This window comes from Pleurodeles waltl, chromosome 11 (genome assembly GCF_031143425.1).
Source record: "Pleurodeles waltl isolate 20211129_DDA chromosome 11, aPleWal1.hap1.20221129, whole genome shotgun sequence".
Classification (NCBI taxonomy): domain Eukaryota; kingdom Metazoa; phylum Chordata; class Amphibia; order Caudata; family Salamandridae; genus Pleurodeles; species Pleurodeles waltl.
The window spans coordinates 15,568,300-15,640,388 of NC_090450.1; the positions used below are offsets into that span (position 1 = coordinate 15,568,300).

Here is a 72,089-nt window from a genome sequence, read left to right on the forward strand (position 1 = left end):
TAAACACCTAGGGCCAAAGTTACCAAATGTTGGCAGAGGACAGCGCAGCAAGGAACCTCGATGCGCTGGTCTGCGTCAAAGGGAAAGAACAGTAATGCACCGCATCTATGCGATACAGTGCGTTCTCGTCCTTTCGCCCTGCGCTGGTAGCGCTTTGGCAGCCTAGACGCAATGAGGCTCTCTTGCACCATGGAGCAAGGGAGTCTGTGCTGTCTGCAAGATTGTTTTTGTTCATGAAGAGGAACCTTCCTGCACAAAAACAACCCCAGGAGCCTTTTTCCTCTTTCTATGTAGCACACATAGAGGCAAAAACACGGAGAAATTAAGATATTTGCCCTCGTTGCACCTTCCCTCGGGAGGCGTAAGCTTTTGACACATCCCTAGGTTTACAGGCTCTTGTAAATCTGGGGATGCGACAAAATCCATGGGCGTTGCACGGGAAAACCCACCGCAACACCAATGGAATGCCTCCCTGATGCAGAGTAAGGCAATGCAGTGACTTGCAATATCTATAAGGCCATTCAAAGATATGATTTTATAGATGGCACCCCCAGAGCATCACGAAAAGTGACGCTCCAATGGTGCAAGGAGCTCATAAATATGCCCCCAGTGTCGCTGCTCACTTTTTGACTCGTACCACATTTTATATTCATCATGGCTGCTCTGGTACTAGTGGCGTTTTATGTAGTAATGGTGTAGGTTAAATATGAACGTTATAGTGTATACTATATATTTTTAGATCTAAGACTATGGGACAGATTTAAGAGGTCCTTGCACCACTTTAGTGCTGCCTTAGCGTCATTTTTATTTTACGCCAAGGTGGCCTTTTCCCTACGCCACATTTCCAAAGTGGCACAATGCATACATTGTGCCACTTTTGTAACCCTTTGTGCCACATTATGCATGTGGCATGCATAATGTATGCAAAGGGGGCATTCAGGTGCAAGGAGGCCCCCAAAAATGGTGCAATGATATCTACAAAATTTCACTGAACCATTTTTGGCGTCATTTTTAACGCATAGGCGTTAAAAGGACGCACCCATTGTAATCAATGGGCCTCCTTGCACTTTGCTCCACTAGCATCAACATTTTTGATGGTAGTGGAGCAACGCGCCACAATAGCGTAAAAAATGTTGGCGCTTTTGTTCCTAATACCGCCATGGTGCGCCGCATCATAAATACAGCTCACCCATGGTGGAGTTAGGGGGTCGCAAATTTTCTTAAATTCGGCCCTATGTTTTTACATGAAAACAGCCTTGAAAATGTCTGTGATATTCCAATGGACAAAACACGTGTTGGGTGGACCAAATGAATTTTAATAAAATCTCTGTGGGACATTTGTAATGAATATAACTGAGTGAAAATCAAGCAAAATGAGGACTTGGGCTGACAATCTGAATTCAGAACGCTTGTGCAATCTTACAAATTGAAATTAATTTTGTCTCGATTGAGAGGAGGGAAGAAGTTTACGTTCTGGTGGCAGGAACTATGAGAATTCGGCAGTATTGTTTGTTAAATTGGATGGATTTTGCAAAATCGAAGGACTTGGAGTGAATGCATGTGTTTGTAAAACTATTCCTGTTTCAATATATGTGAAACCTTAAGAGTGTATTTGGGGTTTTTCTGTGGATTGCATCAAAGCGACATGGAAAAGGGAGTGGTCTCTCTTGCCCCATCATCACTGTGGGCGTGGACGGCAAGCTGATTGGAATTGGGTTGGGGTTTGACAGTGCCAGAACGATGTTGTCAGTTGGGTCTTGGAAGTGCTTGTTCCTGGTCACTTTCACTTATCAGACAGGTATGTGGTCAGTGAACAGACATGTCAGTGGTAGGGCTTGGAGGTGGGCGTGGTCACCTGTCACTTTTGTATGTGAGGCTTCGTGCAGACTCTATCCACATGATCCTAAATCCACTCCTCTAGAATGTGATCATACACTCAAATAGAATTATACCTTATATCAATTCATTGGAAAAATAACTACAATGTGGGCATTGGAAAAAATTACTTTTAATATTTTACTGTGCATCATACCAAACAAAGAAAAGTGAATCTCCAAAACATTGCTAAAGAATTTAAGACGGGTAACTGCAGAAAAATCTAACACTACATTCTCTATTCTTCCTTCCAAAACCAAGCTCAGAGTAACAGTGTGCCAGCCAAAGTAGGGGGTATTCTTTTAATGTTTGAACTTCTTAAGTTATGATTCCCTTTATCTAGGTTTATTTACAATCCATGTGTGATCTTGGTCAGACGGCCTGGGCTTCATGAGCGTGATTTGACCCAGGTACTGGTACGGCTTCATAGGATGTGTTGTTGCCGTGGGTTCTGTAGCACACCCTCACCACAACAGCCACGATGAAGGTCTCCACGATGAGCAAGTGGTTGTTCATTACTAAGAGAACAATAGAAATACAAAGTTACATTTATCCATCAATGTTGTATCATTAAAAACATTTCCATTGCAGCTATGACTTGTTTCAGAGAACCTAGGCTCTCCAAAGAAAACATATCTAACATATACACAGACTCATCACAAAGCACTTAAGGTCTGATTTTGAGATTGGGATCAATCAGTCAATCAATCAATCAGAGAATTTGTAAAGCGCACTACTCACCCGTGAGGGTCTCAAGGTGCTGAGGAGGGAGTGGGGGGGGGGGGGCGGTGGCTGCTACTGCTCGAACAGCCATATCTTGAGATGTCTCCTGAAGGTAAGTAGGTCCTTAGTCTGACGCAGGTGGGTGGTAAGAGTGTCCCACATCTTCGTGGCGCGGTGGGAGAACAATCTGCCACCGGCGGTTGTTCTGCAGATGCGTGGGACGGTGGCAAGGGCAAGGTCGGCGGTGCGAAGCTGTCTGGTTGGGGTGTAGAAGCAGAGCCATCTGTTGAGGTATTCTGGTCCAGTGTTGTGCAGTGCCTTGTGAGCGTGGGTGAGGAGTTTGAACATGATTCGCTTGTTGATGGGGAACCAGTGTAGGTTTCTCAGGTGGGCTATAATGTGGCAGTGGCAGGGAATGTCCAGGATGAGGCGTGCGGAGGCGTTGCAGTCTTTACTGGAGTTTGGCCATGGTTCCTACGTAGAGGGCATTGCCGTAGTCCAGCTTGCTGCTCACGAGGGCTTGGGTGACTGTTCTTCTGGTTTCCATGGGGATCCATTTGTAGACCTTCCGAAGCATGCGGAGGGTGTTGAAGCAGGAGGAGGTATTAGAAAGCCTTTGAGGAGAGCAGAACAATTTCCCTTGCACCCTCTTCTGCAGCTAGTGGCAGGAACTGCAGTGGAGAGCAGGAGACCCCACACTTCGAGTTAGTGCCGGCTTGAGTTCCTGTCCCTAGTCAGCTACTTCTGGATGTTCCACGCCCCAGAAGATGCTGGGTTTCTACTCCGGGGCAGTTTCTCCTCTTACTGAAGAGGCAGACAGGCTTCTAGAGGCTTAGGAAGACCTCCTGCTTCTCCAGCAAGTGGCAAGAGGACACCAAACTGGTCACACAGCTGTCCTTCAAGTTTTTCACAGAGCTCTCCGCTCCTTGGTAAAGAAAACTGTGGAACTCGAACAAAGTAGGGTCATTTTTAATCCCTCTTCTATGTCTCCATTGCTTTTATAGTTCCGTTTTTATAGGTAAACTCGTTTTCTAGGCAGGGGATGTGAATCTACAGTCTACGGCTTCAGAACCCTTTTGGGTTGGTTTTCTTCCACATGTCATTTTAAGGCTGGTCCTCAGACAAATAAAAGGTTATAGGAGGAATGCTTGCAATTTGTCTAACCACTGCCAATCATGCGAGGTAGCATTCCAACCAATTATACTTTTACCCACTGTGCCCTTGTTTGGACTCAACCAAATGCAAATCAGCCTTGAACAGTCAAACCCAAAGTGCGCCAGTCCAGGTCCTCCTTGATCCAGAACACAAGAAACTCAAGACCAGTTTCACATGGATTGCTCTTCAGACACAGTCTTTGTGCAAGGTGGTGGCTCTCACAGTAGGTAACAATGGCAGTGACTCCAAACAGGTGTATCTAAAATGAGGGCATTTATCAGACTTCCTGAAGCAGAAATCATTGACAGGCAAAAGAGAAGGTCATGCCTAGAAACTTCATCACCTTGAAAAACAGACCAGCGGTCTCACCCCTTGCCCCTGCCATCTACAGAATGCAAAGGAAGGCAATAAGAACTAGTCAGCAGCCTCTTGCTGACAAGGCCCTCACTGAATTTCTACAGGCAGCTTTGTCTCAATTCTTCTTCACATAAGCGTCTAGATCTTAAACCCTCCAACTACAGTAAAGCATGCAATACAGTTTCACTGCTTGAGGGAAGCTGACTTTAGCCTCCATCTTGTGCCTTGCTAAACCAAGGGCATCCAAAATTGGTCCCATTAGGCTTTCACCACATGTGTCATGCACCTATTACACACACGTGCACTCAACCCACACACAGAATGTCAGTGAAAGGTTTGGGCTCATATAAAAGCAGAACTGTAGACGAGAAAGCTCACTAAACCATGCTCTTTTCTGACATAGAAATAGGTCTATTCATCTTTGAAAGCACTAGATTAGCATTACACCATGGTCAAACAAAAAGTTGGGTTATCAGTTTCACATGTAGTTGGGCACTCAGGGTAGGGGTTCACACCCGTTCATCATGCAGGAGACATTCCCATCCCAAATGTAATATTTCCAGCCATTGGCTTTAATATGATGGCATATGCAAACAACATTTGTTCATACCTGTGTTTGCATGTGTCCATTCTATCAAGCCGTACATATTGGTTTTGCCAATGTTTGTTTGTTTTAAAGCTATGCTTGGAAAGTTTTGATAAGCTGTGGAGAAATGTAAGGCCTTCATGACAAGGTAAGGACTAAATTCTAATCCAAACAGAAGTTTGCACAAGGATCAGCATTGCAAGTGGTGTGATAATTATCACACCCTCGCAGTTCTCCCCAAATAGAATCTGACATGTGCTGACATTTACTGGGGGAAAAGGGCCACCAAAAAGGCAAAACATGAAAACGTGATGTGTTAAATACTGATTCTGTGTGTACTGCCCCACGTTCTAGTAGAAAATCCACAATAGGAAGTATTTCCCACATGTGGTAAGTACCTCACCCAGGGGTAGTGGCATTTAACATGTGTGGAAAATACCCAACTCCATTCCGCCCAACTTGTAATGAAGGTTGTAAGAGACAGACCACAGCTGGGGAGGCTTGGTCTATTGTCCACACTGTGGGACATGAGGAGGTGCACCTCTGTGCGGGATTCAGAGTTAAAACCCATAAAATGGATAAGCGGACACTATTGTCTGAATAGGGTGGACTGGGAAAGGCCCTCTACGCCGACTCCTAATCAACGAAGTCCTGGTTAACGAAAGCGGAACACCGCTTTCCTTAACCACGACTTCGTTATTTTGTGCCTTAACCCCGCATGTGCTGAACAACGCACATGCGTGGTTAAGGCACAAACAGGGGGGAGTCGGCTGGGGGGGACGACGCGGACGACGAGGCGACGACTCAGGTAAGTGGGGGGGTGGGGGTTTTAGGTTTTGGGGTGGGGTTGGGGGGCGTGGCGTTTTAGGGCGGGGTGGGGGGTTTTAGGTTTTGGGGTGGGGTTGGGGGGCGGCTCGTTTTAGGTTTTGGGGCAGGGGTCAGGGGTTTTAGGTTTTGGGGCGGGGTGGGGGGTTTTAGGTTTTGAGGCGGGGTGGGGGGTTTTAGGTTTTGGGGCGGGCTGGGCGGTCGGGGGGGTTTAGGTTTTGGAGAAGGGGTGGGGTGGCAGGGGGTTTTGGGGTGGGGGGCGGGGGTATTAGTTTTTGGGGCGGGGGGCGGGGTTTTAGGTTTTGGGGCGGGGGTGGCGGGTCGGGGTGACGCATGTAGGATCAATGGATGCCTATCACTAATGCCTTTACCAGGAATGCCTTTACAATGAAATATCGTTGTTAAGGCACTAGTGGTAACAACGAGGTCGGTGTTCCAACCTCGTTGTTCAGGCACTCGTTGTTCCGGCAGGCAGCGTTCCGACATATAATCGTGTGGACTCTCTTGGGACCTGTAGTATGTAATACGTGACATAAGAGGCTGTTCCGATGGCACCAGTGTGGCCACTGCAAATTCCTGAGTAGTCTGGAGTGAACACTAATTTCACCCTGTCTGTCTGATTCATTCACTTGGTAACACACTGTGGCTTATACAAACAAGCATTGGCAAAGCCAATAGGTCTCGCCTGCGCTAGGTTTTGGCTCTATCAATGATTTTAGCCGTGTTGTACAGCAGTGCGGCTTCTCTGCAGCGTGGCTGAAATATAAAAATACAAGTGCAAAGATGCGTACAGCCCTGGCCGAGTAATATTTTTTATTATTGCTGGGAGATATGGCAAGCAACATTGAGAGAGGGCCTCCTGGAGATTAAACTGTACAAGCCATGGCATGACGGAGGCGGGTTGCATCCCAGCCACGAGTCTGTGACACAACCTCGTCAGGTCTTACAGACGAAAATTATTCCTGAAGGCAAACCCTTATGACAAGCAATGTCAAAGAAATAACGATGGGGGCAAGATAAAAGAAAAAAAGTAAGTTCCTCTGAAAGCACAACCAGTGGAAGGACATTAGCTACTGAAGGAAGCAGTACTTCTCCCATGCTCCAAACACATGAAGAGAAAGTGAAGGTGGTGCAAAAGAAAAGAGAGAGAAGAGAAAGAGAGATAGAGGTGAGAGAGAGAGAGGGGTGGAAAGAGGGAGTGCAGAGTGAAATAGCAGAATGGGAGGAAGACAGACGGATGGATGGACGGACGGATGGACGGACGGATGGACGGACGGACGGACGTGCGGATGGACGGACGTGCGGATGGACGGACGGACGGATAGATGGATGGAGGGACGGATAGATGGATGGAGGGACGGATGTATGGATCTCTAGCAGACTAGTGATTTGGTCTGCTTGAGGTCTCATCACCATTGGAAATGGTGGAGGAATGGAGCCACTGAGTTCTTTGCTATACATAATGGGCAGATAGGAAGGGAAAGGTGGGACGTCTGTTCTCAGATAGATTTCTTTCTTTCTTTACAGTTTAGCGTGAACATGCCTGAACTGACTCTCTGAGCACTTTACAAGGGGATGATAAGAAATTGGGTTACTGGTTGAGGGGGTTGATACCCTACTCAGGGAGCAACCACAAATCATGTAAGGGTGGAACACAAGTGGACCCCCAAGTAAACTTTGCTTAACCCAGCACACTTAGAAATAGGAAAAAAGCGAGGAGAAATAAAAACATTTCTCATTGTTGTGCCTTTATCGGGACGGCGTACAATCTTAACGCATCCCCAGGTTTACTTGTCTTAGTAAATCTGGGAATGTGCCAAAATACATGGGTCCATGCATAGGAACACCCACTCTCCACCAATGTAACGCCTTCCTGGTGCAGAGTAATGCAAGGCAGTGACTTGTGCAGCCTTATGTTAAAAGCCGCCCAGGACCACACAAGGTGGCTCTGCATGGGTTGGTAAATCTGATTTAAGGATTGCTTTGCCCTTGCACCACCCTACATAATGCATGGGCAATGCACTCCTTTGGTACATCAGGACCTACGTCTTTGATTGTGCTGGGTGGAGGAGGCAGCTGGTAGGGTGGGGATGCTCAAGGGATGTCACCATGGGATTCTCCCCCGCCTGCCATTTCTTGGAAATTAAGTATACAATAATAATAAGGTCAACCCCAGTCTTAGGTGGCTTGTGTTCGGTCAAGGGAGGTGTTGGCCTGGTAGTTCAGATGGGAGTGTTCCCACTCGAGAAGGATTGAGACTGGTTTGTGTATGGCTGCATCCAAACTCAGGTGGCATGGTGTGAAAAATAACCATGGACTGGGATGCAGTCCTGAGTAATTACCAATGGCTGAGATTAATTCAAGCATTCCATCCATCACTCTTTTGTATACTTCATTTCTTGGAAATGCAGTTCTTCAGGAAGTGTATGTGCGACTAGACGTATACCTGTGCCTATCCAAGATGGCCACCTCTCCAGTGTTTGTTCCTTGAAATTTCAAAACCAAGATGGCGTTAACCCTTCTCTCTGATGTCCTTTCCTGCTTCTGGCATGCAGAAGGAGCCTTTGCTAGAGAAGGATGCACCACACCACATTCTTTCCACTGTTTCCAACACATTCATCACCCAGTCTGATACATTTTTGTCTCTGAATATTCACTCTTTTTCTCCAGTGGGATTCCCTTGGATTCTTTCTTCTGCAGGATCTAATGCTGGGCTCTTTCTCAACCCTGCTTGTCGACCACTGCAGTAACTATCAAGCACAATAAATAATTACCTATATTGCCAATTCGTTTTTTCCTGCAGTTTATGTTTTTTCCCTCCTAACTGAGACCCTCTTAAGGAGACACTAACCCCTTTCACAAATACTACACAGAGTGGCTGACACCATGGCGTACGGGAGGAATAGCTCTTTCCTCGGGCAGTCAATAAGCTCTCCTCTGCATCTAGGCCTTGACAAAGATATTCTTCTTTTTAGCCCAAATGTTTGCAGAAAAGGCATTTTCTTGATACATATATTTACCTTTTAACCCACCTTAGTTATTCATCAAAGGTTGGTTTAGGATATAATTTAGGACATTTATGACTGGAGGATGCTTCCCCTTGCCCCTTCCGTATACTTACGCTGTGACCGTGCTTTGGAGGAGTACGGAGGGGCGCAGGCCACGGTGCCAAAGCTGGCCAAGATGGAAAAGATGGAGGTTTGCAAAGCACTCAGAATGAGGAGAATCTACAAGGTAAAAAAAAAAAAAAGAGTTTGAACATAGGCTCATTTCATGTATCAGTTTAGCACTCACTGCAGCATTCCAACCTTCAGTGATCACTCATTGGAGAACCCACCCACCCTGCCACTCATGTGCCATTCTGACAAAAAAAACCTATCTGGGTACCTGCCACCTTTCCATCCAGGGCACTATCCCCAAATACCAGCTCATGTACTCCCTGGACTGACTCCCTCAAAATCTACAGACTTTTGTACCCACTTTCATAGCCCGCTTCCTTGACTGCCCCGTTTCAAAACCCAGCAAATTCAGCACTGGTTCACATCAGCTCCAGCCCTATGTATACCAATCATCTTGACTAGTCCACTGGGGCACCACGCACTAACTACAACATATGCTTTCTTTATAGTCAACTACCTTCTACAGCCATCTATTGTCTTGATCCACCCACTGTAAACTGTTTTGAGTCAGTGCCCACTGACTTCATCATCTATCTGCTTAGAGGTGGACCTGCTCGCTTACTCTTTCTGCCAACACCAATCCCATTCAGCATTTGTGAGGTCCCTCAACCCTCCAATCCCACCACCTTATACATTTGCCCCTATCTACACACATCCAGCTTGGTTATTCACAAAGCTGATCGTTCTGCTGGTAACACTGACCACGTCAGAGACTCGACACTTCAGAGTTCATCAAATATAATAATTCTCAGCAACCTCTTACAACTGTTAGCAAAACTCGGTGGACAGCGGCTTTGGTTCTGTGGTGGTGAGCTGAGCGTCTTGTCTGCACCAGCAAAATGGAAGGCAGCACAACTCTTGTGTACGTTGTGTATCTTGGATAGGTACTTGCACCTTGTGTGCAGGGAGGATTCCGCCTGCTTCACCTAGGGCTGCGAGTTGGGGGATGGTGTGCCCACAACTGCAGCAACCTCGCTGGGTTCTTGCTGATCGTGGACTGCTCGGCAGGAGGTCCATGACACCGACTTGAGGGGGTCAGAGGAAGGAGCATGGGCCATAGAGGGTCAAAAATGTAACATGGGTAAATGGCAAGAACTTAATATTTAATTCACTTTCTTGCCCTGCCCTACAAGAGCAATTCCATGTTCCTAAGAGGGGGGCGTGGTTAGCCATCTTTCCACTGCTAACCTAAATGGTTGTCATTCTAGTTGGTGTGTCTAAAGCTCCCCCCTCAAAGGTGTGGACCAACCACCATTTTCTTAATATTTTCTAACCTACCTAACTCATATATAAAGAGGCTTTGGTCTGAAAAGGATTTGTTACAATCCTTTCACATCTCCTACTTTTCACTGCGTTCATCGCTCACCATAGACACTTTTTGTTCATGTGTTTTGCCCATTTTTCTGCTGCTGTATTTCCTACTCTGTTACCGTGAGGAATATTTCTTGGACGCGTCCCTACTCTGACTCAGGATAGCTTTGGTGCTTTGCTTTTCATCTTCTGCAAAACTCATCATCTTCATCCAAGAACCACCACTATCCCTGAAGAGTTTTTTCTGCCATTTGTGCTTGTTCCTCCTATCAAGGACCCTCTTAAGGACACGCGTGATAACCTTGGTGTGGCACCATGAGTACAGGAGGAACCTCGCTCTTCTCAGGCAATATAGAAAGAGAGTGAGAGACACCTTCACTTTTTTTACTCCTCAACAGATTGCAAAGCCAACAACTCTTTAAGTCTAGGTTTAAAGCATGGATCCTTCTAAGGTCTGGATTAAGAGTTACAGCAACTCTGATTTGAGAATACAGGCCGAAAGCAGACTTTAGCAAAAGGTTATACTGACATCGCAGAACCCCTTTCTGGAGCCCCACATTTTATTAGGGGTCTCATGGAATTAAGGGAAGTGTTGGATTTCCTAATGGTTCTTTTTGCTGTATGCCCTTTGGATTGTTTACTTATGATCAAACTTAGGTAGTTTATCTAATTGTCTGTCCTACTGGAGCTACTTTTTCTTGGGATGCACCTTTAGTCATCCCTTCAGATCCAAGCCTGGAGAGGGAGATAAGCTACATTTCCACGCACCATCAAGAAAATGTTTGCACATCCCAATATTCAGCATTTCGCCGAGGAGGCCTGTTGAGATATCTAGCAAGGCACTATGGTTGTTCTAATGTTCAGAACTCACTTTTGCCCTTGGGCAGCCTAGATTACTGTGGTTGAGAAGACCCGAAGAACACGGTTTTGAGATGGATTAAATGAAGATATCAAGAATGAGTTTGGGACTGATTTAGATATTGGTGGACGAGTTACTCCGTCACAACACAGGATATAATGTGATTAGATTTAGGCAGATGGGAAAGCCATCACCGTTGTGACGGAGTGACTCATCCACCAATATGTAAATCAGGTCCTTAGTCCAATCTCATGGCACAACTTCATTTTCTGAACTCCTTGTATGACCCTGTGAATTTGAAAATATACTTCTAGAAGAGCTTCATTAAAGAAAGACGCCTCACTTTCCTGTTGCTTTCAGGCTCTACAAGAATCTGTCCCTTCAACTTTTGATTCATTGGAAAGGATATTGATCTAATGCATGCTTTTTGAAAGATGCTTCATCGGATCATAGTCCTTGTTGGTTTGTTGTTTCTTCCAACATCATCACAATAAACATGGTGCTTCCAAAGGTGGGTGCGGGAGGAATACAGTTAACCCTGCAGGCGGAGGTCTCTAGGGAGTGGTATTGGTTCCATGGGGACTGTGTGGTTTTGTGTCCCCACATCAGTAGCTTTGAGGCAGGTTGCTTCTCCTGTTCTCTATTCTCTCTGAGAGGTCCCCATTCCTGGGTGCAAAAAGGATTCTCCATCTGGTTCTCTCAGGTCCATGAACCAGCACTGGCATCCCAGGATCCCACTGTCTGCAGGAACCCTGGTGGTTGGCTCAGCACACAGTCTACGACCGATGGCTGAAACGTCAGGAGACGGGGCACGTGGATATAGACAATAAGAGCTGCCAAGTAAATCCAGGGCAGGAATTCAAACACTAGGGCCCAGATTTACGAATCTTTCATGCAAGGCAACGCAGTAAGGGACCTTGTTGTGCTGCGTTGCGTGAAAAGGAGAGAGCAGAAATCTGCCATATCTACTAAGATATGGCACATGTTTGCTTCCTCCTAGAGGTAGTGCACTGTGGGCAGTCTAGTGCCAACACAGGCATCCTTGTGACATGGTGCAAGGGTGCCTGCATTACAAACAGGGTTGTTTTGTGCAAAAAGGGACAGGAACCTTGCCTGCAGAAAAACAATCCTTAAAGGAATTCCCCTTTTACTATGAGTGATGTGGAATGCACCACACATAGAAAAAGGAAGTTACAAGGAGAATTAAAGGGATTTCTACTCGTTCACCTGGGTCTTGGAAGGCCCACCATTTCGATCCATTCCCGGGTTTACTAGTCTTTGTGTATGTACGAATGCGTCAAAATCCACAGGTGAATGTTGGGAATGTCCATACTCCACACATGGAATGCCTCTCTGGCACAAGGTGATGCAAGGCAGCGCACACGTTACTTTGAATTGATTAACTCATGCGAAGCCACGCAAAAGGGCTGTGCACGGCTTAGTAAGTCCCAGATAAAGACTTGCGAGCACTTGCAGTAAATCTCTGCCATGATCTTCTTCGTGTGGTTTCATACAAGGGCAATGCCATTCTCCCCAGAAGGTGAGGGTGACTAGCCGTATATCCAGTTCTAACCAACACAGTCGCCATTCCAGTTTGCGTTGCTAAAGCTTTCCTACCAAGATTGTGAACAACCATTTTCCAGTGATCTCATTTTCTGCTTACCTTGGAAGGTGTCTTTGGTCTGGGAACGATCCATACCCTGTGAAACCCTGTATCTTTCATTGTGTTCATCTTTCACCTTACATGCTTTTGGCACTGTTGTCTGCTGTGTTTTTATGGAGCTGGATCTTTATTGGATTCTCTTGCCAGGGAGAGTATTTCTTGGACTATTCTCTGCTGTGTCTGACAGTAGATCAGGTACCTTGTTTGCAAAGTCCTGGGAGGAGTTGCGTTTTCTTCAGGCAGTCATGAAGGGACCGAGAGCGACCTTAACTGAGGGCGGTCCTTGACAAAACCCATGTCAGTGCCCACCCACTTGAGTATTCGCCACGTAGAGCAGTTACCAACTTCAGGACTCATCCACTTCACTCTCTTCAAAGCCCACTTACTTCAGCATTTAACCAACCCAACGCCCGTCTTCCTACAGTGCCCAACAACCTCAAATGCAGCCACCATTTCATAGATTAAACACTTCACAGCAGCCCATTTTAACAGTCACATCCCTTTATGCCAAAACCACTGGAGTATTCACCCTCCTGTGCGTGAGCCTTCTCCAGGAGCAACTCACGTCAACTTAGTGAAGCACCCCTTGCTCTGCTCGCGAACCTGTTTTAGCAGACACCACTTTTCACACCAAACACATTTGGGTATTTTAGGGGCATATTTGTGAAACTTTGGCGCAGCAGGTCATCTTGCTGCGTAATAGGGAAATGGCAGGAGGGCGCCATATTTAAGGCAATATGGCGCATTCTTGCCTTTTCCTCTATGCTGGAGCTCTTTGGGCACCATGGTGCAAGGGTGCCTGTGTTGCATGTAGGATTGTTTTTGAGCGGAAGGACACCTTCCTGCACAAAAACAATCCAGAAGGCATATTCCTCTATATATGTGTGCTGCAGAATGCAGCACACATAGAAAGAGGAAGTAATGAGGAAAAATAAATGCATTTCTGCTCATTACGCCTTCCCTAGGAAGGCATAAGACGTTGGCGCATTCACAGGTTTACAAGTCCTTGTAAATCTGGGAATGCGTTAAAATCCATGGGAGTTGCATGGGAACAGCCACTGCAACGCCTATTGAATGCCTACCCAGGGCAGAGTAGCACAACGCAGCGATTTGCGCTGTTTTGCGATGCTCCAGATCAATGAAGTCACTCAGAACCATGCAAAGTGGCTTTGCGTGGCTTAATAAATCCGTTTTACAGGATTGCTTCACGCTTGTACCACACTGCATGGTGCAACCGGACACAAACCTCTTATAAAAATACCCCTTAGTGCTTAATCCTTTCTCCACCCAATGTGCTTCTGGGAAAGGCATCCTTGGATGAACATGATATCCCCTTCGGTCCTCCACAGGATACTGGAGGCATCGACTGTCTCTATAAAGCAGACCCAGTACAATGGTTTCAGTTCCTCAGGTTCTTTGCTAACAGTTGACAGCTAACCATAATCTTCTGTACCTGAAAACAAGCAAACTTTGCCCCAATGTTTTGCTCAGCCAGATGTAATTTTGCTTCTCGAAACAGGATACCGAGGGGCCAGAGGGCGAAGATGGTGCTGACCCCCAGGGAGGTGTTAATCCACAGGGCTGTACTTGTGGACGATACCTGAAATACAAGAAGGTGTATGTAATATGGCATGCTCTGCTATAAGCATTTGGTATACATCAACTTAACTGAACGCTTCATACAGGGATAACAAAAAAGAGGATGGGAGAGACACCACAAATTTACTACTCAAAAACAAAGTCTGCTCTCATTAATTTGCAGCAGATCAAGTTTGAAATCCACGAGTCCAGAAGACATGCAAGATTCTAAAAGTATTCTTTATTTCATATCACAAAGTGATGGAAAACACAGCCAACATGTTTTGGCCCAGAGAACAAGCAGGACTTCTTCAGGGCTAATGTAAGGTCTTCAACAACAGTTCATTTTCATCACTTCAGATAAATCAAAAAACATTTCACAATTTCAACCAGTCCCCTTTCTAAATTTCGAGCAGCACATCACCTTGTCACCTCAAAATGTGGCAAACAGACATAATTTAGTAATGTTCACACTGGTATAAGTCATTGAATGGAAAAACGAAGCTGCATATAATTTCATCAACATAGGGCTTTAGCTGTGTCTTCCATCATTTTGTGATGTGAAATAAACATTAATTTTAGGATCACATACGGTCTTCTGGACTCAGGATTTCAAACTTGGTCTGCTGGATATTAATGATGACGTACTCTGTACGGGTGCAGTAAGTCTGTGGCTTGCCCTTCCCATCCCCTTCGTTGTGATTCATGTTTTTCATTTTGGGGTTTTAGAACGGTTAACCCTTGGAATAGAGCACCCATCTTTTTGGAACAATTTGGAGTGTGTTGACATATGCCACAGCCGTGCAAAGCAATAGTTCTAAAAAGCATCTGCTCCACCCAGGGATGTCAGTCTTTGGGTTGGAAGCCAAGCTCTGGGACAGGTTGTGCAAGGTGTGTAACCTTGCATACTTAAAAAACTGAAAACAAGCTTGTTGAAAAAAACCTTCCCAACCTTTCAGGAATCCTGTTGGTTCAGCCCCAGCAAGTAGGGACAAGGACTTGTGTGTGCTCTTTGAGCCCTGCTGAACATGGGATCTGAAGCCTCTACCTGCGTGACCCGGATTACTATAATATCAGATGCTTTCTCAACCATGTTAGTAATCCCCAAGAACTTTCGGATAGTATCATTAGTGATATAAAGTGGCACGCCATTACAGATTGTCCTTTTACCCAATAAATAAGTAAAAAACTGATAATAGTTGGTATGAGTAACAATACATCTTCCTGTCTTACTTCTCAGATACTTTAGGGTCTCCGGAATATTCTGGGGTGCCAAAGCCTGCAACATTTAGGCAGGTCCTGGTATCCACTCTTTCTGTGCAACCGTCCTGCCAGATGGATGCCACGTGGGCACAAGATGGGATAAACAGAGGAACCAAAAGATCTCTGTTGTAAAAACTTGAAAAGAGTGGACTGTCTGGTAAAAAAAATGCGACTGCGCAAACTCCATGTGGATAAGATTTGTAAAGAACAAACACGCCGATTTTTTAGACAATTGCATATACTGAAGATTACAGTTATATTTTAATATATGCAGAAAGATGTGTTCATATCCCAATGAAAGAGAACAATTTTGAGAAGCTGAAAGGTTGAGATCAAAGGCAACAAAAATATCAGGCAAATGGCCTCTTTCAAATGTGAAGATATAAATGAATTGGTCAAGACAAGTTTTAAAGTTATGATTAACACAGTAGGAGGTTTATCTTGTTTCCCACCAGGGATATACCAGTTAGACTATAAATGATAGTATGAGTTGACCTGTATTAACCCGTGGCAATGAACGCTAAGAGGATCCGGGAATCAAATGCATAGAAAATTATTTTTGTAAATAATATCTCAGAGTGAATTTCTCTTTATATAAGGATGCCGTTTGGACATATTGGTGTTATGATGGAGAGGAGAGTGTTGAGATACCATTAATTATAGGCAGGGCAGCCATGTTGAATTGAAATCCTCAGACCTGCAGAGATGCTCTTCCGTACTCCTGATGCTCTGGGGTCACGCAGTGGTTTCCATGGCAGACGTCACTGCAGTGTTGCCTGGCAGTGGCGCTGCCAGAGATCGGTGTGTTTTATGATGTCTGTCCTGTGATATAGGATGGTCCTCAAACCTAGATGTTCTGAAGATATTGGCTAGTACTTCTGTAGCACTTCTTATTTTATAGGATAATTATTTGCCCAACATTTTCTTGTTACACAAAGCGCTGCCTCTGCAGATTAAACTGTGTGATGTTTTAATTTCATCGCCCTTTAAAAAAACGTGCAACTGCCAGGAGTGTGCACTGTTGTCTTTTTACACATGTGAGGCATAGATAAGTTCATTGTTAGAGGGGTTTAGAATTTTTTTTACTTAAATAATAACATTACAAGTTATGTGCAAATTTATTTCAGCATCTGAAAAAAGGTGTGTTCCCTGCTCATTGTTTAGAACACAAGTAATATTACTCAGCCAAGTTGTGCTTATTGTTCTTGGTCGGTGCCCAAAATGGAATAAAGGGTAGTGCTGAAGATTATTACCCATACTTTCTACAACCTTATCGTTTGATATCCTGTTGCTCGGCCAATGTGAAATACATTCATTTCAAGGCCACACTTACATCTTCTACGTCGTAGATTCCGTCTGTCCACAGTATTAGACCAATAAAGGCACAGAGGGGCTTCAGAAAGGAGAACTGGAAGACACCCACGATGAAGAGCCTGAGCTTCCCCCTGTGAAGGTAAACATGGGACAATTAGGCTTCTGGGAAGCAAACAGTTTCACATGGATCCTGCAGTCCCAGTAACCACGTGTTCTGTAGGGTCTGGATCTTCCGTATGTGTCCAAACTACCAAAACATGATGCCATATCCATCCTGGCCTCTTTGATAATCTGAATGAGCTACAAATAGCTGATGTGGTTTAAGCACTGGTTGAAGATGTTTTGAATAGTTCTGAAGGTTAAAGCAACAGTTGTGTATCTGTGGGAATAGTTCAGTGAGAAAACCTAGGCCCATGCCTTCATGCTGGTTGCCTGAACCCCATGGAATCATAAGCAATGCAGGACACTGAAACTTTGCAACCTCTGGAGGGGGGTGAAAACCTGATTCTGTGACCCACTACAATCCTCCAGCACTGGTTGTCCTGGAGACTACAAACCACAAATTGAATCCCAAGGGTAAGGCTAGGGAACCTGCATACGTGGGTGTCAGTATCATTTTCATGCACCCCTCCCGAATTCATACACTTCTTAAGACGTGGGTGTGGCTTGCAACACCTATAGTTCCCCTAGTTTGCCATATGATAGACACCTTCAGTGCTACTTAACACCCCAGATTAGGATGTCCAAATGGAATAGCACAAGATATGCATGTGAGCCTTACGCCTCATGATTATGCATGGAATGTATGAAGGAGTTAGGCAGGGAGTTGTTAGGCCTTGAAGAAGACTCTTCAACCTTTTGGGCTTAGGTGCCGATCAAAACATTTTGGCAAAAGAAGTGGATTTATGAACCATGGCACTGCATCATAAATCCATCTGGCCAATTTTTCAGCATACCAAGGGTACTCACCAATAAAGGAAATTCCCAGGTTTTACCCTTGGGTATTTTCACTTACCACCTGGATCCCTGCTACAGTCCAAAGAAAAACTGGGGGGATGAGTGTCATTTTACGGTATTCACTGCCCCTCTCCGCCAGGTCTTAACTGGCTATGGCGGACACTGAAAACTTGCCTTTTGTCTACCCACTCTAAATAAGGAGGTCAGACAAATGGCAAATCCTCCAATGAAAATTACACAACTGGGTAGTCAGCGTGTATGACAGCAGTGGAGACGGAGTAGTCTCCGCAGTCCACATACTGAAGGTCTGCCGGCTCTAAATGAGGCAAGCAGACCGTCTGCTTCATCGTGACCAGATGCTCTCCACCACACTCTACATCAGGGCCTAACTCCTTAACAGTTGATAAACTTTAATAATGCAACAGATGCCACAAGACACTAAAACAGCAGAAAACTTTACAACCAGTAGTGCCATTCAAAGAATCAATGAATGAATTGATCTGGGCCCGTTGCTTCCACAAAAACGTACTAATAACTTGGCCTCAACTGGAGAACAAACCTAGACCGTGTTCACTGTGACAGATGTCTACACACACTCATTACGCTGATATACTGCTCTTGATATCAGTATCTTGCCAATGTGCTGTAAGTGTGAGTAAAGAAGCCGGCCTGGGAAGGGCAGAAGAAAATGCACATCTTTATATTTTTTAAGGTAATGCCTAAACTTAGGGTTAAATGATGGATTTAACACTGATTCAAGAAAGCAAAAGCTGAAAAAAATAAGGTTTTAGTAAGAAATTACAAGAACAACCCATAATGCCCTATAAAGTAACTGTAAATCCTACAAATTAAATCCATTATTAAAGGGAAACAATTCCAGGCGTCAGAATAAAGTAAATGTAGCAACGACTTCCAGAAAAAGCAGGTGGTGACTTGTTTCCCCTCCAGCATCACCCCCCGGGGAGGAAAAGGTGCTTCCCTTGCTGCAAATACTGTCACAAAGAAAAACTTCAGGGACCATAACACCAAGAACGTCTACATTGATGTCATCAGAAATGAAGCCTACCACTATCTGAATAAAACCAACACTAAATCTACCAGAAAGCAGAGAGACCACAAATAATATCGTAAGATCAAAGACTACAAGTACTAAAATTAGAACAGGCAGGACTGAATGAGCCACTGGAGTATGAGGTGGGACAATGTGAGATCTCAAGACGTTCTGTTGAGACTTAGACAAGGTGGTCACTTACATGGTCATCCTGGTAGGCGGCAGGCAGGGGCAGCAGCAGCAGCAAGGGCCGGTGTTGATGGGCAACCATTTGTCCTTCAGCTTTTCCAGCAGGGCCACCTTCCCACCAAAGCCCTGGATCATGATGAGGAGTAACAGGTAGAAACAGACTGAAAAGTACCTGTGGAAGGAGAGCAGAGCTGAGCACGGCATGCGTGGTGGGACACGTGGCTTCCACAAGAGAGCAGAAGAGCAGAGCTGAGCACTGCATGCGTGGTGGGACTGGTGGCTTTCACAAGAGAACAGAGGCTGGCCTCAGATTGTCACTGGTTAATGGAGCAATCCAGAGATCAGGAGACTTCTCACAAGGAATGTGACCCCTAAAGAGCGGGTACTTCTGAGGCTGGGTCCGTCACATATCAAGCATGATGACGCCACCCCAGCCTGACCAAACTATCATTTGGCAGGGTATGAAGTTACATGATTCCCGAGACATCCAGAGTCTAGATTGGCAAGTAGGTAGACTACTAATTTGCACATGTGCAAATGTAAATTTTGCAAATGCACTAACTGTGATAAATTGCAAACCAAAAAAGCTTAAAACGTATTGGCCTACCACAAGGTCCACTTTTTAAAAAAAACTAAATTCATGAAAGCTAATTTTTAGAATTCACAAATATAACTTCAGCAATAAACAGATGACCAAGTGTGGAAGGCGAGCCATATGGTCAGGTAAATATAAAAGCCTGATAGGTACAGAACTATGTCAAGATACAGAGCTCTATCATGATATTTAGGGATCCTTGTCACGATACAAATCCATTTCATGATAGAGCAGTATCTAAGTAATTTCATCCACGTGCTTTTCACCAACATGTCTACGTATGGTTCATGCTTCATTGCAAACTACTTCAGTTCAATGGTGGTTTATGATGTACCTAACTCTAGCTGCCTGAAATGTGCAAATGAACGTAGATTCACAAATAAAAATCTCACTCTCCCACAGCAATGAAGCAGATTTACCCATTGCTCTCAAAGAATCATGTGATCTGACCTAGCCCTAAACCCTAATTTTAGCCCTTACCTAACTAATAAAGTGACCATATGTCTGTACCCAAATCCATCCCTGATAGTGACCGTGCTCTAGAGCTGATACCTTGACCTCAATCTGCACTCTAACTGTAGCCTTAGCTCTGACCCTAACTCTCACTTTATCTGTGGCCCTGACCGTTCCCCGAGCTTAGACCCTAACCATAACCTTAGATTTGATTCTAATTTTGGCCTTATCAATTACCTTGATCCTAACTCTAGCCTTCATGCTAAACTAAGTTGTGACCCTCCCCCTAAACCTGTCCCAAACTCAGACCCTAACCTTAAAATGTTTTAGTCCCTAGGTCCAACCTTTATCCCAGCGCTGTCCCTATCTAACTCCAATCCATAACCATCCAACCGAGCTTCACTGTTAACTCTGATCACTATCCACAGAAGAGAAGGGGTGGTGAAAGTGATAACAACGCAGGCCATCAAACAGGCAATAGTTTACTATATTTGCCTCCAAGAACTCAATTGTGGGTGACAATTCAGTTCCTAGCCCAATGACCCTGAAAAAATACATTTCTGTTACCTCCCTTGCCAATCTTTTCTATTAAATCTGTGTGGTTGCATTTTTTAAATACAGCACAATTTATTGCTGTTTTGCCCTGTCCATACATGCCAGCATTTTGCAAGAGGAAAGTGAGATAATTAAAAAATATATAATTGGGAGAATATATTTATTTTTTATATTGATATTTTTTGCTAAAAACCCAACGATTTGTGCTGAATTGGAAAAATGGGCAGCAATGTTAACATGTCACTTACACACTGATTCCCAATTCAACAAACATCATGGAACGTGGCATCCAGAGGCCAAAACAGGAGCAAGCTGCGATCACCTGTGGAATAAATGATACAGGAATGTAAACCAGTGAACTAGACATGTGATACAAATTATTGGCTTTTCCAATCTTTCAGAGTTAAACCAGTGCTTATGCCAATGCTGTAGGATTTGGACCCAAAGAGAGTCAAACTTTTCTAGATAAATAATTCCATGTCTGAGTCTATCAGTGTCTTACTAGACTCCATCCTCTACCAGTCATCTTCAATCTAGGCATGAAACGTCTACGAGACCATCTGGCTGGCAAGAAGTCCACATCCACCAAGACACTGATGGCACAAGGCTCTACCTGAAGATCTAAATTGACCACCTTGCAACCATCCAAGTTTGGATGTCGAAGGTATATCTTGGAGCTGCTGTCCAAGTATTGCTGATGCATATCTGAAGAGTTATCTGCATGCTTCTGCTCGTCTCATCAAAGGACTACAAAAGTATGACAGGATTAGGTCAACACTCAAAGATGTGCACGGTCTCCCTTGGTGTGCCCCGTAACACCGGACCTAGCAAACAAACTAAGTACTCATGGTAGGAAGCTTCCACAGCATAACAAGGGTGGAATCCATCTAGTGCAAGGTGAAGACCAGGTTCAAGGCCTTCTTTTGGTATGCCCCAAGATCTGGAACCCTTCTCAATCCAGATCCACCAAGCTATATCCTTCGTCCAATTAAAGAACTAAAGAGCCTTCACTTCAAGCTATAAGTCATTGGTAGACAACCCCAGGTCCCAGGGGTTAGCCGGCCATTGATTCATGTTGGGATTGTACAATGCTATGTGTCTTTAACTCCCCCAAAATATCATCCAGCATCACCAAAAACCACAAAAAGCACAAATATAACTAAGTAGGACTGAGGTAATGCATCATTGCTGGGCTGAAACACCAGATGTACAGCTGCACAATTCTGGCTTGAAAATGTGAAACATTTTGCTTCAAATACATATAGCTTTTTGTGAGAAAATGTTTACTTGAAAATGAACTTTGTTTTTCCATTTAAACTATTCATTTTCAAAACATTTGAAACAAAGCTGTAGAAACAAAATTTTTAGAGCCTTAATCTGGTAATTAATATGACCCTCGTCCATACCTCGGTTCAGCAGCTCCCCTACCCTGACTCCTGGGCTTGCCAGATGGGCCTACAGCCAGGCAGAGGCAAGTGTTAGTTCTCTACAAAAGGCCCTGCAGCACAAAAGTCTCAAGCAGATCTTTGCTTCAGCCATACTTCTATCTGTAATCATGAACCCACAGCAGGAGTCTTCAAACTGGGGGGCCTCACGTGATCCTGTGGGTACATCGGGGGGAGGGGTGCCAGGCTCTGGCCAAAAGAAGCATCATGCAGACAACAGTGCTTTGTTTTAAGCAGGAAAAACATTTATTACATTTTTAAAAAGGCAACAGAACTTAACTGCAATGTTTAAACAAGTCTAGACATATTTAATCATTGTCAATTTAATAAAATAAGTGTGAAAAATACTGAGGGGGGCCGGTTATTTTTTTCCCCACTGGGGGAAGGGGCCTCAGCATTAAAAAGTTGGAAAACCACTGCCCTGCTGCATTAACACTACCTCTGCTGTAGGACATAGGGTCTTGACGAGGATAATACAACCCTAAATCTATGAGGTTGCTGTCTAGAGCGAGAAGCGCAGACATGCACTGTCAAGGAAACAGCAGGTCAAGCTTGCACTACACTAGAAACCACAGATCACGCGTGAGCCACCCTAGAAACAGCAAGTCAAACATGTTCCAGCCTAGAAACCGCAGGTCAAAGGTGCACCACCCAAGAAACTGCAGGTCAAACAACCGCTGCATTAGAAGCCACAGGTCAAGTGCACGCTGCACTGGAAACCGCTTGTCAAGTCTGCGCTGCACTATAATCCACAGGTCAAGTGTGCACTGCACTATAAACAGCAGACCAAGCGTTCACTGCCCAAGAAACATCAGGTCAAGCATGCGCCGTACTAGAATCAGCAGGTCAAGGGTGCGTCGTCCTAAAAACAGCAGGTCAAGGGTACGCCACCATAAAAACAGCAGGTCAAGCATGCACTGCCCTAGAAACAGGTCAAGCTTAAACTATCCTACAAACAGGTCAAGTGTGCTCTGCCCTAGAAACAGGTGAAGCGTAAACTATCCTAGAAACAGGTCAAGTGTGCAAAGCCCTAGAAAAAGGTCAAGTGTGCACTGCCCTTGAAACAGGTCAAGCGAACACTATCCTAGAAACAGGTCAAGCGTAAACTATCCTAGTTACAGATCAAGCGTACACTACCCTACAAACAGGTCAAGTGTGCAGAGCCCCAGGAACAGCAGGTCAAGCTTAAACTACCCTAGAAACAGGTCAAGCGTACACTACCCTAGAGACAGGTCATGTGCACTGCCTCAGAAAGAGGCCAAGTATGCACTGCCCTAGAAACAGATGAAGCTTAAACTATCCTAGAAACAGTTCAAGCGTGAACTGCCCTAGAAACAGGTGAAGCGTAAACTATCCTAGAAACAGGTCATGTGCACTGCCCTAGAAACAGGACAACCGTAAACTATCCTAGAAACAGGTCAAGTGTGCACTGCCCTAGAAACAGGTCAAGCGTAAACTATCCTAGTTACAGGTCAAGCGTACACTACCCTAAAAACAGGTCAATTGTGCAGAGCCCCAGGAACAGCAGGTCAAGCTTAAACTATCCTAGAAACAGGTAAAGTGTGCACTGCCCTAGAAACAGGTCAAGCTTAAAATATCCTAGAAACAGGTCGTGTGCACTGCCCTAGAAAAGGGTCAAGCATACACTACCCTAGAAACGGGTCAAGTGTGCACTGCCCTAGAAACAGGATAAGCATAAACTATCCTAGAAACAGGTCAAGTGTGCACTGCCCTAGAAACAGGTCAAGCGTAAACTATCCTAGAAACAGGTCAAGTGTGCACTGCGCTAGAAACAGGTCAAGCGTCCATTACCCTAGAAACAGGTTGTGTGCACTGCCCTAGAAACAGGTCAAGTGTAAACTATCCTAGAAACAGGTCAAGTCTGCACTGCCCTAGAAACAGGTAAAGCGTACACTACCCTAGAAACAGGTCAAGCGTACACTAACCTAGAACCAGGTCAAGCGTACACTAACCTAGAACCAGGTCAAGCGTACACTAACCTAGAACCAGGTCAAGCGTGCCGCACCCCAGGAACAGCAGATCAAGCATGCACCACCTGCATCATGTAAAAGCACCTAGAGATGGTACCCCAATATTGGGGCTTGTGGCCACATGTGCTACAAAAGAGCATTTGCTCCCCAGAAGGATTTGCTCCCCACTACCTATTAATCCTAGCGCTTTTCACACACATGTGGATCCCCTTCCCTGTACTAATCCTTTCCTTTACATCAACAGCAAAAGTGAGAAAATGTAAGGTAATTTTTACTATGTCAAAGTTGTTTTCTGTGTTTTTTCAAGCATATCCATATAGTTCCATTGAATTAGTGTCTTTCAATATTTTGTGAGACTGTAGGGCCTAGTCTCAAAGGTAAGTTTGAACCTGAGTAAATCTACAGGTGTAAATCTATTCTTACACTTTTTAGTAAGTTTACTGCTTCTGGCTATCCACCATTTCTGAGTGTAAAGCTGATACATGGTTTCATCTGTGATTTCAAGGGTTGGAGTCTAATTTACTTTTACAAGTGTAAAGTTTCACCTAGTAACTTTCTACACATAGGCGGAACTCTCCACCATCGATGGTAAAGTATATGGAAAAGTACAAATGTTTACTAAACTTTAAAAATATATATATATTTTTTTTTTCCTGATAAATCTTAATGTAAATTAAATGTATTAACATATTTTAAATGTAGAACAAAATGTAAAATAAATGCTGCAGCACTAATAACAATTATTGAATTAAATATTTAATGAATGTAACTATATCAAATTAAACTACAATTATTTGTAAAGATGTACTGGAAAAAGTAACTATAGAAATGCAGTTTCGGAGTAGCAATGATTTTATTCTTTTGTGGGTGGGTGGAAATTCCTCCCTAGACCCCGACTTACACATCCTTTAACAGCTTGCTACCCCTACACCTCCCTAAACTTCTCCTATTTAGTAGTAAGTATTCCCCATTTTCCAGCCACTTCTATATCCGTCCCACATTTACTACCAAAACATTGGCATGTGTGTGCCGGGGTCTCCACTGCTGGGCGGAAACCTCTGCACGTGAACGTCAGGAGAGGCAGAGGCGGGGTCCGCCGCACGCAGGTTTTGAATGGCATTCTGTAGTTTGTAGTTCCACGAAACGTACTACAAGGTTGATGTGAAAAATAACAGATGGGAACACTCAGGATATGAGATGTTGTTCCCATAGACACAGAAGAATTACTAGGTGACCATCACACACATGAAATTATATCATAGAAAACGTAGAAAGACTGCCAGTAGTAAGGGCTTTTGATTTATTGGGGAACATAATTGGTCAAAGGTACTCAGGAGGTGGAGAAATTCTTAACTTTTTCCCCTACATCACACCCTCCATGTCACAGGAGCTCCATCACTGACCTGCAGGTGTGAAATGTGCCCAAGAACCCACTTTACTCAGCTTGAATGAGTTTAGAGTCTTTGCTGAGGTGATTTATGAAAAGCAGGGGCCACGAGTAGATGTTGTTAGGGTACCATTTGTTCAAGGATGCTACATTTCCTGCCATGGGGTTCATGGAGGGGCTTTCTCTTAACTGCACTCAATCAGGAACACAGACTGAGATGTTTGTACTCTTCAGCCATAATGGGACGGGGCGCTTGCCTATGGTGGGAAAGGAACACTGAGCCCTGGGCTTCTGTTGTACTAAGGTTTCTGAGGGGCTGGAAATGCTAATCAGATGGATTGAAAGTCCTCTGTGGCCGCTGAAGGTCCAGTGGATTAGGGTGACCACCTCACTCTAGGTCATTATAGGCAGAATACCCAGCCCGAACGTTTCTCGAACAAATCCTTGTTTTCAGGTTTTTTTCAGGCTTCATTTGGTCCAATCGGTTCAATGGAAGCAAAGGTAGACTACAACACCCAGAATGCATTAGGCTGTGACACAAATGTTTAGGACTGTCCTCAATGGATATCCTCGTGGGCAGTCATTCTTTTGAGTCTGCAGCTTGGACATCCCTACTCTCACACACAACATAACGTGAGATAAACACACCAACCATACGGAGGCAGTAATATAGGCCACTCCACCAGGGATACAAGAGGAATATGAATCCCACAAAAAAATGGTGTATAAACTGGAAATGTTCCACAAAATGACACATGCCCAGCCCTGCCAAGTTTCCGAGGTCCATAGGTGACGGGCTGCCCCATTCCAGGTTTTTTCTTTGAATTCTGGAGCTTGTAGTCTTGTATTTTTCCATCATAAAACAGGACTACAACTCCCAGAATGCAAAGAAAACGCCTGAAGTGGAGCAGCACATCAAGCAAGGACCTGGGAACCTTGACAGCCATGCATTCTATTAAATAAAAGGGACTTACCGTGGGTGCCGCGCTGCTCCAGATAAGGGTGTTACTTTTCAGAGGAGCACCGACTTTTTTCGTCAAATATAAAGCTTCTTCGATGAAGATGATGAGAGACAACACCGTGAGGCCAGTCAAGAGGCCCAGGATGGTCAGCTCAAGCGTGTTCAGCTCTGGGGTTGGGAATACAAAGACAGGTGTAATACCAGCAGGGCGACAGCAGGGGGCGCTTCTGCCTCTCATGGCTATTCTCTATGACCCACTGATCACACTTCTGCTGGTGGCAGGGGGGCTTTATGTGAACAGAGTGATAACAGAATATAACTCTAAGCGTAGAGCCACTGAAAACTCACCATGGCGCGCCCCTGGCCTTGTGTAATTATTAATTTTATGGACATTTGAATTTGCCACGCTTTTGTCATATATACAGATCTTATACAGAGAAAAATGTGTGTCTAGCTCAAAATCGCAGCACGTGGAGTATAAAGCAACACAAGGCAATTTGCAAAAGTTAAAAGGAAACATTTCACCTGTTAAATGTTGTTTTCAGTCCACTAAATAGAAGGGACTTTTGCTCTGATGGTGTAAACAAATAGAATAGATGTCCTGGCAGAAGTTTCCTGTCGACTACAGGACACAAAAAGTTTACTTTATTGTAATTCAAACATTGTGGGAAGAATGATTTCTTCCTTGTCAAGGAATTGTGTTGTTACACTAGTTATCCAAATCCACTTATAGATCACAGATATTGTTCTCAAAATAGCAGTAATTTCGAGGAAGGGCTCAGGCTGCATTCCACATAGGTTGCATCCCTTTTCAAAGACCCATTGTCATGGGTCCAGTGAGGCCTGGAAGGAATATAGTGCATTTTTGACGGGAAACTGTGCATGGTAGGGATGTTTTTCCCAAAGTGACGTATGACAGACAAGGACGAACCTTGAGCTGTCTGTGATGTCACTGAGAAGCCCGAGGAGAAACGCATCCAATGTACTCACAGTTACTCATTTCTAATTGCATTCTTTGTATTCTCCATCCATTTCATCTCTACCTGCTGATATCAGCGGTGCACGAGCAGAACAGGCATGGCGGATTCCTACAGAACATGGCCTCATCTATGTCAACCGTTGGCCCGTATTGAATCTACTGAAGAAGTGAGAGATATTCACCACAGCCCTGGCTCGCCATCGAGGGGGGTCCCTCCCAAGCACTGCAGGAAAACCACAGGTGCTGCCCCCCCCCCAAACAGCGGGGAGCCAGGCAGGGGAGAACAGCAATCGAAACACTGCATTCTTCACCGAGATGTTGCAGCCTCCTTCAGAGCAGGAACAAAACCAGAAACCAGCCAGTCTTAGGGTATAAAGAGAGACAATTTAATACGTGCACAGGAACTGATGGCCTGAGAGGCCAAGTCCAACAGTCCGAATTGCGGAACTCCAATACAATCTTTTATGCATGAAGACCACAAAAATGTGAAAATACATCATCCAATCAGAACAGCAGAGAGGTCATTTCTTCATCAAGTACATGGTGGGATATTGATCAGGTGATGTATGGTGTTACGCATATATTAGGCATCTGTCCAATGACAGTAGAACAACATTTCATGATGGCAGCGTGATACAAGATGATCACAATCGAGACCTGCACATTTCTCAGACGGTTGGGACTTTCTAAGCATCACCAAACCCGTTTCTTCATAACCTTTCCTCAGACCTATGTGGACATTCAGATGTCTGTCTGTTGCTGGGTGAATGAAGCAATGCGTGTTGCGTGCAGTGTCTCTTTGAAGCAAGCCTTGCACTGCAAGCTGTCTGTCCGGGTTAATTTAGTAAAGGTCATTCAACCTTTTGCATATGTTTTTCAGGCCTGTTCAGCATTGAGTATCACAGGATAAAGTCAGGCCTGGAGAAATAATAAAATGGATTTATTAGCCAGTTTCCACGCAGCTACCGAACCCCAATACTCAATGCTCACCCCTACCCTCTACTACCCATATTTTATAAATGATATCTGAACCTCTGCCACCCTCCCACACCACCCTCTGCATTTTCCCTCCCCGCCAGCCCAAATAAAAAAAAACAATTGCTTCCTTCCTTACACACACATCACCATCTGTCAATTTCCTGTACCCCTCCCTTGCTCTGTTTGTACCCTCCACCTGCTGCACAAGTGAATAATAACATATGCTATCCTGCCAGCAACCTGTACGACCCTTTCTTCAACTTCTCTTCCACTTCAGGGCAAAGAAAAGTGATACCTGGATACCTGGGGCCAGACGTATCAAGATTTGAAGCAGTGTTGCAAAGCAGCAAGATGGTTTGCTGCACGGCCTCAAATAAAGAGGGCAGAAATGCAACACATTTACTCACATATGACACATTCCTGCTGTCTCTCTGTGGTGTCACACTTGCGGCCACCAGGCGACCACAGAGGTACCCTTGCGCCATGGTTCAAGGGTGCCTGCCTTGCATGCAATATGGTTATTGTGCAGGAAGACCTTTGTGCACAAAACCAATCCTCCGACGCTGTTTACTCTTTCTGTGTATGATGCAAAATGCAGCACACAGAGGAAAACAAGGATAAATCAATAGAGATATTTGTCCCTGTTACATCACCCCTGAGAAGGCATAGTATTTTGAAGCATTCCCAGGTTCACTGGTGTTAGGGAATCTGGAACTGTGCCGAAAACCATGAGTGGATGAGTGGGGACACCTCTACATCCATGTAACGCCTTCCTGGCACTAACACAAGGCCGGGACTTGTGCTGCCTTGCGTGTTTTTTTGCAGTTGCAAACGGCCCGATTCTGCGAATCTGACAGTTTGTGACCACATAAACCCGTCGTATATCTGGCCCCAGATACTGAATCCAGTATTCATGTTGAATGCCTCTTTGTGAGCTCTGGACAAAACAAATATTAATGCCCAACTGTGGTATTCAGGGCGCTGGAATTACTCCTGAATCCCAGTTCTGTCATGATGTAAGGAGGAGCAGAATATGGAATGTATTTGGAAGATGCGAGTGGAAAAAAGACGGCCCAGTAACCTGCGTTGCTGGAGGGCCGTAAGAAATATCTCAATTTGGATGGATGCACTCTCTGGGTTTTCCTTTTGGACAACGGATTACACTTTTTCACAACAACCATATTCACAATCTATTTCTACAGGTAAGTATCAGTGTTAATAATACAGCATTAGGTGTTTACATAAATGACATAGAGCCTGATTCACAAAGGGAAACCCATGGGCGGAGATCTTTAAATACATACAATGTGCCAAGGCCAGTGTATGAATCTCTGCCCAGATGCAGTTCAGTAACTGCATGTGCAGCTTTATGCCTGGTAGCAGGCATTCTACTCATGCATGCCTTTGGGAATTGCCCCAACATTATTATTAGTCAAAAATATTTTAATAGGACGTGTTGATTGTGTATTGATCTGTACTGTTTTCTTTCTCAAGACATATATATTTTTATAGCACTAATATCTATGTATGGCAGTGTGGTAAACTGTCTTAAATTGGGAACAAAAGACACACAAGTTTGTGGCTGTCTTGGGGACAGAACAATAACTGCAATAGCATACATTGAGCGGATGCACACAGCGCAACCAGTTAAAGGTGCGCCAGGACACAGGACAGGGCACTCTCTACATAACATGGCTTCAGCCTGTGAACAGAGAATTAAGAGATGTCATTCAATCAATCAATCAATCAATGAATCAAAAAAAATGTATAGAGCGCGCTACTCACCTGTGAGCGTCTCAAGGTGCTTGGGGGGGGGGTTAAGGGGAGGGCAAGGAGGGTCACTGTTCGAACAACCATGTCTTGAGGTTCTTTCTGAAGAGCAGGAGGTCTTTAGTTTTGCGGAGGTTGGTGGGGAGGGAGTTCCAGGTTGTGGGGGCGAGGTATGAGAAGGACCTGCCTCCTGTGGTGGTGCGTTGGATGCGGGGGACTGTGGCGAGGGCGAGGTCGGCTGATCGGAGGTTGCGGGTGGGACTGTGGAAGTTAACTCTTTCGTTGAGGTAGGTTGGGCCGGTGTTGTGGAGGGATTTGTGTGCGTGGATGAGGATCTTGAAAGTAATTCTCTTCTCTATGGGGAGCCAGTGAAGGGATTTGAGGTGTGGTGAGATTCGTTCGTGGCGGGGGAGGCCAAGGACTAGGCGTGCGGCTGTGTTCTGGATTCTCTGGAGTTTGCATTTGAGTTTGAGTGTGGTGCCGGTGTAGAGGGCATTACTGTAGTCTGGTCTGCTGCTGATGAGTGCATGGGTGACTGTCTTCCTGGTCTCTGGGGGAATCCATTTGAAGGATTTTTTTAGAGTGCGCAGTCTGTGGAAGCAGGAGGAGGTTAGTGCATTGATTTGCTGTGTCATGGAGAGGGAGGAGTCCAGGATGATGCCGAGGTTGCGTGCGTGGTTTGCGGGGGTGGGTGCGGGGCCTAGGGCGGTGGGCCACCAGGAGTCGTCCCATATGGTTTTGTTGGGGCCGAAGATGATGATCTCGGTTTTGTTGGAGTTAAGCTTGAGGTGGTTAGTTGTCATCCAGTTGGCGGTGTCGAGGAGGGCAGTGTGTAGGTTGGTTTTGGCGGTGGTGGGGTTGCGGGTCAGAGAGAGGATGAGTTGGGTGCCATCTGTGTAGGAGAGGATAGTGATTCCGTGTGATCGGAGGATGTTGGCTAGGGGGATCATGTAAATGTTGAAGAGTGTGGGGCTGAGGGAGGACCCTTGGGGACTCCGCAGATGATCTTGGTAGCGGTGGAGTGGAAAGGTGGAAGGCGGACTCTCTGGGTCCGGTCGGTGAGGAAGGAGGTGAGCCAGTCTAAGGCTTTGTGGCGAATTCCTGTGTTGTGGAGGCGTGTGCGGAGTGTGTGGTGGCAGACAGTGTCAAAGGCTGCGGAGAGGTCTAGGAGGATGAGTGCGACGGTCTCGCTTTTCTCGACTTTGATCCTGATGTCGTCAGTGCATGCGATGAGGGCGGTTTCCGTGCTGTGGTTCTTGCGGAACCCAGATTGTGAGGGGTCAAGAGTGTTGTTTTCTCCCTAACGTGACTGGGTGAGTGTGAGGAAATGGAGTGTATTCTGTAGTGTGGTTGTGTGACCTCACCGTGCAATACACTTACCATCCCCTTCACGACCAGTGACTTTCATTGGTCGAACTCTTTGCTCAAACCGGGGTAGCTATGGCTCTGACCAGCAAGGCCTACTCAAAGGAACAAGTGTCAAGCATTTTAACATCACCAAAACAACGGAAGAAGTAATACACAAGACACTCAAGAAAACCCGTACCAACTAATGCAAATAGAATTTTTTACATTTATTTTTAGGCACTGGCAGGAAAATGATCCAGTAGAAGATACAGAATTGACAAGATACCGCAAGTAAGTTATATGCAAACAAGCATTGGCAAATTCAACAAATCTGACACACTTTTTCAAGAAAAACTTGGGCAAGTATCAATACAGTTATTTTGAGTCACTTTAACTAGCTAGCTTTGGCAGGGAGCTAGTCAGGGGGACCAGCAATTTCCACAGAAACACTTACCTTAAAGATAGGAGCAGTCTTCAGTGAGTTCCAAGCACTTCTATCCCTTTGCTGAAGGTTCCTATGGAGATGGCCTTCCTGGAAGGGATACAGGATGCTGAAGACGTCCAAAGATGCAGTGGATGTCATGCAGACAAAAAATGTCTTTCTGCAGCTACTTCTCCATCCATGAACTTGGTGTGGCCGTCATTGCCACAAGGATCAACATCCTTCAGAATCCTCTCTGTCTTGGTAGAAATCCCATTGCCTGGTATCACTGTCACAGCTGCAGTCCAAAGACTCTCCCGGTTCCGTTACCCTTGGGTGCAACTATGAGCATCAAGTCCTGGTCTCTAGTGTTCCATGACGACAAGAAAATGGTGAATTGAAGATTTGGGCTATCAGGTCATCCTAGCAGGTTTCCATCTGCTGCAAACAGGAGGTCGGTTAAGTGACCCTTCCAGTCTCTTACTTTGGCTGGGCTCTGGAGATGACTCCTCCATGAACAGGACACAGCAGGTAAATTATCCCTTTACTTTGCTAGCCACCAGGTTCAGCAGGTGCAGTTCATGCCGGTGCAGTCTCTTTGCCAGTTCCTCAATGCAGCCGGGAAGTCCTTCCTTTGTCCTTATTCTAGTCCAGTCGAGATCTCAGTTTGAGGTGTCAGGGATGTGCAGCCATTAAGAGCCCAGGATACTAAAGGCAAGAAAGTGGCAATCCTCACAGCCGTTCCCAAGATATGGAAAAGCACAGCAGGAGGAAGATCCTTCTCCTACCTGGCAGCCCGGACCCGGAACACGCTACCTCTCAAGCTCAGGCAGACGCATCACTGAAGCAGTTCAGGAAGGACCTCAAGCCCTGGCTCTTCAACTGAGCAGCACACCCACAAACAGCGCCTTGAGACCCGACGGGTGATTCGCCGCGCTGTCGAAATCACTGATTAATTGATTGAAAGTTGCAAACACAAGAAGTTGCATTAATTTTGGCTTGAGAGTGAAGTCAAGCTTAATGTAATAGTTGTTTGATAACTCGGAGTATCAACTTTGGTCCCCTTGTTCAGGAGTTAGCATAGCTGAGGGGTCAGTGTGTAACCCGGTGCTCACCAATGGGGTGACCAACTCTTTCTCAGTTAAAAATGATAGTTTCACATTTCTACTTTCAGGGCATGTAAAAAACATGTTGTGCCCATGTAGTATAGTGCACCCTGCCTCCGGGCTCAGTAGGCCTGCCATAGGGGTAACTTATACTTATTGCCGGGGGAGACTTTCCCTTTGCCTTAAATGGCAATGTTGGGCTACCAGTTCTGCTCTTCCAGTCTGCAGTGAAGTCTTGGAGACTTTTTTTATCTGCGTCACACCCAGGGTGGTACAACCAGTGCTACAGTCCCTGGCAGTGACCCTGTAACTTACATGCCCTTGGTGCCATATTCTAGAGATGTATATGTAAATTAGCTATGCCAATTGGATTTAGGCCAATTCAACATACACATTTTAGGGTCAGGGCACTGGCACTGAGGTCTGGTGAGCAGACTTCAGTGCACTCTCAGAGTCGAAAAACCAGCAGCATCAGTCCAAAGCTTTGGACGTGACCATACAAAAATAGATATTTCCTTAGTAAGCTCCAACAAGTCTAGCCCCTCATAGATACCATTTTGTTCGAGAATTGAGATATTTAATTAAGTCATGTGCCAGCCATAGCCTGACTTGAATGACTCTGCCCCAACCTGTCAGATGAAGCAGCCTGTGAAGACACTTCCAACAGACTAGTGCACCTTTGCATGCGTGCATGTCTACATGATATCTGACAGTCTGTCTTCAAAGGCTGAGTCCTCACAAACACCTCACACTCACTGGGATGTGAGAACAGGGAGGGTGCATTCTTCCTTTAGGTTATGTTTATCCTTCTGTAGCAGGGATGTTGCTGCCATTAGTTGGTTAGGCGCAGTTGCACCAGGGCACTGGCAACATATCACTCCATTGTATACAGGGTCAGACTGGCGTTATAGGGCAACCTGACAATGCTTGAAGTGCTTGTGTCACAGGTCAGTGTGTGGGCCATTTTTCAGGGCTGTTTGTCGGCCTGGCTTATGGTCTCGTGGGCTAATTTCATATTTCGTCTGAGACAGCGCACAGGCGCTGTCTGTGAAATCTATTGTTAACCAAAAAAAAAAACCCTCCCATTACTTTTCATTACTTGCCATTGGTTGGCTTTTATGACACTCTTGTTTCTTTGCTTCTCATTGGTCATCACCTCCTGCTCCTTCTTGCTTCCTCCTGGGGCTTCAGTGTTGCCTCTGTGGTGGAGCATGGACCTAATACAGGTTCCTGTCTACGGCCAGTGTCTTTCCGAAGCAGCAGGCTCTTGCAGGTACTTCTTTTTTTTAAACTTTTTGACATACACTCTAGAAGAGTCCATATGTCCGCAGTCTGTCTCCCTCACCCACCCCTCCCTTGTGTTGTTTGTCCCCCGCCCTTCTCCCACTATCCATTATGTGCTACCCCCTCTCCTGCACCTCCTTTGTGTTGCTTTTCCACCTGCCCAACTCCCATAGTTCCTTGCTGATGTGTGTCCCCCTCCACACCCCACTCCTTCATTGTGTTGCTTCCCCCTGCCCTCCTCCAACTGTCTGTTGTTGCTACTCCTCCATCCGCCTCACCTCCCTCGGGTGGCTTACCCCCTTTTACTTTTTTGACATGTTGCATACCAGTGCAAGTTGCTGTGCAACATGGTTTAAAGAAAGAAAAAAAACGCTATGACATGATCAATGCTGGCCAGTGCTTCCCAAACTTTTTAGAACCACTAACTACTATTTAGAATGACAAACCTTTGTGACCCACCTCAGGGCAATGGAAATAGGGCAAGTAACTTTTTTATGTAACTAAAGCATCACTTGGCAGCGCACTGTTATTTGCAGACAGCACATTTTCTATTGACTAGGCAACTAAATGTGCGCCTACATACAGTTTTAAAGATAAAACTGGTAAAAAATTACAATGTGTGAAAACTGGGTTTCAGTAAATAGTTGTTATTTGTGGATCACCAAGTAATGTGTCTTGAGTTTGTTTTGATCTTATTAAAATATTTGTTTCCATCTCTTCAGATTTAAATAAAATGTGCTTGATTTTTGCTTTCCTAACGGCTCAATGTGTACAGTTCATTTACAGGTATTTACATTTTGTTGTGTGTTACAAAAATTGACATCCTACAGCCTTTCCTTTCACACTCCCTGTACCCCCAGCATGATGATCACATAATTCACTTTACTTTTCTTTCTCTGACTGCAAAGTGAGAGGAGTTTGTAAACACCAATCCCCATTTAAATACAGATAAGCAGCAGCTTGTCAGAACACTTAGCCTGACATTTGACCTTTGTCTTTAAAGTGCAGCATAAGTGAGACAATAAATACAGAATACAAAGGCATCTTTATTGCTTGCTTGGCCTTTCACACCCCACCAAAAATCAGCTCATGACCCAGGACCCACAGTTTGGAAAACACTGCTTTAAGCTATGTTGAACATCAGCATTTGCACAGCAGCCAGCACTGCTGTGCAACATGGCACACCAGCATTTGCACAGCAGCCCGCACTGCTGTGCAAGATGGCTTAGAGTGAAGAAAAAAATGCACTAAGTTGGGGTCCGCACTTAGCGTGTTGTCGCTTTTTTTAAATGAAATGCCATGTTGGACAGCAGCCTGTGCTGCTATGCAACATGTTTAAAAATAAAACCAATTGACAAAGCCAATAGATCTTGCACAATCGAAACCTATTGCCTATGTGAATGCGTGTGTTCTGATACTGACACAAATATTGCCTGTAACAAGCACACGTGCATGCACTAGTTTAAAACTCTGATTTGCAAACATGGGCCACATTTTTAGCTATCTGGTTCGCTAATGAGGGCCACTTTTCATTTGGCGCCAGGGGCCTAACTGTGAAAGTATATAACCCTTGAGATTGGAGGGGTATGTAGATTTTTTTGCCCCCCAATATCATGATCTTTGCCTTTCACAAAAGTTGTAGTTTCCTGGTTTTCTTCTTCTAGGCCCCTGAAGTTTTTCCTCCACACATGGGTTGAAATATTCCCAGCCAACCGAGCCAAGCCAAATACTGCCTGTGCGGCGCCGTTCACGCACCTTTCACGTTTGTGACATAATTCCATGCTGGAAAACGGATGCAGACATTTTCTTTGTAAGTTTACCTTTGCAGAAGTTTTCTAAGCCCAGCAGCATTGCCAAAGTAAAGATCACTCGCTGGTCTCTGCCAGGACTGTTTCTGAAGAACCACTTTTACTACTAAAAAAAGCACTTATTCTGCACAAATTGTCACAAAAGTCACGATTTCAAGCGAAAACCCAGGAATAAAATATAATTCTCAAAATTCGCCAAATTGCACTTTCCATAGACCTTGCAAAGGTTGCAAAAAAAATGTTCATCTTCTAAGCTCACATAGCTGCATAGCTCTTTTAGAGAAACTGTGCTTTCCATATTAGAGCGACCGTCTCTGTCATGCCATGTGTGTTGTGGTCACCCACAGACAGTTTAAGCCCACGGTGGCCGGACCCACAAATAACAAACACCGTCAGGGAAGAAAAGCCTCCTATGAAGCGGCATCAATGGGGACACCCAGAGGGACAGCCTGCGGCCTGGGCCCTGGGGCGTATGGTCCTTCCGGCTGTTGCTGGAGTTGTTAAATACAGCAGGTGCACAGAGGACCCAAGGCCTGTCCCACAGACAGGCATACCACCCTCCCATGTGATGGGCTCCTTGGCACAGGGCCCAAGACCTGTCCGACAGACATACAACCATCCCATGTGATGGGCTCCTTGGCAGAGCGCCCAAGGCCTGTCCCAGAGACAGACAAACCACCCTCCCATGTGCAGACAGACATACCACCCTCCCATGTGATGGGCTCCATGGCAGAGCGCCCAAGGCCTGTCCCACGGACAGACAAACCACCCTCCCATGTGATGGGCTCAGACAAACCACCCTTCCATGTGCAGACAGACATACAACTCTCCCATGTGATGGGCTCCTTGGCAGAGGGCCCAAGGCCTGTCCGACACAGAGACATACCATCCTCCCATGTGCAGACAGACATACCACCCTCCCATGAGATGGGCTCCTTGGCAGAGCGCCCAAGGCCTGTCCCACAGACAGACATACCACCCTCCCATGTGCAGACAGACATACCACCCTCCCATGAGATGGGCTCCTTGGCAGAGCGCCCAAGGCCTGTCCCACAGACAGACATACCATCCTCCCATGTGCAGACAGACATACCACCCTCCCATGAGATGGGCTCCTTGGCAGAGCGCCCAAGGCCTGTCCCACAGACAGACATACCACCCTCCCATGTGCAGACAGACATACCACCCTCCCATGAAATGGGCTCTTTGGCAGAGGGCCCAAGGCCTGTCCTACAGACAGGGAAGAAACACCAGAAATACCATCCTGACATACTAGACTTTCATGTGGTGGGCTCCTTGGTAGAGGGGAAACATGCAACCAGTTAAAAGCCTTTGGGAACAGGAGTGAGGAGGGACAGACAGGGCATATCCGGACTTCCGAGAGTCCGGGGGCATATGGTCACTCGGGAGAGATGGGAGTCCGGTTGCATGTGGTCACTAGGGAGATGAGGTGGGAGTCCGGGCGCGAGTGGTCACTAGGGAGAAATAAGGAGAGTCCTGGCGCGTGTGGTCACTAGGGAGAGATGGGGAGAATCCGATTGCATGTGGTCACTAGGGAGATGGGGGACAGACCAGGCGCATGTGGTCACTGTGGAGAGTCTGGGCGCATTTTGTCACTAGGGACATATGATACCAGGGAACTACGGGGCATACATGGGCACTGTAGGAGAAGTGTGGAACATTTGAGGCTGGTGAAAGGCGGAGCCGAGATGGGAAACACATGGGCCGACGGGTGCAAGCAGCTCACATGGTGAGGTGAACACACATGGGCACTGGTGAAAAGCCTAGCAGAGATGGCACTAGGCGGAGATGCGACATACCTGGGCATCAAAGAGAGATGGGAAACACCTGGGCTGTGGGTGCAATGATGCCCGCGTGGGCACCGGGTGGAGATGGGGCACACATGGGCACTGGTGAAAAGCATAGCAGAGATGGCACCGAGCAGAGATGCGACAGACCTGGGCATCAGAGAGAGATAGGAAACACATGGGCTGAGGGGTGCAAGCAGCTCACATGGCAGCGTGGTGAGGTGGGCATACATGGGCACTGGAGAAAGGCCTAGCAGAGATGGCACCGAGCAGTTGTGCGACATACCTGGCATCAGAGAGAGAAGGGAAACACATGGGCCGAGGGGTGCAAGCAGCTCACATGGCAGCGTGGCGAGGTGGGCACACAATGGCACTGGTGAAAAGACCAGCAGAGTTGGCACCGAGCAGAGATGCGACATACCTGGCATCAGAGAGAGATGGGAAGACATAGACTGAGGAGGGTCAATGAAGCCCGCGTGGGCACGGGGTGGACATGGGGTACACATGGGCACCGGGAAACACTGAGCATCACATGGGTAGAAATGGGCACCGCTGAGGTATGGGGCCCACGGCAATACACGAGAACCCCAAAGTTTAACCTGAGCGCACGTAGAAACGAAGCAGAGGCGAAGTTCGTCCAGTCGGAGCCGGGGTTAAGAGAATCCCCCAGCACCCCCTGATGCCCCCTTAATAATAACACCCCATAAAGAATGACATCAGGCGAAAGGGGCACGTTCACCCCGCACTGGCACCGGGGTACATGTCTGCAGCATCCTTTGAATATACGTACGTTGAAGTAGCTCCGCAGACCTGGGGGGCTGCGAGAAGCAGGCGAGGGGTACGCTCTGGTTCCGGATCAAATATTCAATGAGGCCTGGAGGGAACCTGTGAGGGAAAGAGGCATGTTAGCAAAAGAGACCTGTGAGGGAAAGAGGCATGTGATGGAAAGAGACCTGTGAGGGAAAGAGACACGTTAGCAAAAGAGACCTTTGAGGGAAAGAGACATGTTACCAAAAGAGACCTTTGAGGGAAAAAGACATGTGACGGAAACAGACCTGTGAGGGAAAGAGGCATGTGATGGAAAGAGACCTGTGAGGGAAAGAGACATGTGACGGAAAGAGACATGTGATGGAAAGAGAGATGTTAGCAAAAGAGACCTGTGAGGGAAAGAGACATGTGACGGAAAGAGACATGTGATGAAAAGAGACATGTTAGCAAAAGAGACCTGTGAGGGAAAGAGACATGTGACGGAAAGAGGCATGTGACGGAAAGAGACATGTGAGGGAAAGAGACATGTGAGGGAAAGAGACCTGTGAGGGAAAGAGACATGTGACGGAAAGCGAACTGTGAGGGAAAGAGACATGTGACGGAAAGAGACCTGTGAGGGAAAGAGACATGTTAGCAAAAGAGACCTGTAAGGGAAAGAGACCTGTGAGGGAAAGAGGTATGTGACGGAAAGAGACATGTGACGGAAAGAGACCTGTGAGGGAAAGAGACATGTGATGGAAAGAGGCATGTTAGCAAAAGAGACCTGTGAGGGAAAGAAACATGTGAGGGAAAGAGACATGTGATGGAAAGAGACCTGTGAGAGAAAGAGACATGTGACGGAAAGAGACCTGTGAGGGAAAGAGACATGTGACGGAAAGCGAACTGTGAGGGAAAGGGACATGTGACGGAAAGGGACATGTGACGGAAAGAGACATGTGAGGGAAAGAGACATGTGATGGAAAGAGGCATGTTAGCAAAAGAGACCTGCGAGGGAAAGAGACATGTGATGGAAAGAGACCTGTGAGGGAAAGAGACATCTGATGGAAAGAGACATGTGATGGAAAGAGACCTGTGATGGAAAGAGACGTGTGACGGAAAGAGACCTGTGAGGGAAAGAGACTTGTGAGGGAAAGAGACCTGTGAGGGAAAGAGACATGTGGTGGAAAGAGACCTGTGAGGGAAAGAGACCTGTGATGGAAAGAGGCATGTGATGGAAAGAGACATGTGATGGAAAGAGACCTGTGAGGGAAAGAGACGTGTGATGGAAAGAGACGTGTTAGCAAAACAGACATATGAGGGAAAGAGACGTGTGATGGAAAGAGACATGCGAGGGAAACAGACCTGTTAGCAAAAGAGACCTGTGAGGGAAAGGGACATATGAGGGAAAAGAGACGTGTGATGGGAAGAGACGTGTGATGGAAAGAGACATGCGAGGGAAAGAGACATGTTAGGAAGAGAGACCTGTGAGGGAACGAGACATGTTAGCAAAAGAGACGTGTGATGGAAAGAGACATGTGAGGTAAAGAGACATGTGAGGGAAAGAGACATGTTAGGAAAAAAGAACTGTGAGGGAAAGAGACATGCGAGGGAAATAGACATGTTAGCAAAAGAGACCTGTGATGGAAAGAGATGTGAGGGAAAGAGACATGTTAGGAAAAGAGACGTGTGATGGAAAAAGACATGTGAGGGAAAGAGATGTTTGTTGGAAAGAGACATGCGAGGGAAAGAAACATGTTAGGAAAAGAGACGTGTGATGGAAAGAGACATGTAAGGGAAAGAGACATGTGAGGGAAAGAGACATGTGAGGGAAAGAGACATGCAAGATAAAAGAGACGTGAAGGAAAGAGACATGTTTGGAAAAGAGACATGGGAAGGGAAAGAAATATGCGAGGGAAAGAGACACGCTCAGGGAAAGAAACATGTTAGAAAAAGAGACATTTTAGGTAAAGAGGCACATGAGTGAAAGAAACATGTGAGGGGAGTAGACATGTGAGGGAAACAGACATGTGAGCGAAAGACGTGAGGGGAAGAGATGTGAGATTGAAACGTGAGGGAAAGAGACACGTGAGGGAAAGAGACATGTTAGAAAAAGACATTTTAGGAAAAGAGGCACGTGAGTGAAAGAGACATGTGAGGGAAGTGGACATGTGAGGGAAACAGACGTGGGAGAAAGAGACGTGAGGAGAAAAGATGTGAGAGAATAAAACGTGAAGGAAAGAGACACTTGAGGGAAAGAGACATGCTAGAAAAAGAGACATTTTAGGAAAAGAGGCACATGAGTGAAAGAGATGTGTGAGGGAAGTAGAAATGTGAGGGAAAGAGACATGTGAGTGAAAGAGACATAAGGGAAAGAGACACGTGAGGGAAAGAAACAGGTGAGAGAAAGAGACGTGAGGAAAAGAGACATGTCAGAAAAAGAGACGTGAGAGAAAGATATGTTAGGAAAAGAGAAAAGTGAGGGAAAGAAACATGTGAGAGAAAGAGACATGAGGAAAAGAGACATGTCAGAAAAAGAGACGTGAGAGAAAGAAACATGTGAGAGAAAGAGACATAAGGGAAAGAGACACGTGAGGGAAAGAAAGAGGTGAGAAAAAGAGACGTGAGGAAAAGAGACGTGTAAAAAAAAAAGAGAAGTGAGAGAAAGAGATATGTTAGGAAAAGAGACAAATGAGGGAAAGATACATGTGAGAGAAACAGACATGAGTTAAAGAGACATGTCAGAAAAAGAGACGTGAGAGAAAGAAACATGTGAGAGAAAGAGACGTTAGGAAAAGAGACCCGTGGGGGAAGATACATCTGAAGGAAAGAGGCATGTTAGAAAAAGAGACATGTTAGAGATTTAAGTCTTAGCTGGTGGAGCTCAGAACCGTTCTGGAACCGCTGCCAAGGAAAACAGACATTTTAGGGATCTATTAAGGACTGGTGGAGCCCAGCCGTGATCAGGATCTCTGCTGCCCCACAATATTAACTTGAGAGTTTTTTGGAGTTTTCTCTCTTTTGTGATGCAAACACAGCGTAAAAGCTTAGTAAACATACCCCTCAGTGTCAAACAGTGACATCTTGGGCCACCCTTGGTGGCCTGGCTGGGGAGTAAGGACAAGCCCCAGAGCAATGTTCGAGGGTACATCAGGTTAAAGGTTCGAAACATATAGTAAAAGGTTTTAAATACATGGGGCCTCATTTACGAGGCCCGTGGTGCAGTGTGACCTTGCTGCACTTCTAAGCGCCACCGGGAATGGGCAGAAATGTGCTGTATCTACAAGATACGGTGCATTTCTATCCTCTCCCCCTGCGCTGGTGCACAAATTGCTGCCTAGCGCCAACTCAGACACCCTTGCACCATTCTGCAAAGGTACCTACTTTGTGGGGGTGATAGTTTTTGTGCAAGAACCTACACCTTCCTGCACAAAAACAATCACAAGAGGTGTTTTCCTCTTCCTATATGTGCTGCAAACTGCAGCATGCATAGAAAGAAGTACAAATGGGAAAAATAAATATATTTCTCCCCGTTGCGTCTCTCTTACGCTACCCCTGAGGTGGCGTAGGACTCTGACGCATTCCCAGACTTGTAATCTAAGAATCGGGACTGAACTTTACTCTCACAGATGTTCTTTGATGCACAAACAAGACAATCAGACCCTGGTTTTACTTATTTTCGAACGAAGAACACATCCTCTGCTGTTCAACACCTTGGAGAGTGGGAGGATAATTTTCACACAATTAGTACTGTTGGAGTGTAATCATTATTAATAAAAATGGTGACACCAGAATGTAATGAAATAACATGTATTTAAACGATTAAACGAAAACGTGGCTTTTGGAAAATATGATCACCTTGGTGGCAGCCACAATCTGCTTCGTAATAATAATAAATAATTGCCTAATGAAAATGTATTTTGTTTATTCATAATTAAATGTGCTGAAAATTGAATATTATTATGTACTAAAAGGATTAATAGCTTAAATATTATGAAATGTTTTATTCTTCATGTTTTAGCATTGGTTTTAAAAAGGCCTCATGTAGTGAAATTCTAGAAGGCAATATTTAAAAATGTTAACGCTGCAAAATGTTTCTCTAAGCATCCTGTGTGACTTGCTCACTGTGGAAAAATGATGCTCTTATGTTGTAACATTTGTCTGTTTTCCTGAGGTTAGATAATGTGTACCCAGGAACAACAGTCTTTAGTGCTCATGTATAACCCGCAACAACTGTATTCTACTGTGGAAACTGGTGACTGCAGTGAGAGAAGGTGAGCCAATCGTGAATGCAGGAAATGAAGAAAAGATACTTCTGAAATGTGGAAGAAGGTTAATTGGTTCTGACCTAAACCACCCCGCAGACTGACCAATAGTAATCTAGTTAGTTGCTTTCTAGGGTTTTAACCTAGCGGTTACAGATGATGCAAGTGGGAGATTCTTTCTAACATTCAGTGACTGCGGATCTGCTGTTTGCTATTGCTCAAGGGTTCAGTTGCACTAAGGCCAATCTTACGGAACGGTTCCCCTGTTCTGAATGAAGACTGAAGATGCTCTGCTGATAATAGCTTCGCTGCATGCCGATCCGATCCATTAAGAAGAGATACAAAATGTGCAATTGTCTTTTGCAGGTTTTTGTATTTTCTCTCTTTTAGAAATCCATCCGCTGTTTTGATTATCGCCCTAGCTAGATGTTTTCCAAATTAACATTTTGTCTGCTTTTTCCTTTTTGCATGCATGCCAAACATGCGTGTCTAATTAAAGGCTAGTTAGGATGTCATTCCTGGTTTGACTATTTGAATAAAATTGGTTATTAATTCATCTGTGTGAGTAAATGTATTAAATCTCGTTATTCCACATTCTCTAGTTGTTTTCCTGGGTGGTTAACCTTGAATGCTAATTAAATTGCTTGATTGCATAGATTCTTTATCTGCTTTGGGCAGGCTGCCATTTTTGATTCTTTACTTTTATCATTTGGTGTTTTGTAAGATCTAGGTGACATTAGCATTGTTAATATGGAGAAATAAATTGTTAAATTGTATTCAACTGGTGTGGTTATTCATGGCCAAAGGTGAGTGACTAATTAATGTCTCCTTATGAAAATTGTTTTAAAATTTTGATTAGATTGTTGTGTAATTTGTTTAATGTGGTTTAGAAGCGTTATCACACTCCTATCTGAGTCCAAAGATTTGTGTCAACCTCTGAGGGTAGTTGATGATTACCCTATATGTGTCACCTTATAAATAAATCATCAAAAGAAATATAAGGCTGGACATGCCCACAGTACTTTGGCACTTGGTATTAAGGAAGCTCTCTTCAGGGATGGGTGGAGTGACCAGATGACACCATATCTCTGGGACACAACTTTTCCAGCCCATATCTTCTGTTTCACAAATCATTGTTTCCAATTATTTTGCCCCAAGACTACAACTCCCAGAATGCACTCATATGTTGAACAAAAGGACATAAATAATGGTATGCAAATAGAATGGAATCATCAGGTAGCCCTAGGCATGTGACTTGTGGTAAGAGTGTGGGTTTTGGTGCTCCGTATATCCATGAGCATTGTACAGAGTGGCCAATTTACAGGTGGAACTGATGTCAATGTTTGGGACTCACCAGCTTGATCACATCTTGTTCTTCAACTCACCCTTTGTACTTTTTTCATTGCCCGCGAAGGTTATCCATGGAGTGTTCCACAAGCTTGGATTGCAGTCGTAGGAGCTCTTGATCAACAGATTTGACTGGCTTGTGACTTCTCGTAGCGGGAAATTGTCCTACATCAACATGGGCAAATCTCGTCTTTGCTGGAAAGGTGAGGCTGGGACACCTCATCACCAAGTCTTTTCCCATTTGTAAAATGACCTTGCGATGGTGAATGGATGTTAGAAGCAGTATTGCCTAGATGATGCTGAGGAACTCCTCAACACTGGGTCTAAAAAACTCAGTCCTCTTGGGCATAATTTGTGGGAGATCCCAAGAGTCTGTGCAACTGGTCCAAAAATCTCCCCTTGGCCCACAAGAGATGTTGTTGCCAAATTTTTATTGGTCAAATCTGGGAAACCCCAATGACTGCAGGTTATGGAGTTGTGTCACATCATATAGGATTGTGGCAGGAGTTTGGCATGTTTGTTGCAATTCTTTCAAGAAGTGCCTTTTTAGCAGCGTAAAAGTGGTCTTAGGAGGGAGTGCATGTGGGACGTGAAGAGAGAGATATAGGTGCACTTTATTGTTTAGTATGGGTGCTCCTGAAGGTGGGAACTGGGAGAATGAGCCCCTGATTGTACAGAGGGCCAGCATCTCCAGTCTGTCACACACCATCTGCTCAGATGCTGTTCCGCCCGGTGAAACAACCTTCACTCACTGGACGTTAACATGACATTGTTCATGTGAGCAAATAAATAGAGCAACACTCAAAGGTATCAGACCCAAGGATGTTCACATCGCAATATTAACATTTTGGGGGAACCTATATAAGGATGGCCAGCAGTATTAGTGACACTCTACAGCAATCAGTGTGATGCAAAACTGGTCCATTTCATACAAGTTGGTCTAATATCCAACTTGGCATCACCTGAAGTTTGTGGTACTTGACCACAAGTCATGCAATATCAAGGTAGCTAACTCAAGTGTCTGTTGGAGACCTCACTTCCTGTATGCCCTAAATATATGCAAGAATATTGTCTGGTTGGGTATAGATTTTCTATTGTTACCTCCAATGAGCCACTCTTTTCGTAAAATAAATGCATGATTTCATATTTCTGTCAGACAATATTTTGGTTACAGTATTTGAGTGTATTTGGGAGGCACCACCACTCGTTTCTTTTTTCTGCTTTCATGTCATTTGGCCAAACGTATTTTGCATCACAGACATTGACCCGGAGCAAGGCATGAGGGCATAAGGGGTGAAAGAAGGTGGACGAGGCAGACAGGGAAACAGGGACAGAGTCTGCAAGTGTGAGAAAAAGAGGCAAGAAGTGTTGGATGGTGGAAGAAAGAGACATGAGGTGAAGCCCAAATTAGCTTTGGTGTGTTCAGCAGTCCTGAAAAGTTGGCCGCGCTGATGGCAACCTTCCAAGAAAAGCTTTGGGCCACTACACTTTAGAAATGAAGCAATGCACCTGGCAGACAGCTAAAGCTGTCTGGTCACACCTAAATAATCAGTACACTAGAACAGAATGAATGAATGAATCACTTAATTGCATAATTACTTAAAATCGTTATACAGAGGTGTCCACCCTATCAAATATGTGGCCATCGAAGGATTTTAGATTCAACAGTAGACTAGACAACCTCCAGACCATCGGTTAGCACAAGGGCTTATGCAAGATGGAAGGCATTAGGACAAGAGGGGATGCTTTTCAACTTTGGGAGTTTAATCTACATCATTTAGATAATTATGGGCTGTAATTAAAGCAAAGCATGTAAGACTAATCAGGGATTTAAACAATATGAATGCTGTGTCAGGTTTCAAATGTCCTCAATAGATTTTTGAACCTCTAACACCCTCCTTGGGTAGTTGCTGGTGTCCAGAAGACATTGTAAAATACTGTTTGTTTTCTAAACCCTACTCACTGTTAAGGATATTTTTAAACTAAATACAGGCGAAAGCCTTGAAAAAGTTAGCAAGAGTCACTTGCAGCCCTGTGAGCGAAACACGTGTCAGCTGTCCAATCTTGCACAAGAATGGATGAATTCTAAGAGCATGGTGATTGAGAATGTTGAATTCTAGGACTTACAACACTTGTCTGAAGAAGGAAAAGGCAGGACACTTTCTCGCCAAAATCCTGTGGATTCGTAGCTACATATTTGAAGAAACCGTGCAGGATTTACTCTGACGCTGAGCAGCACAGCTACACCCAGAGTTGCGAACAAGCACCAACCTAAATAAATGATATTGCATAAACCCAAGGGATTGCCTATGTGAGGCAATCATCTGAGGCCAGTTACCAGTCTTACAGCTCACTCATTTGGTTTCCAAACCTCCTGCTTAACTGGTGAGTCTTGTTTTCAGACCAACAAGGAAACACATAATGACAGCAACATTGGAATCTTTTGAGCTCATTTGCCGCTGTGGTGTTCAAGGTTCACAGTGGGAATGACTTTCCCTTTGCTTTGATCTCGAAACACAATTAAACTCTTGATTTTACTAAATTTCTTCAGTTATTTTAGATTTACATTTTATTTAACAAATGAACGTTTTGAGGGTTAAGAAGATGGCATTCTTTTTTAGGTCTGGCCTAAGGACAGCTTTAACTGTTTTCCCAGCTTTAGCTAATAAAAAACATAAATAAAACCACATATATAATAAAAAACGGAGAGGGATTTTAGGTGTCCGTCCATTTGCCATTCTCCCCCATACACATTGTGCTTCTGTTCATCAGAGTAAACAGCAGAGGGGCTGTGGGTCAGCCTGCTTCAGACATTGGGGGCCATATTTATACTTTTTGACGCAAAACTGCGCTATCGCAGTTTTGCGCCAAAAAGATTAGCGCCAGCTAACGCCATTCTGAAGCGCCATGCGGGCGCCGTATTTATTGAATGGCGTTAGCCGGCGCTAGCAGACCGGCGCTGCCTGGTGTGCGTGGAAAAAAACCACGTACACCAGGCAGCGCCAGCGTAGGGAAAAATGGCGTTAGGGCGTCTTAAAATGGGGCAAGTCAGGTTGAGGCAAATAAATCGCCCCCACCCGATTTGCGCCATTTTTAACGACGCCCAGACGCCATTTACATGACTCCTGTCTTAGTAAAGACAGGAGTCATGCCCCCTTGCCCAATGGCCATGCCCAGGGGACTTATGTCCCCTGGGCATGGTCATTGGGCATTGTGGCATGTAGGGGGGCACAAATCAGGCCCCCCTATGCCAAAAAAAAATATAAAAAAAAAAAAAATTATACTTACCTGAACTTACCTGAATGTCCCTGGGATGGGTCCCTCCATCCTTGGGTGTCCTCCTGGGGTGGGCAAGGGTGGCAGGGGGGGTCCCTGGGGGCATGGGAGGGCAGCTGTGGGCTCATTTTGAGCCCACAGGTCCCTTAACGCCTGCCCTGACCCAGGCGTTAAAAAGAGGCGCAAATGCGGGGTTTTTGGCCCCGCCCACTCCCGGGCGTGATTTTTGCCCGGGAGTATAAATACGACGCATTTGCGTCGCAGTCATTTTTTTAGACGGGAACGCCTACCTTGCATCTCATTAACGCAAGGAAGGCGTTCACGCAAAAAAATGACGCTCTTTCCTCATACTTTGGCGCTAGACGCGTCTAACGCCAAAGTATAAATATAGCGTTAGTTTTGCACCGAATTTGCGTCGAAAAAAACAACGCAAATTTGGCGCAAACGGAGTATAAATATGCCCCTGGGTGTCTTCCTCCAGCAGTGACGGACTTTTTTTCCTTATCACTTGTGCACATCCACCTGAAAAGAAGTGCCCTTCAGTGCCAGCGTTGGTGGGCCTATAGTTTACTTGGCAAATGCTTTTTTTTTCTTTCAGTTCCTTGTCATTTTTAGGTCTTGCCAACAGACAGCTTTTCGCTCCCTGTGAAAGACCTCCTGTGGACCACAGCAACACTTACAGTGCGCTTGTAGCCAGCTTGTTGCAGACCATTGCCTGGGTTTTCACCCCCTTCCATTTGTTTTCCACTTGATGGATGGGGTGTGACCTTCCACTGCTCACTTTTAGGGAACTCTTTTTTTTCTTCCAGCGTGGTTTTTGCTCTCCCGGTTGTGGTCTGCTTAACCCCTCAGATAGCACCACCTTCCTGTTCCGTGCTCCATGTTGCTCCCTCCACTCACATCTCGTCCATAGCTTCCCCCAACACATCTTTTTTTTTTTTTAATATACTTATTTCTTTACTCCTCCCTTCCTCAAGCTCCTCTGTTGCTCGCCAGCGACTCCTCTGTTGTGCCCCTAAGTCCCCTGTTGTGGTCCTCAGACAAAAAACATGTTTTAAAAAAAAAGGTTTTGGAGAGCCCAGCAGATGCCTTTTTCTGCTGGACTCTCCACTTTTAACACACACTTTCGTGCACACTTAAATTCCTTTTTTACAGATTACTTTAAGTGTCATCCGCCATCTTGGAATGATAAGTAAAAAAAAAGGAGCAAAATGATGGCTGCGTCATGTTGTATGTATACCATGGGTGTAACAAGGACCCCCGCAGCCCCTCTGATGAGGGGGAGCCCCCTCAGCACAGTAACCTGGCATGAGAGATCCTGAGTGAGTCTGGAGGGGGGCCTCCATGTATTTTCCAGAGGGCCCCCTCAAATTTTGTTATGTTATGTAGGATGCTGGGCTGCCACTCCATCGTGATGTATACGTGCTCATGCTTGTGTACATATCATTTCAATCTGTTTATTATTATTTTTGTCAATGCTGCACGGCATTTGCAAAAAAAAGATTTTGTTGATGCTACACAGCTTTGCCAATGTATATTTTCTTTTTTTGTGATTTTCTATGTTTTAACAATGTTTTAGCCGACACTAATTGGAAGCCAATAGCATATTTTGTTTGTGCTAATAAGAATCATATTTGTGTGTGATGTGCATTAAAATTATAAAAGCTTTCTATACACATCCTAAGAACATCTACCTGGAAGCATCTGGAATGGTCTATAAAATGAGAGGAGATTGGTAATCTTTTCTTATGTAAAATATTTATTGCAAGCATATTGCCATGACATTGAGGTAGTGGCATGTTTTCTTTTTTCTTCTTTTTAGTTTTGTACCATAAGATTCCAACAAAATGTTTTTAAAAATAATATTGCTGGAGCTTGGTCGGTGCTTAATTTGTAACAGAAAGAATGCTGGTGCCCAAAACTCTGCTTAAAGACCCGTGGCTGGTACTGTTAATTGTCAGCGCCTTACTAAGGCAACGCAGTCTTGAATTCACCTTTGGCCTCTTTAATCCACTAATAGACACTGAGTGCCCGTTCCCAAAAACGAGAGGTGGTGGGCACACCAGCAAACACTGGCTCAAATTAAGCACCGAGTGATTGCCAAAGCTATGACTATTAGTTTTGCCAATGCTTGTTCATCATTGTGATGGAGTCCTGCTACCAATGTATTCTCCCAGTTCTCTCATAGTTTGCAAAATAGCATATCTTGTTTCTGATTCACATGGCACTAAAGTCATATAATTACTGGCTTTTTGGCTTCAGCAGCATTCACTGTTGATTTCAAGAACCAAGGTGAGTAGGTAATAGGCACCTTAACTGCACAGGACAGTACCTTTAGACCCCCGCTCAGTTCTTCAGTGAAGTGTAAGGCCGCAGCAGCAGCGGGTTCTCCTTTAGGGCAGAGGAGTGTCGCCCCTCTGCCTAACATGCCCCCCAGGGGTGAAAAATAAAATGGTAATATATTTCATTTTTTACCATTTTATTTTCCATCCTCCCATCCTGAACCGAGTCAGGGCGGGGCCACTGCTGCTGAGTGACAGCAGTGAGCTGTGCACTTAACTCTAAAGTGCGCATGTCCCTTTGGCCGGCTGTCCTGCAACGGCCAGTCAGACATGCGCACTTTAACTTAAGGCAGCTGGGTTAGAGGAAGCACAGGCCTCCAGTGCTCCTGTGAGTGCCAAACGAGGCCACTCCCTCCAATCCTGGTTACCAGCATGAAAGCAGCACCAGGATTGATTCAGGGAATTTGCTGGAGCCAGAGAGGAGACTGGAGCGAGGAGGACGTTGGACACCGTGCAGCAAGCAAGGAACGCGTTTTTCTTAATTGTTATTTACACCACTCACCTTGCATGCATGCACGCACTAACACCACATTTGCCCGCCCCCCCTCCAGTCTGCCTACATGCCAGCCGCTGCTGGGCTGCAGTGCTTAATTTGAGCTGGTGTTTTCAGGTGGGGGCCACTAGCACTCATTCCGGGGGACTGGAATGTATTTTTTCAGATTAAATGTCTCCCAAGAGCAAGAGAAGGAAAAGCACAAAAAGGTGAAAGAAGGAGTAGTAGAAACATGAAAAAACATCACAAAGGGAGGAAGCAGGAACGCGCAGGAGTGAGATATTGTGCAGGAAGTGTCTGGTAGTGGATTAAAGGGGCATGAGCTGGATTTAAGGCAAAGCAGCCTCAGTATTCGGCGTGCCGACATTTAATTGCACCGGGGCAGACTTCTGAGCAGAGATTTTGGCAGAAGCACTCTTTCTTTCACAACTTAAGCACCGCAAGGCTGGCCAACCACACGCTGGGTGAGTCGCTATCTCACATGGCTCTAGCATCGGCCCTCCGGTCAGTCAAAGACGAGCCAATGAACTCTAGGACTGACCCTGAAAATCAGGGACAGGTAATCACCTCTGCCTGCAGCTTCTACGCACCATATTTCAAGATCACTGATCCTTAACTCAGAAGCTGGATCCGCATCTGTACGTTTTACTCTACTGACAATTTAAAAAGTGCAGTGGCCCTTAACTTGGGGTCCGCAGACCCCAGGGACGCCTACTGAGGAGTCAGTGACTGTTTTGAAAATTAAATAATATTAGCAGATTAATAAAGTACATGTGGACAAAAAAGCTAAATTCAAAACTGAAACTTTTAAAACACTAGATAAGAAGGACATTTAAACTGGGAGCTAAAACGTAAGGGCTTGATTATGAACTTGGCGGAAGGGGTTACTCCATCACAAACAAATGATATCACCCCCGCCATATTACGATTCCATTATATCCTGTGGAGATCGTAATACAGCGGACGGAATATCCGTCACATTTGTTACAGATTATTCCATCTCTAAGATCGTAACTAGGACCTAAGTTGGTATCCTTAGCTTGATTCATGGAAGCAGCTCAACCACAGAAAAAACTTGAGCAACTTAGCAGCTAAAAACACAAAGGCCCTCATTACAACATTGGTGGTAACTACCGCCTACTGCCACAGCGACAGCCGCCAACATACCGCCGCCGGGGCTACCAGCCATCTACGCATATCATGACCACTGACGGTATTCCACCAGAATGCTTGCGGAACACCGCCGCCGGTCATGGTGGCGGACTGCGGTAAGGCGGCACTGCTGACAGCAGCACCGCCAAGCCAGCAAAACACCGCCGACCGTATCATGAGCAATGATACGGCCTGGCGGTGTTTTGCTGGCAGAAGCTGCTGCTGACTGCAGCGGCAGAGACCATCTCCAGCTGGAGGACCCACTGCAAGCAGGTAAGTCAGGTTCTCCGACAGTAGAGTGGGTGGGGGTGTTGTGTGTATGTGGGGGGGGGGTGTGTGTATGTTTTGGAATGCCTGCATGCAGGTGTGAGTCGTGTTGAATGCGTGCGTGAATGAGTGATTGTGAGTGCTGTGTGTGACAAGGTATGTTGGTGTGTGTTGCAGTGTGTGGGTATGTATGTGTGCATGCGTGGGTGGTGGTGGGTATGCGTGTGTGCATGTGTGTATATGGGTGCGCGTGCGGGTATGTATATGTGTGAGGGGCTGGAGAGGGAGGTGGAGGGTGGGAGAGAACTCTGGGGGGAGGGTGGGGGAGACCACGATCAGTGCCAGGGAAGGGATTCCCTGGCACTGAGAGTGCCTACCGCCATGGTTTTCGTGGCAGTAAGTTTGGCACGAAAACCATGGCGGTAGGCTGGGTCGTAATCCCAAGGGTGAGATTGTGACGACCGCCGAGCTGGAGACCGAAGTGTTAAAGTGGCGGTCATTGATGGCAGTTACCATCAGGGACAAAATCCCTTTTTTTTTTTACCGCCGGCCTGTTGGCGGTGTTAACGCCGCTTTAAAATCGACCGCCAGGGTGGTAATGAGGGCCAAAGTGATATGCTAGATTCCAACTTTCAGAATATAGGGCTTGAGGCACAGATTTCTAATTCACAAACAGTGGCTTTAAAATGTGCACCTGCTTTATTGCGAAAGGAAGTTAATGTTGCAACATACCTATGTACTAATAGGTCGGTTCATAAAATTCTGAATCGCAATGTGACCTACCTCATTAATAGGCAGGAGGCGGATCGCAATTCGCGACCCACTACGATTGGCTAGAGTCATAGTCAGGGTGGTCTTCTGGAGTCAGCAGACCACCAGGTCTGTGATTACTTTCTAAGAAAGCAGCCTTTTTTTGTTTATGCAACCAATTTTCCTAAAAAGAAAAAGGGTTGCATTTAAAAATGAAATGAAAAGTTAAACAAACCTTTTTTAGGAGCCCCAACTGCCTACTACAAAAAAAAAGATTTTTGTTAACATTCTCAAAGAGGAAGGGCCCCTGGGGACCTCTTGGTGTTTGTCAATTGCTTATCACCCGATTTAGATTTGGTGTTAAAATATTAATGTATTGCCATCAAATTTTGGTCACAAAACATCAGTGCACCACTTAAGGAATCAGTATTTGGAATGGATGTCCTTACCATGCCCCCTCCAAAGAGAAATTTCTTAATGTTCACATTTGAAGATTCTGAAAACGTTTCTGGAATCGTTAATTGGGTTTAGTAAATTACAAAAAGTGCCTTAGTGGTTGCAAACTCTCCGATTTACCAAATCTGAGGGTTTGCGACTGTTAAAACATTTTGTAAATCAGGCCCATATTTACTATTTTTAGCAACAAAACTATTATCTTTATATTTAATACCATCAACTCCACATCTAGGTGCGTTGGCAAAGTAGTCATGGTTGATGTAAGGGATGCAATGTTTTTGGTGTTTGATATATCACTTTTCGTATGTGGTGTAGTGACCCCTCCAGCCCAACACCGCATTGGGTGCTCACCACCCTGCCTTCAGACAAAACCACCCACACTTCCCCCTCTAAATGCAACTTTCATCTGCCGCCCACAAATCACCCATGCTGGTGTAGTGTCACTCAGCTACTATCTCTGACAGATGCATCACCGTGGCCCCCATGGCGTCCACCCTTCATGGGCAACAGGTTCAGAGCCTTCAGGGGGCTGGAGGGCATAGTCTCTCTTTAGAAATCCAACCCTGGCATAATGAATGTGCCCCTGGCCAACTCTGTACGCATGCAATACCACAAGGTGGGGCGTGAACCCATGGATCAGGAACACGTTCCTTTGTCTTTTCCGTGGGGTCTGTGTCCTGAAATGAGGTATGCTCCTTCTGCCACGTCTATGTCCACAACTACTGCCCCGTCCTATTCTCCTATGGACGCGAGGGCCACGATGAAGGCGTATCTACGGTCTAGTTTCAGATCTGTCACACCTTCACCTGTGGATTGCCCCACTTGATGGACCAGGACCTGGGGTCTGGTTTCTTCTCTTCCATGTCTTTACCTGGAATAGGCACCCCTTACCACCCCTGTGCCCAACAAGTTCCACCACATCCTACCTCTTCTGCTTGAGGTCTGGTTTCATCTCTGCCATGTGTTCATTAGAAGTAGGCACCCTGTGCCACCCTTGTGCCCACAAGTACTACCACTCCCTGGCCCCCTCTGCATGAGGTCCACAATGAAGGTTCACCTCGGGTCTGGTTTCATCTCTGGCTCGTCTTCACCTGTGAAATGCCCCACTTGATAGACCAGGACCTGGGGTCTGGTTTCTTCTCTTCCATGTCTTTACCTGGAATAGGCACCCTGTGCCACCCCTGTGCCCACAAGTACTACCACTTTCTAGCCCCTTCTGCGTGAGGTCCACAATGAAGGCTCACCTCGGGTCTGGTTTCCTCTCTGCCTCATCTTCACCTGTGAAATGCCCCACTTGATAGACCAGGACCTGGGGTCTGGTTTCATCTATGCCTCGTCTTCACCTGTGAAATGCCCCACTTGATAGACCAGGACCTGGGGTCTGGTTTTAGCTCTGCAATGTCTTCACCAGTGGGATGCCCCACTTGATAGACCAGGACCTGGGGTCTGGTTTTAGCTCTGCAATGTCTTCACCTGTGGGATGCCCCACTTGATAGACCAGGACCTGGGGTCTGGTTTTAGCTCTGCAATGTCTTCACCTGTGGGATGCCCCACTTGATAGACCAGGACCTGGGGTCTAGTTTCATCTCTGCCTCGTCTTCACCTGTGAAATGCCCCACTTGATAGACCAGGTCCTGGGGTCTGGTTTCATCTCTGCCTCGTCTTCACCTGTGGGATGCCCCACTTGATAGACCTGGCCCTGGGGTCTGGTTTCTTTTCTGCCACATGTTCGTCTGAGGTAGGCACCCTATGCCACCCCTGTGCTCACAAGTACCACCACATCCTAGCCTCCTCCACGTGAAGCCCAGGACGAAGGCTCACCTGGGGTCTGGTTTCAGCTCCGGTATGTGGTCCATGTCTCCTCCTTGGGGTGCCCTCTGCCTCCTGGCTTGGATGGAGTGTCTGCCAGGCGCCTCTTCCTCACAGAATGATCCCTCCGAGGGCCGGGTGGGCTTGTGCCCGCAGAGCCCAGTGTTTGCTCGGCCTGGTCCACGCCTGGGAGGTCATTGCTCCTATGAGTGAAGCAGTGACCCTGCCTCACCGGGGCTTCCATGAATCCTTTGGTGTTCACCGTCCACAGAGAGCAAAGTTCAGGAACTCTTTCACCGGTCTTACTCAGCAAACAGGTCACCCCCCTCCCCCCCTCCACTAGCAACTCCACCGCTGGAGGGTCTCAAGTTCATAACACACACACCACAAATTCACAAACACACTTCGATATACAGGCTACTCAAGTAAACATCATACACAAACACCGCACATACTTATGACACACACACCACAAATTCACAAACACACATAACTATACAAACTACTCAAGTAAACATACAATCACACAACACACAAACACCGTACATACTTATGACACAGGCACACACACACCACAAATTCACAAACACACATACATATACAAACTACTCAAATAAACATCATATACAATCACACAAACACCGCACATACTTATGACACACACATAAGCACACACACACACAAATATAAACACTACTCACATAAAACACCACATAGAAACAATCACGCAACACACAAACATCGCACATGCTTATAAGCTACACACAAGCACTCACACAGCACACACAAGACCACACATAATACACTCATAACACACCCACGCACACTCACAGAACAAACACAAGCACCACACATACACTCATGACACACGCAGGCACTCACATAACACACACATGCCGGCAGGCACACACCGCGGACTTCACAAGTGAATACACATACACTGATACACAACGCACTCACACACCACACAGACGAAAATGCCCACAACACACACAAACACCGCACAAACACACCACACACAGAAAGACACCACACATACGCTCCACGACGATACACAGTCACACAACACACATACACAACCCACAGACTTCACACACATGTACAGACACCACAGACGCCACACGTGGCCTGATTCCAAAGAGCGGGGTTCGGGGCTGAAGTACTTCCGGGACCACCTCTTCTAGGCAGTCGGTCTTCCCTTGCACTGCACAATTAGGAGCTTTCTCTGTCAAACTAAGGCACAGTTCAGCTGGCCAGGATGTGCACCAATACTTGGGATGCCTGTTTACTGGGTAGGCAATTATAGTGGAAAGCGCTTAGTGTCAAAAACCATGGGTGTTGGCGTGGGAACTCCCAAGGGATGCCCCTTTGACGCAAATCAGCACACAGTACCACAACGCTCTAGTTGTGTTACTTTAAAGAACATTGTGCTGAAAAACGAAAACTTTAGAAAGACTTTCTGCCATTGTGCATCACTTTGCCTGATTTTGGACTAGGCGAGGAGTCCATGCATGGCAGTTTGTGCACAGCTGTGTGCACGGCGGTACAAAGTGGACAAAGGCGTGTGTGTACTGGGCTGGCAAAACTGCTGACTGCTTCAGGGGGAACCACAACTCCAATCCAGGGTTCTTCTCCGGGCCTCTGATGTGTGACCGTGGGCAAACAGCGTTCTCGCTCGTCATGCTTCAGCCCTTCCCTCTAGCAGCAAAAAACTGATCATGTTCTAAACGGAGTAGACAGCAGGGTTGTGCAGCACATGAACTTTAAACACACAAACGTTATGGAAGGGTGCTTGTGAGAAGTCTAACCACTGGCAATCACTCACGGTAGCATTCCAAACCATTGTTTTTTTGCTCACCATGCCTCCTCAGTTTGGACCCAGCCATATGCAAATCAGTCTTGACCCTGCTCCAATCAGAACAGTCTGGCCCGCACAGCCAGGCCAGGTCCTCCCTGAACCAGAACAGAAGCAACCCAGGACCGGGTTCCCCGGATCAGAGCTTGTCAGTCGGCGCAGCTAGGCTCCAGTGCAGAGTGCGCAAGGGACCCCCAAAGAACCCACATATGGTCACACCCTTGGCCACGTAGGGTGGTGCAGCAAACACACACATGGTGATGGGGGAATGCTTGCATTTCTACTCCTCTGCAACAGTGCATGACTACCACAGAGGTTTCCTGATGTTAGCAGAGCTCTCACATTGCTGACGTAGCAGTAATCTATGATAATGAGGTTGGGGGGCGGGGTGATTGACTGCTCTCTTGTGCAGGCTGGGGGTCTGCTCTCTTGTGCAGGCTGGGGATCTGCTCTCTTGTGCAGGCTGGGGATCTGCTCTCTTGTGCAGGCTGGGGATCTGCTCTCTTGTGCAGGCTGGGGATCTGCTCTCTTGTGCAGGCTGGGGGTCTGCTCTCTTGTGCAGGCTGGGGGTCTGCTCTCTTGTGCAGGCTGGGGGTCTGCTCTCTTGTGCAGGCTGGGGATCTGCTCTCTTGTGCAGGCTGGGGATCTTCTCTCTTGTGCAGGCTGGGGGTCTGCTCTCTTGTGCAGGCTGGGGATCTGCTCTCTTGTGCAGGCTGGGGGTCTGCTCTCTTGTGCAGGCTGGGGGTCTGCTCTCTTGTGCAGGCTGGGGGTCCGCTCTCTTGTGCAGGCTGGGGATCTGCTCTCTTGTGCATGCTGGGGGTCTGCTCTCTTGTGCACTCTGGGGGTCTGTAAGTAAACTTTTTCATAGGGGTGGCTCTTATTTTTGGAGATTTACTGAACCAAGAGTGGAGAACTGCAGAGAAGGCGAGGCCACCCGGCCACCACCACCGCAGAGGCAGCCAGTCCAGGCCACTGTTACATAACTGTGTATTTTTCTCAGAACTGTATCTCTTGGGTCAGTTCTGTTATCTGCAGGGCTTCTAGCATGGCATTGCTAATCCTAGCCCTGTGCAATATATTTTAAAAGATTATACCTGGTTAGGAAGCTGTTCATCAGCATCATTGACTTAGGCAACAGACACTGTTGTGGAAGTTGAGACAACTTTACTAAATACAGAGGGACCTATTTACAAGTTTGTAACGCAGCTGTGACGTATTACAGGAAAGGGCAGTAGTGCACAGTAATTATTGCAATATTGCGCATTTCTGTCATTTCCCCACCACTGACGCACAATGAGCTGCCTGGTGCCAACACAGACATACTTGGCCATGCAGTATTGTTTTTGTACAGGAAGGGACACTTTCTTGCACAAAACAACACTGAGAGGCATATTATTACATCTGGTCTCATAATGTAAAAGATTTAAAACCATTTTGAACATTTCTCCAGTGTGACGTAGAGGTTCCCTAGACCAGCCTCACCAAGCTACCTTAGGAATCAAACAGTCCCTCAGAGGGTTAAAGAGCACCGCCTCAAACCCCTGCCTCGTGGCTCCCCGTGACTTGAGGAACATACTACCTGCCTTCCATAACACACTGTCTGGGGGCAGCTGGTGTTCCAGGAAGCTTTAGGATGTAATTCCACTCAACACCTCTTACCGAGAAAGCTGCTAGATCCAATAATTTGAAGTAAGCTTTAAACATCAGCTTTAAATGCTGGCCATGGGTGGGATCTTTAAAAAGGCTGTGGCCGTCCACACCTAGCTTCCTCGTAGTGGTGAACTAGGAGGCTGGACGAAGGCTCTGGTCTGATTCAGGCCTGGTCTCCCCATGCCCTGGGGTACACCTTCTCTTCCTTCTCAGGGCAGCAGCAGGTCCTGTCCTCAGTCCTTGGGGGTCAGTCACTACCTCTTCATGGGACACAGCCAAAGATTCTGGCCCTGGCTCTAACCTTCTTCTACATGGGTGGAGTGAGCCGGGACCAAAATAGGGACTGTCTATTCAAGGGGGCTGAGAGGATTTTTCTTGCGTGCAGATGATGAAGGGAAATGACGTATCTCTGGGGTGAGAAATGAGTAGGAGATGACTATTGGCCTGATTTAAATATTGGCAGATGGGTTACTCCATCACCACTGTGACGGATATACCGTCCGCCTAAATATAAAACCCATTATTCTCTGTGGGATTTAGATTTCAGCGGACGGGATATCTGTCACCATTGTACCGGACTAACCCGTCCACCAATGTCTGAATCAGACCCTATATCTTGGTTAGGTCAAGGCTTCTCCCAATCAAATCAAGCACACAGGGGCTATACCAGTTGGGAAGTGATCAGACCTTATCACGGACTCCAGGTGAACAGAGTGGAACCCTTATCGCCTTGTCCCCGGGAGTGTGCGCCCCGCGAGCTCCTGCTGACATTGTGACTCCACAGAAGTTTACCACATGCCCTTGTGTGGAGCCAGTTATCCTCGTCCCCTCACCATGGGTGTAACAGAGGTCCCTACAGCCCCCGCAGTAAGGGGGGGCCAGGCTTACCCATACTGGAGGGGGCCTCCCCAGCCCCTACTGATGTGAATGTGGAGGCCCCTTCAGCATATTTTGCAGGGGAGCGCCCTCATGTTTTGTTATGCCACAGCCACTCACCCTTTTGTGCTCAAAGTACTTCCGTTCAGATAGTGCTTTCTTGTGTCTTTGGTGTTCAAAACAAAACACTCGTAATACAGCGGACAGAGTACCCGTCATGTTTGTAACGAAGTATTCCATCTCCTAAGATGGGATGATTTCCAGGTTGCTGCAAGAAATAAGTGCAGCCTTAATCGAGAGTGGGCAAACTTCTGGCTGTTATTCACTGGTAATCCCCATGACTCATTGGAGGCGGGTAGAGCTATTCCAGGTAAGAAGGTGAACACTGGATAAGCCAAAGGCGTTAGCTTACATCTGTTACAGTAGCAGCTGACCTCTAACAAAATGACCAATTACCTTCAAAATGGACTCCCAATGTTTGGATGGAGTCAATCCAGTCAAAGTGCATTTCCTTCATGTGTGCCCCTCTTTACGGCAACCATGCCTCTGGGGGAGCTGTCCCTATGCTTCCATGGACTGGGGTCAAGATGACCCCTGGCCAATCAAATAATGCTGCTGGGTCACGACTTCTGCAGAACAAGACCCGGGAAGAGTTGACAGGCAGCTAAACATCTCAATGTATAAGGTGTGCATCTTTAACCATGCCCTGGCCGCAGTCAACACTGAAGAGTTGCCGCACTCAGGTCGCAGGTGGGACAACTAGAACTGCTTGGTCCAAGTCAGGTAAACACAAGGAATCCTTCCTGGTCCATTCACTGGAGCTTAATTCAAGCCTAGGTGTGTGCCTTGGGCTTTACAGTGCCATCTGTAGGACTGGGGGAGGGGTAGAAGGGAGACAGCAGCAATAATAAACCCTAAGGAGCGCTGTACGCCCTTAGGGGTGGCATCGTCAAAAGGGGGAACCACTAAGAAAGGTCCACCAACTCCTGTGTATCCGTGTGCTCTTATGCATACCGCCAAGGGAACTAGGTCGCCCAGTTATGGCATTCGCCACCGGAGAGCTGGTATGCAGTTTTTCTACTGGGCAAAGTTAAAACTCCTGTACCCCAGGACTATTAATCAGCTGCCACAAACTGGTTGTTCTTTATTAGGGCGGTGGTCACTCATGTCAGAAGCAGTACCACTTTGGTTCTACCCTGATCCGTGACACTGTCTAGGGCTCTGTTGGTGAGCAACCGACAAAAACATATAGAGCGCATGTCAGAGGATTGGTGCCATGGCTGCTGCACAGGAAAACATACCAGGCCGGTCAGAATGAGAAAATGACGAGTAGGCTGTCCAATGGACACTGCACTAGGGACGTTTCACATCACACATGCTTCTGGGTTTATTTATACCATGCTGCCCTCAAGCAGGGGAAAATGGACGGCTTAACATAGATGCCAACTACAGCTCTCTGGAAAATTGGGCAAACAAACACATACATGTGAGGGTTCCCTATGGCTACTCCTTACCTTGGCTCAGAGAATACCAGATGAGGTATGATTACTGGCATCTCACTCACCACAGGCAGAGACCCTTCCTCCTTCGCTGGTAGTAACTACTCCGAAGTGTTCTACACTTATGTTTGGCTGGTTACACAATAAATGCTGTCAGGGCAACATGCTCATGTTAATAGGTGTTTGGTCAGTCAACACGTCCACCTCAATAACATGCTATACTTGAATGCCCTCTCCAAAAGCATGAGACTTCTATCTGTTGGTGGACCAATCCATGAGCAGGTCTGACTCCCTGGGCTGTGAGGAAGGAGCTCTGCCAGCGCTTGGATACCCTCACGGGTGACAAGAAGCACTCTACAAATCTATTGATTGATTGACTGATAGCTCACATGGTGCCTTGAGCTCTGGGTTGATAGTCCTGCACTTCTTATTCATAGCTCATTACCTACTTACTTCAACAAATGATGCATTTTGGTAGAAGATCCATGCTCTTTCCTGGTAGCCTGCCAGCTGCTGCTTTCTTCTGTTGTACACACATCATACGCCACCCACATTTGCATTGGGGAAGGAGGTTCGGAGCAGCTGTTCAGACGGGCAAAGACCAGGAAACATCATAGATTTTAGTGCTGGATTCAGTATGATATGTTCTCAAGAACATGGGGTGCGTACACTAGATGAGTCACATAGAGGTAACTGTCATGCATACCAGGCCTTGCAAGTTCCACCAGACATGGGCGGTGAGGAGGTGCTCAAAGTGTGTTGTGGACGGAGAACCTTTCAATAGGGTTTGTATTCCTCAAGGTGTAATTAGCATCCATCCAACTATCGCAAATACTGAACGGAGAAACCTTGGCACGGACTGTGAGGCATATTTATGATCCCCTTGCTCCACTGTTGTGTCGCTTTTCTGACAAAACAGCACCACAAATCTTGAACTCGTATCTATGAAACCACTCGAAGCCACTTTGGTGGCTCTTAATGCCCTCATTGAAATGGAGTAAGGCAAGGCAGCATAAATCACTGAGTTGGCTTATTCTGCGCAAGGGAGGCCTTCCATTGACTTTGCGGTGGGTGTTGCCATGCAACACTCATGGATTTTGATGCACCACCAGATTTACAAGAGCTTGTAAACCTGGGGATGCAGCAAAACCTTTCGCCTCTTCAAGGAAGACGCAATGAGGAGAAAGAGACTCCCAGGATTTTTTATTTTTGTGCAAAAATGTTCCTCTCCCTGCATGAAAACAATACTGCATTCAATGCAGGCACCCTTGCACCAAGAGTGCATGCATTGGCAATAGACAGCACATTGTGCGCCAGCACAGGGGGAAAGGACAGGAACGCACTGTATGCCATAGATATGGCGCATTCCTGCCTTCCACGTTGACGCAGGGCAGTTTGCTGCACTCCCCCTCACCAAATCCCCATAAATATGCCTCTGTGTGTCTGAGGTTTGTGGCTCTGGGTACCAGCTACTCCTCTCCATCCTCTGTGCTTTTGCCTGCTTAGGACGGCTCTTATAGGGGGCCCATGGATTCTGCCTGCTAGTGGTAAGATATGTCCAAGTTTCAGACCTTTCAGTACACCAGTCCACACGGTTCTAGTCCATCTCCAAAAAAACAGGCCCTTTGACTATCAAGGTCACCGCCAACAGGAGTTTTCTCTGTTCTCTGCCGCCCAAGGACCTCGATTGTGTCTCGCCAAGGCAGTGCATGCCAGATAATCATTCATCCAAATATTGCCTGACATAATTATTGTGTCCTAAATAGCATTCATATAAATATTGCTCCATTGGGTGTGGATTTTATTTTATTAATCCAACAGGGGGGATAGTTTTGTATTTAGGACACAATATTAATGTCAGTCGGTATTCTGACAACGATATACTGTCACCATAACCTCATGAGACTTTACCTCAAACTACATCTTTGGAAAATTCCATGACTTACACATTCATCCATGAGTCACTTCTCTCTTCTACTGCATAAACCTCTGCCGGACCCGATGAGTCACCGAATCTCACTCAAAGAATCATTGGGTCCCACAAACCTAAAAAAAGATCCTGCACAGGGTGACTCGTGGGCCAGGATGCAGAACATCAACGCTTCAGACCATAAAACAACTCTGTGGAAAGCCTGAGAATTAACATCAAATGTTTGTTAACCAATCTCAGGGCACAGCAATGATGGGAGCTCCACTGCGTACAGTGGAGTGACGGAGGAACACAGAAATGTTGAGAGCTCACTGTGGACAACTGAGCGGCTGAGGGCTATAAGGCAACATTAGAACACAGGAATGTTGAGTTAACTACATACAACAGCATTGCAGAGGAACACAGGAATGTTGAGAGCTCAGTGTGGATAACTGAGTGGCAGAAGGCTAGAAGCCAATATTAAAAAACATGAAGGTTGAGAGCTCACTGTGGACAACTGAGTGGCTGGGGGCTATAAGGCAATATTACAACACAGGAATGTTGAGTTAACTACATACAACAGCATGGCAGAGGAACACAGGAATGTTGAGAGCTCAGTTTGGATAACTGAGTGGCAGAAGGCTATAAGCCAATATTAGAAAAACATGAAGGTTGAGAGCTCACTGCGGACAACTGAGTGGCTGGGGGCTATAAGGCAATATTAGAACACAGGAATGTTGAGCGCTCACTATTAACAATGTAATGTCAAGCGCTCACTATAACAATAGAGTGTCAGAGGAACACAGGAATGTTGGGAGTTCACTGCAGACAATGGAGTGGCAGAGGAACACAGGAATGTTGGGGGTTCACTGCAGACAATGGAGTGGCAGAAGAACACAGGAATGTTGGGGGTTCACTGCAGACAATGGAGTGGCAGAGGAACACAGGAATGTTGGGAGTTCACTGCAGACAGAGTGGCAGAGGAACACAGGAATGTTGGGAGTTATGGTAGACAATAGAGGGTCAGAGGAGCACAGGAATGTTGGGGGTTCACTGCAGACAATGGAGTGGCAGAGGAAGACAGGAATGTTGGGAGTTCACTGTAACAATGGGGGGCAGAGGAACACGGGAATGTTGGGAGTTCACTGCAGACAATGGAGTGGCAGAGGAACACAGGAATGTTGGGGGTTCAGGCTAGGCAATAGAATGTTAGAGGAATACGGAATGTTGGGAGTTCACTGCAGACAATAGAGTGGCAGAGGAACACAGGAATGTTGGGAGTTAGGTAGACAATAGAGTGGCAGAGAAACACAGGAATGTTGGGAGTTATGGTAGACAATAGAGTGGGAGAGGAACACAGGAATCTTGGAAGTTATGGTAGACAATAGAGTGGCAGAGAAATACAGGAATGTTGGGAGTTATGGTAGACAATAGAGTGGCAGAGGAACACAGGAATGTTGTGAGTTCACTGCAGATAATGGAGTGGCAGAGGAACACAGGAATGTTGGGAGTTCACTGTAACAATGGGGGGCAGAGGAACACAGGAATGTTGGGAGTTCACTGCAGACAATGGAGTGGAAGAAGAACACAGGAATGTTGGGGGTTCACGGCAGACAATAGAGTGGCAAAGGTAAAAATGGCAATATTAAAACACTGGAATGTTGGAAACTCTATTGTATGCAACGTCGTGGCAGAGGGCTTAATAGAAAATTGGGAACAGAGAAATGTTGAGAGTCCATTGTATACAACAGAGGAGCAGGGGGCTCTAATGTAAGATTAGAACATATGAATGTTGAGATTTCATTGTGGGCAACGGAGTGCCAGAGGGCAATAAGGCAATATTAGAACATTGGAATGTTGTGAGCTCCACTGTAGATAACGGAGTGGCAAAACATAAAAGTGTTAGGAAATACTTACCATAAATTTTACGTATTGGTGGATTGCAGAGTAAGGTGATGTCTCATAATAAGGTACTCCTCCCTCCGCAGGTGGAGACGCAAGTCCTCTGCTTTAATCGTACAATGGGCTCTGCTGAGTAACCCCTTACTGTAGGAGGCTGGACTGGCTTGTAGTGAGTACCAAGGGGTACTTACACCTTGCACCAGGCCCAGTTATCCCTTATTAGTGTATAGGGTGTCTAGCAGCATAGGCTGATAGATAATGGTAGCTTAGCAGAGCGGCTTAGGCTGAACTAGGAGACGAGTGAAGCTCCTACAGTACCACTTAGTGTCATATACACAATATCATAAGAAAACACAATACACAGATATACTAAAAATAAAGGTACTTTATTTTTATGACAATATGCCAAAAGTATCTCAGTGAGTACCCTCAGTATGAGGATAGTAAATATACACAAGATATATGTACACAATACCAAAATATGCAGTAATAGTATTAGAAAACAGTGCAAACAATGTATAGCTACAATAGGATGCAATGGAGACACATAGGGATAGGGGCAACACAAACCATATACTCCAAAAGTGGAATGCGAACCACGAATGGACCCCAAACCTATGTGACCTTGTAGAGGGTCGCTGGGACTATTAGGAAATAGTAAGGGTTAGAAAAATAGCCCACCCCAAGACCCTGAAAAGTGAGTGCAAAGTGCACTAAAGTTCCCCAAAGGACATAGAAGTCGTGATAGGGGAATTCTGCAGGAAAGACACAAACCAACAATGCAACAATGATGGATTTCCAGTCGTGGGTACCTGTGGAACAAGGGGACCAAGTCCAAAAGTCACAAGCAAGTCGGAATGCCCAGGAAATGCCAGCTGTGGGTGCAAAGAAGCTGCTACTGGACAGTAGAAGCTTAGGTTTCTGCAGGAACGACAAGGGCTAGAGACTTCCGCTTTGGAGGACGGATCCCACACGCCGTGGAGAGTCGTGCAGAAGTGTTTTCCCGCCGAAAGACTGCCAACAAGCCTTGCTAGCTGCAAATTGTGCTGTAAGGGTTTTTGGATGCTGCTGTGGCCCAGGAGGGACCAGGATGTCTCCAATTGTGTCAGGGGACAGAGGGGGCGTCGAGGAAGACAAGGAGCTCTCTCAGCAGCAGGAAGCACCCGCAGAAGTGCCAGAAACAGGCACTATGAGGATGCGTGAAATGGTGCTCACCCGAAGTCGCACAAAGGAGTCCCACGTCGCCGGAGAACAACTTAGGAGGTCGTGCAATGCAGGTTAGAGTGCCGTGTACCCAGGCTGGACTGTGCACAAAGGATTTCCGCCGGAAGTGCACGGAGGCCGGAGTAGCTGCAAAAGTCATGGTTCCCAGCAATGCAGTCTGGCGTGGGGAGGCAAGGACTTACCTCCAGCAAACTTGGACTGAAGGGTCACTGGACTGTGGGAGTCACTTGGACAGAGTTGCTGGATTCAAGGGACCTCGCTCGTCGTGCTGAGAGGAGACCCAAGGTACCGGTGATGCAGTTCGTTGGTGCCTGCGGTTGCAGGGGGACGATTCCGTCGACCCACGGGAGATTTCTTCGGAGCTCCTAGTGCAGAGAGGAGGCAGACTACCCCCACAGCATGCACCACCAGGAAAGCAGTCGAGAAGGCGGCTGGATCAGCGTTACAGAGTTGCAGTAGTCGTCTTTGCTACTTTGTTGCAGTTTTGCAGGCTTCCAGCGCGGTCAGCAGTCGATTCCTTGGCAGAAGGTGAAGAGAGAGATGCAGAGGAACTCGGATGAGCTCTTGCATTCGTTATCTAAGGAATCCCAAGAGACAAAGACTCTAAATAGCCAGAAAAAGAGGGTTTGGCTACCTAGGAGAGAGGATAGGCTAGCAACACCTGAAGGAGCCTATCAGAAGGAGTCTCTGACGTCACCTGATGGCACTGGCCACTCAGAGCAGTCCAGTGTGCCAGCAGCACCTCTGTTTCCAAGATGGCAGAGGTCTGGAGCACACTGGAGGAGCTCTGGACACCTCCCAGGGGAGGTGCAGGTCAGGGGAGTGGTCACTCCCCTTTCCTTTGTCCAGTTTCGCGCCAGAGCAGGGCTAAGGGGTCCCTGAACCGGTGTAGACTGGCTTATGCAGAAATGGGCACCATGTGTGCCCATGAAAGCATTTCCAGAGGCTGGGGGAGGCTACTCCTCCCCTGCCTTCACACCATTTTCCAAAGGGAGAGGGTGTAGCACCCTCTCTCAGAGGAAGTCCTTTGTTCTGCCATCCTGGGCCAGGCCTGGCTGGACCCCAGGAGGGCAGAAGCCTGTCTGAGGGGTTGGCAGCAGCAGCAGCTGCAGTGAAACCCCGGGAAAGGCAGTTTGGCAGTACCAGGGTCTGTGCTACAGACCACTGGGATCATGGGATTGTGCCAACTATGCCAGGATGGTATAGAGGGGGCAATTCCATGATCATAGACATGTTACATGGCCATATTCGGAGTTACCATTGTGAAACTACATATAGGTAGTGACCTATATGTAGTGCACGCGTGTAATGGTGTCCCCGCACTCACAAAGTCCGGGGAATTGGCCCTGAACAATGTGGGGGCACCTTGGCTAGTGCCAGGGTGCCCACACACTAAGTAACTTAGCACCCAACCTTTACCAGGTAAAGGTTAGACATATAGGTGACTTATAAGTTACTTAAGTGCAGTGTAAAATGGCTGTGAAATAACGTGGACGTTATTTCACTCAGGCTGCAGTGGCAGGCCTGTGTAAGAATTGTCAGAGCTCCCTATGGGTGGCAAAAGAAATGCTGCAGCCCATAGGGATCTCCTGGAACCCCAATACCCTGGGTACCTCAGTACCATATACTAGGGAATTATAAGGGTGTTCCAGTAAGCCAATGTAAAATGGTAAAATTGGTCACTAGCCTGTTAGTGACAATTTGAAAGAAATGAGAGAGCATAACCACTGGGGTTCTGGTTAGCAGAGCCTCAGTGAGACAGTTAGGCACCACACAGGGAACACATACATATAGGCCACAAACTTATGAGCACTGGGGTCCTGACTAGCAGGGTCCCAGTGACACATAACAAACATACTGAAAACATTGGGTTTTCACTATGAGCACTGGGCCCTGGCTAGCAGGATCCCAGTGAGACAGTGAAAACACCCTGACATACACTCACAAACAGGCCCAAAGTGGGGGTAACAAGGCTAGAAAGAGGCTACTTTCTCACCCTTACAGGCAGCAGCTCAACTTACAGGATGAGGGCATTCTAGCCCCCTCTTCGGTGGCAGAAAAGACCTCACCGGGCTGCTTCAACTTATAGCCCCAAAGGCGCACTTCCACCAGGAGCAGCATATGCCAGCCCTCTTATGGGGCGATTATTTACTCTTCACCCCAGAGCTAGACCTTAATGTTTATTTATTGTTATTTTTCCGGGGCAAACAAGTTTTCAGTACTTAACCTGGCTTCTATGGAACCTTCTCCAAAAAACAATCACAGTAAAAAATTGGTGGTTTTACTGTTTCTTAATAAATATGTAAAATAATAGACTTGGGTATTGCTGATGTCATGTCCATACATCATGATTACATCAGCGTTAAAATGTTGTGAAGGTGCCTTCTGATAACCTTTCTATATGTTCCGGCATGAACAGTTGTACCTTGCTTGTGTGTGACAAGTCCATGATTTCAGAGTTCCTATATGTGACTTCCCTTCCCACAGGGTTTTGCACTCTCACACATTTCCAACATTTCTGTTGCATCTCTCCTTTGCCCTCCCCTTGACCCGGTGGTTGTAGTCGATGCTGAGCAGCTCTTTCGTCTCAGTGGCCACAAGGCAGGTGATGGTGGGTCCGGCAGTGTATAGTGAGGATCAGGGAGTGGTTGTCAGGTAGAGGTTGGAGTTGATAACTGAAGTCAGAGGGGTGCTGGTGAGTGCAGATCTGTGGCAAGGCTCTCTTGTGTCAGGAACTATCTTCTGCCCCAAACCCACTAACGTTGGGAAAAAATCTAAGGGGTGATAAAGATGCACATCTAGGAAGGAACTCCCAAGGCGCCGCCATTGTCTCGCCTTCCACCTTCAAAAGGGGAAGCATCACGGGGTACTACCCTACACTACCACACCGCCTCCATTGGTTACGGGTTGGACGACTGTTAACGCTCTACCTTGGAAGTTCTACAACTTCTTCATCTCCTCCAGGTCATCCAGAATCAATGGGGACTCTTGAATCATCACTATTTCACCCTTCCTTAATCACCTTCACTCGCTGCTGGGTCACACCACAATTTCTTTAAAAGTCCTCTGTGTAGGAAAATGGCTCCCTGTTGCAGTTACCCCCCACTTTTTGCCTGATATTGATGCTGACTTGAGTAAGAAGTGTGCTGGGACCCTGCTTACCAGGCCCCAGCACCAGTGTTCTTTCACTAAAAATGTACCATTGTTTCCACAATTGGCACACCCCTGGCACACAGATAAGTCCCTTGTAAAAGGGATCAGTGGTACCAAGGGCCCTGTGACCAGGGAAGGTCCCTAAGGGCTGCAGCATGTGTTGTGCCACCCTAAGGGACCCCTCACCTAACACATGCACACTCAATTGCAGATTGTGTGTGTTGGTGGAGAGAAAAAGGCAAAGTCGACATGGCATCCCCCTCAGGATGCCAGGCACACAAAATACAACCTGTGGCATAGGTAAGTCACCCCTCTAGCAGGCATTAAAGCCCTAAGACAGGGTGCACTATACCACAGGTGAGGGCATAGCTGCATGAGCAATATGCTCCTACAGTGTCTAAAGCCAATTCTTAGACATTGTAAGTACAGTGTGGCAATATTAAGTATATGGTCTGGGAGATTGTCAAAACGAACTCCACAGTTCCATAATGGCTACACTGAACACTAGGAAGTTTGCTATCAAACTTCTCGGAATGATAAACCCACACTGATGCCAGTGCTGGATTTATTAATAAATGCTCACAGAGGGCATCTCTAATGCCCCCTGTATTTTACCCAATCCTTCAGTGCAGGGCTAACTGGTCTGTGCCAGCCTGCCACTGAGATGAGTTTCTGACCCCATGGGGTTAGAGCTTTTGTGCTCTCTGAGGACAGAAACAAAGCCTGCACTGGGTGGAGGTGCTTAACACCTCCCCCCTGCAGGAACTGTAACACTTAGCAGTGAGCCTCAAAGGCTCAGGCTTCATGTTACTATGCCCCAGGGCACTCCAGCTAGTGGAAATGCCCGCCCTCCGGACACAGCCCCCATTTTTGGCAGCAAGTCCGGAGGAAATAATGATAAAAACAAGGAGGAGTCACCCACCAGTCAGGACAGCACCTAAGGTGTCCTGAGCTGAGGTGACCCCTGCCTTAAGAAATACTCCATCTTGGTTTTGGAAGATTTCCCCAATAGGAATAGGGATGTGCCCTCCTCCCCTCAGGGAGGAGGCACAAGGACAGTAGACATTGGCTACTGCTCCCCAGACCTAAACACACCCCTAAATTTAGTATTTAGGGTGACCCTGAACCCAGGAAATCAGATTCCTGCAACCTATAACAAGAAGGACTGCTGACCTGAAAGCCCCGCAGAGATACCGGCCTGTCTCCAAACTCAAAGAACCTGCACAGCGACGCATCCAGCAGGATCAGTGACCTCTGAGGACTTAAAGTACTGCCCTGCACCCAGAGGACCCAGAACCTCCAGAGAACAGTGGCACTGTTCAGAAACAGCAACAAAATTGCAACAAAGAAGCAACTTTAAAGAGACTTTCACTTCCCGCCAGAAGCGTGAGTCTTCATACTCTGCACCCGACACCTCTGACTCGAGTTTGGAGAAACCAACACCGCAGAGAGGACTCCCAGGCGACTCCAATGACGTGGACACCCTGAGTCAACCTCCCTGCACCCCTAAGGCGACGCCTGCATAGAGGATCCAGAGGCTCTCCCTGACCGCGACTGCCTGGTAACAAAGGAACCCGACGCCTGGATGAAGCACTGCACCTGCAGCCCCCAGGTACGAGAAGAATCACCTACCAGTGCAGGAGTGACCAGCAGACGGCCCTCATCCTAGCCCAGTCGGTGGCTGGCCCGAGAACCCCCCTGTGCCCTGCCTACATCGCCAGAGTGACCCCCTGGTCCCTCCATTGCTTTCAATAGAAAACCCGACGCCTACTTTGCACAGTGCCCCCGGCCGCCCCTATTCCGCTGAGCGTGTGTTTTGTGTGCTTGTGTGTGTCCCGCCCAGTGCTCTACAAAACACCCCTGGTCTGCTCCCCGAGAACGCAGGTACTTACCTGCTAGCGGAATGGAACCAGAGCAAGACTGTCCTTCATAGGCGCCTATGTGTTTTGGGCCCTCCTTTGACCTCTGATCAGCCCTGTGTTGCTGGTGCGTTGGCTTTGGGGTTGCCTTGAACCCCCAACGGTGGGCTGCCAATGCCCAGGAGACTGACTGTGTAAGTGCTTTACTTACCTGAGAAAACTAACCAAACTTACCTCCCCCAGGAACTGTTGATTTTTGTAGTATGTCCACTTTTAAAATAGCTTATTGCCATTTTAACCAAAACTGTGTGCACTACTGTTTTAAATCAAAGTTCTATACTTACCTGTGTGAAGTACCTTGCATTTTATGTACTTAACTCAAATCTTGAATCTTGTGGTTCTAAAATAAAGAAAATATATTTTTCTGTCCTGAAGTTAAGTCTTTGAGTGTGTGTTCCTCTTTTATTGCCTGTGTGTGTACATCAAATGCTTAACACTACCCTCTGATAAGCCTACTGCTCGACCACACTACCACAAAATAGAGCATTAGTATTTTCTAATTTTGCCACTATCAACCTCTAAAGGGAACCCTTGGACTCTGTGCACCCTATCTCTCACTTTGAGATAGTATTTACAGAGCCAACTTCCTACTTTCTGTTTGTCCCCTTCGGTGGGAGGTCACTCAGCTCTTTTTCAATCTGTTTTTCCAAGTACAATGCAGCTGGATGTTTGTATTCAGAACGGGTTGTGTTAGTGAATCATGGTGATTTGTAAAAATTAAAGCATTGGAATTTATAGATTAAATTAACAAAATTCAGGATTCACTCATTTTTATAAATGTAAGTTAGCAAAGTTAGCAATTCACAGACATTTGGAACTATTGAAAAGTTGTAAATCGGGTGCTAGTGTCATCAGCGCTTCATGGATCCCTTAGAATCAGTTTAGATTTAAGCGTAAAGATCTTCTGGAAGTTTACATCCTAAAACTGAAACCAAAGGAGAAGGGTGCAAACAGATCAGGCGGCCACAGGTACACAGCTCCTTATGAAGGCCCATTACCATCTATGGAGGCCAAGGCCGAAACAACATGATCCCGTGATGCAGTGGATGTCCTCGGCTATAGCTTGGATACAGCAGCCCAGTAGGCTCTCTCCTTGACTAGTAAACTTAACCCATGCAACCCCTCTTATTCCCCAATATGAAGTTTAATAGTATTCTAGCTGATGTTCTAGTCTGTATTTGGAGACAGGCGTACAATTACAAGAAAACTTTCATCACTGCTCACACAGATGACATTTTTGGCAATTTAGCATGTGAGGGTGACCCTATGGTGAGGGACAGCCTCACCCAGATAGATATCCATTTTAGGACTTTTCACCGCAGGTATCTCGTTGATGTCTGCAGTGTGCCCGTGAGTCCCTGCGGTGTTTTCCCCATCAGCCGCCATTGTTTCAGTATTGCCAGCTCATCCCACCACTCCTGTTTTTTG

At 46.3% G+C, this 72,089-nt stretch overlaps 1 protein-coding gene across 1 annotated transcript; it reads right to left on the reverse strand.

Moving 5' to 3' along the window:
- Positions 1–1,352: 1,352 nt before the first annotated feature.
- SLC51A (solute carrier family 51 member A) lies at positions 1,353–54,849 on the reverse strand. Its single transcript, XM_069215396.1, has 9 exons — positions 54,687–54,849; positions 38,564–38,658; positions 26,286–26,440; positions 20,737–20,810; positions 18,899–19,057; positions 16,708–16,819; positions 13,987–14,133; positions 8,643–8,748; positions 1,353–2,393 (listed from the first exon to the last, which is right to left on the reverse strand). Exons 1-9 carry the CDS (start codon positions 54,719–54,721, stop codon positions 2,248–2,250), a joined length of 1,029 nt encoding a protein of 342 aa, XP_069071497.1. The 5' UTR covers positions 54,722–54,849; the 3' UTR covers positions 1,353–2,247.
- Positions 54,850–72,089: the final 17,240 nt, after the last annotated feature.

Bases quoted from the DNA above. Each gene is read 5' to 3' on its own strand.
- SLC51A (XM_069215396.1), bottom strand. From the start codon at position 54,721: ATGGACCACATACCGGAGCTGAAACCAGACCCCAG. The intron at 38,659-54,686 runs GTGAGCCTTCGT...TTTCCCTCACAG, and splicing joins GAGCTGAAACCAGACCCCAG to GTTCCCTCCAGGCCTCATTG. The intron at 8,749-13,986 runs GTACAGAAGATT...TTTACCTTGTAG, and splicing joins CAAAGTTTGCTTGTTTTCAG to ATTCTCCTCATTCTGAGTGC.